Source organism: Crocodylus siamensis, chromosome 4 (assembly GCF_052110815.1).
Source record: "Crocodylus siamensis isolate JL-2025a chromosome 4, ASM5211081v1, whole genome shotgun sequence".
Lineage (NCBI taxonomy): Eukaryota > Metazoa > Chordata > Crocodylia > Crocodylidae > Crocodylus > Crocodylus siamensis.
Window position 1 is genome coordinate 34,291,964 of NC_143398.1, and position 72,089 is coordinate 34,364,052.

General features: G+C 43.7%; 2 pseudogenes; both read right to left on the minus strand.

Annotated features, from left to right (window-relative positions):
* Positions 1-8,992: 8,992 nt before the first annotated feature.
* On the minus strand, positions 8,993-9,889 carry LOC149865617 (uncharacterized; annotated as a pseudogene).
* A 224-nt stretch (positions 9,890-10,113) lies between these two features.
* On the minus strand, positions 10,114-15,827 carry LOC149865618 (uncharacterized; annotated as a pseudogene).
* Positions 15,828-72,089: the final 56,262 nt, after the last annotated feature.

Sequence of the window (72,089 nt, forward strand, 5' to 3'; positions counted from 1 at the left end):
TAATATCTAACCTAAACTTCCCTTGCTGCAACTTCAGACCATTGCTCCTTGTTCTGTCATCTGCCACCACTGAGAAGAGTCTATCTCCACCTTCTTTGGAACCCCCCTCCAGGTAGCTGGAAACTGCTATCAAATCCCCTCTCAGTCTTCCCTTCTGCAGATTAAATAAGTTCAGTTCCCTCAGGGTTTCCTCATAAATCACATACACCTAGCACTAATTTCTGTAGTGGGGGCCCAAAACTGAACACTGTACTCTACATGTGGCCTCACCAGTGCTGACTAGAGGGGAATAACCACTCCCCTTGACCTTCTGGCAACACTTGTACCAATACAGTGCAGTATGCCATTAGCCTTCTTGGCAACAAGACAGACTGCTGGGTGATATACAGCTTATTGTCCACTGTAATCCTCAGATCATTTTCTGAAATGCTACTGCCCAGCCAGAGTGCTCCTAGCCTGTACAGGTAAGTGGGATCATTCCATCCTAAGTGCAGGACTTTGTACTTGTCCTTGTTGAACCTCAGGAGATTCCTCTTGGCCCAATCCTCCAATTCATCTAGGTCCCTCTGAATCCTAGCTCGACCTCCCAGCAGATCTACTACTTCCCCCCAGCTCGGTGTCTTCTTCAAACTTGCTGAGGGTGCACTCTATGCCATCTTCTAGGTCGGTGATAAAAATAGTGACCAAACCAAGTCCCAGGACTGACCCCTGGGGCACTCCACTTGACACTGGATGCCAACTAGACATCAAGCCATTGATTACTGCCCTCTGAGCCCAATGTATGAGCCAGTTTTCTATCCACCTTACGGTCTAGTCCTCCAAACTGTATTTCCTCAGCTTGCAAAAATGTTGCGGGAGACCGTATCAAAAGCCTTGCTGATGTCAAGGTCTATTACATTCACTGCTTTCCCTGCATCCCCAGAGCCAGTCATCTCATCATAGAAGGCAATCAGGTTGTTCAGGCATGACTTTCCCTTGGTGAATCTATGCTGACTGCTCCTAATCACCTTCTTCTCCTCCAAGTGCTTAGAAATGGAGTCTTGAAGGACCTGGTTCATGATTTTCCAGGGAATGAGGGGAGGCTGACTGGTCTGTAGCTCCCTGGATCCTCCTTCTTCCCATTCTTAAAGATAAGCACTATACTTGCCCTTTTCCAGTCACCCAGGACCTCACCCTACCATCATGAGTTTTCAAAAGATAATGGCCAGCAGCTGTGCATTCACATCAGCCAACTCCCTCAGCACCCCCAGGTGCATCCCATCCAATCCACTGACTTGTATATGTCAAGCTTTTCTTAGTCCCTAACCTGTTCTTTCACCACTGTTGGCTGCTCACCTTCTCCCCAGCTGCTGCCAGGTGTACTAGTCTGGGAGCTGACCTTGCTGTGAAGACTGAGGTGAAACAGGCATTGAGCACTTCAGCCTGTTCTTCATCCTGTGTCACAAGGTTGTTTCCCCCATTCAGTAAGGGGCCCACACTTTCCATGATGCTTCTCTTGCTACCGACACACTTGTACAAACCTTTCTTGTTACCTTTTACATCCCTACAGTGAGATTAATAATATGTGCTTATTTCTTCTGCGTTACTTATTGGCTGAACCACCCTACTTTAAAATTCAGAAGGAAAACTAGAAATTAAAAGGTGGTGTGGGGAGGGTGGGGCAAAGAAGAGATGGTAGAGCTGAAACTCTGTCTTTACAGTCCATATGTTCTCTACTTGATTGGACATTTCCATTTGTGAACCTTTGTTCAGTACAGCCTAGATAAATAAAACTAGTCTGGAACTTAAAAGGACAAAAGTTTTAGGGAAGACCTTGTTTATTTCAAGCTTCTAAAGAAGTGACTATAGTTCAATTCAAGGCAATTTAGTTTTCCATAAAAATGTCTATTTTGAAGAGTACTAAATCTACTTTATGCACCTACATGACATGTGCACAGCTATATAACTGCAGTTTATCTTTATGCATGGTTTGTAGTTTGATTCTGTACATGTACTCACTGAGCATGTTCAACAGCATTGTATTCTGGCAGGACAGCTATGCAGTGACATATGCTCACTGAAGTACTTATGTAAGACCAAGTAAAATTCTAAAATTGTAGCCAGGCAAGAACTCATAACTGTTAAGGTTTGGAACCTCTTTTAGCTCAAGAGCCTAGAAATTAAGGCACCCATCAAGGGAATGGGGCAGTCCCTCTCTCTCAGCCTAAATAAGCCACTTGCCAGCATTGTGCTCTAATCAACAGGTCTTGGATTAGGCATTATCCAGGGCCTGCACCTGCTTTTTTCTTGAAGATGTACCCTGGGAAACCAAGCAAGGGAGATGTGGGGTCAGGAGGAGAAGCAATTCAATGGGTGTGTGGCACTGCAAATCGATGCTCCCCAGGATAGGAGATGATCCTGGGCTCTAACTAGCCCTTAATCATAATACAGCAGTATAGCAGGTTCAGGGATTTGTTTAGCCAAAACACATAGCCTTTCCAGTTTGCTTACTATCTTTTCCCAGTGCCTCTATTACCCTGAGGAAAATTCCAGGGGGGAATTAAATGAATTATTGGCAGGAGTCAATAGATACACCTCAGTCTGTAAGCCAAGCATTTATACCGCACAGGGCCTTCCCCAGACCCAAAGAGAGTCCCCAGGCATGGTTCTGCCACCACCTGCCCACTCTCTCCTTTGTTCAACTAGTCCCTCCAACCACAGAAAAGGCTCACTTGCAGTTTCTTTTCTCTACTCTGGGAGTGAGACATGACTGGCCTGATCCCCAGGCTCCTCCCTGAGCTGAGCTCCCAGCTCTCTCCCTCTCAACTCTCTCTTCTCAGTTTCAGCTTCCCAGCACCATCAATCTGAGTCTTCCAGCTCCCTCAATTATCTTTCCCTGATTGACTTCCCTGGGAGCCTTTAGCTTCCTAAGGGCCAGCTAATTATCCCCTGCAGCTGGACCAGTCTTCCTAGCAAACCTGCAATCAGTTGCTTACCAACTGGATCTGGGCTTCAGCTCCTGAAAGCATGCAGACTGCTACAAGACACTGAAGACAGGCAGCCTCTTACAGGCAGAAATTTCCCAAGTATTGTTTATCTGATTATTATTAAATACAAGGTGCACAGTGTCAGGAGACAGAGACATAGAGAATGAATTATGTCCAAACTATGGTCTCAGAGTTATAGCACCCTTTTGGGAAGGAGGGGATGCAGGTTCAAAAGTTTTCTGGGGGAAAGAGGTTTTTCTACTTTTTCACTTTGCTTCTAGCAAGTATGCACACAGGCATGCAGGACAAAATAAAATCTGAATCTGTATGTAAGTGCTAACAACTGCAGCTATGCAGCGTTAGTACTGCCATTTAGATGCATGAAGTGAATGGATTATTCTCCAAGTGAGAGAGATTCCCCTGTCTTTAACCCCCAAACAAGTACAATACTCAAATAATCAGTGTTGGGATTTCCAAAGCCAAATAATTCTTCAGGCAGTGCCTATCTGGAGTTTTAGCTAGGTTCTTCTTCATCAGAATTTGTCATCTCTGCTAGAATATGCAGAAGAACACATAAAAATACAATTATAGGCAAATTCTGAGATAAGACAAATGTAGGATGGAAAACTAATTAGCTATGTAGTTCATGTTCCTTCTAGAATAGGAATGATCCCTGAAGTACACTCTCTAACGTTTTGCCCAGTCCAGGTTTGGCCTATAAGCTAATAGAGATTCCAACACTTCATGATTGTATTCAACACTCTTATGCATCTCATTGTCAGTGCACTTTTCCTATTTAAAATTTGTAAATTTTCCTTTTATAGAGAAAAAGTAATTCCTGGTCTTATCTTGGTGCAGCTACTTCTTGCTACCTTACTCCAGCTACCCCAGTTACCTCTTGCTACCTCAGCATGTGGATGGGAGGATTGTTTGTCAGTATTTTGGTGTCCCTGGAGAAGGGATGTCAAACTTGCCCAGGCACTTCTTGCGGCCTGGGTCTGGACATAGACAAGGAAAGCAGCAGCAGTAGCTATAGAGGTTAACAAATCTGTTGCTTGTCCACTACATTGGCGATATAAGTCCCCAAGAGTGCTTGTACCCCCGATTTGGTGGCAGACTCTGCCACTCACCCCAACCTCAAATTCCTAACTCTCTATGAGCCCCATGGACAAGGCAACATGGCTCTGCAGGCCAGGCCTTAATTATGGCATCTTTGACCTAGAGTAAGATGCAGTTTCCATCAAATGGCAAAATTGTTTGGTTTGCTGATATAAAGCCTTGACCTTGGCCAACACAACGCAAACGGCAGTTATTACTTCTTCATCATCTTTACCTTCATTGTTTCCTTTATCTTCTTCATCATCTTTTTTTCTCCAACACAATAAAAAGCTCATTTAGGCTTCTTGTTTGCTCTGGGCCACTTCTTCTCTCTTCAGAATCTCAGACCTTTCCTCTTCTGACAGGAGGTAATTTGACAAAAACAACGTTCTGTTGTTGTGAACTTTCTAGAGTACTGTTACCCCTTTTTCTCTGCAATGTGCCAAGCTTCTATTTACTGATTGGCAAGAAGCAATGAATATGTCAAGTAGTGAGTTCTGACTTAGTGCAGCACTAAAGATAGGCATAGAGATTGATTCATTTAGAGGTAAAATGCTGATAGCAGTAAAATGTCCTTCTTGTACTCAGGATGGATTTTTGATATAGAATATTATAAGTGGGTTGCCTATAATTTGCAAATGAAGATGAAATTTAATAACAGAACTTTAGGATCTCTATTTTAGAAAGACAGCATCCAGAAGAAAAATAACTAATTGTGGAAAGTGTGATAGATAAGTAAAGACAGAGAGGAAAAAAGCCATAACATAATACCTAACTGACAGGGATCCAAAGAAGTCCAGATGGGATCTTCTCTGATAGCCAAGTTAGGTCCAGGTTCATTTAGGTTCTACATAATTGAAAGGGACATGTAATTGGGAAAGAAGGGAAATTATGAAATGACAGGTGGACTCTTGGGCTAATACTTTGGCATGATTTAAGTAGCAAGCTGTCTAAAATTTCTGCAATTATATGTTTTTTCTCTAAAGTTGGTTAACTAATTTTCATTTTCTACCTCAAACATTTGCATATTATATTAACCAATACCAGGGTTCACCTTACCAGTATCATCCATTACCATCTTTACCCTGGGAGGTAGAAACAATGTGAGTGCAGAATATAAAATGTATAGGATCAACCTTTATAACGGTCTCCCCATCTGATAATATAATCTTATTAAGGACATTTACCTAAATCCTAGTTTATGTCTCTTTCATAATTTTTAAACAAAGAAAAATGTTACAGTTAGTAAGTGAATGCAAGTCCACTGGCTTTCCAGGAACCTAAAAAAGGGTCATGAGGATTGTTCTGTAGTTTCTGTGCCAGTAAGACTATGAAGATAAACTAAACAACCAGATTTAGGCAGTGAACTGTTCCTTCTTTGTTTTTGCTTTCCTTAAAACAAATATTTAGGCACACATCTATAGAAGGATACCAAAGATCAAGTTGAAATAAAACTGCCAAATATGCGCTGGAAATAGAAAAATTAATAGTTTGCCATGGCCAGTTTCTGTACATGGTTATTCCTAATTTATTCTTACACAGGGGCTGCATCTATACGAGATGCTGATTGTGCAGTAGCTCATTACTATTGTGCAGTAGACTGCTAAACATGGGTGACTGGTGCCTTCTAAGTCTGGGGAGGAGGTGAAGTTGGGGGGTCCAGCACTTCTGCATGCAGCATGGCAGTGGCAGCACTTCCCTCGCTGATGTCCTGCCAACAGAACCAATTTCGAGGGGGGATACGAGTGCTCTCCGTCCCCCCCTGCCAGCCAGGGTGTTGTGTATAAACTTATAGAAACTTGCAGTAATGAGTTCATTGTGTAGACAGGGCCAGAAAAAGAGAAGCAAGTTGTGAAGGGAAGATATCCTGGTGTGCTGGGGCAAGAAAAACAGTATGGAAAGTGGCTCTTCTAATGGCCAGAGAAGACAGAAATTTTGGTGTATTTTCAGGACTATAAAAATGGAGCTAACTGTCCTGCAAAAACCAGCAGGACAAGGACCTGTTTAGAACATCATTAATTAATTTGTCATATTACATCTCAAAGTGCTATACAGAAGAGATCCGTGTCACTTTTACTGTTTAATACATCGTTGTTTGGGGAACAATGGGGAAAGTCAGGCATGGGAAAGTGAAGTGTAGCCAGTAGTAGAGCCAGGAATTGATCTCAAGCATCCTGGTGTGGTGCCTGTTTGGTACACCATTTACTGGGTCCTACTACCTGCCATAGTCAAGATGATGCCACACGTGATAATTCTCTCTGAAACTCAGTATTAAGGTTTTGATTTGATACTATAATTCAGAACAGAATTATTTACAAACCTATGTTTTTAAACATGTTTTTTCTTTCTCCTTGGAAAGCATTTTCTCACTGAGTCCTGTGTGTTCAATGTGTTCTACATTTAGTGAGTCTATGCTCTACCACAAGAGACTTCAGCTGTTATTACAGATAAACTATCACAAATTGTCAGTCTAGCGACCTGATAGTGTATTCAGTCACCTTTGAACTCAGTTTGTGTTTTGATTACACTGTATTGCTCTATCTTTTCTGAAATGTATTTAATTTGAAGGTTGTAGCACTAATTTGTATACTAAAATTAAAGTGCAAGAATTTTGACTGTAGCTAATTCATCTTTCTTTTAATTTAAGAGAAAACTAATAATTTGCATCCACTTGTGGTTATTTAATCAACCAGAGAATAGTTACTATCAACAATTATGATGATAGAATAACATCTCTCCCTATTATGAAAACCTGTTGTTATGTAATAAAAAAATAATTTGTAAAATTTAGATCAGATTGTCTGCTTGTCTGCCTGTTTGTAACTGCACTCCAAGCATAATTCAAGCTTACAGTGGATAATTACTTTAAACAGTAGCTTGAGAAAGAAAGGGAAGGAGAGGTAAGCAAGACACTGGCCCTGGGCACCGACCTGGTGGGAGGTGCAAAAGTAGTAGCTGCCACCACTGCCAGTCTAGTGCCACAGCCTCCACTCCTGGCCTGGCCACTGCTGGTGTCAAAAACTGCACAGCTATTCTTTTGACTTTAAGCATATTTCACTGGGTATAGAGAACAATTGGGATGGCAATTTATTTGAATGTGATATCTTACTAATTTTACTTGTAACATTAACAGTAAGTATTAAATCATGCAGGCTATGCTAGACTGAGCCCAGGAAAAAAACAACAAAGGAAAAGAAAAGAAAATGAACTTACTGGAAAACAAATGATATGATAAAAGGCAGAAAAAATGGAATACAGTAACTGCAATGAAACAAGACCTGTAAATACAACAAAATGGGGATGGAGACAAATACTGAAATAAGATGTAAATGCTGTACACTAGTGCTGGAAATACAAATCTGCACAAAAGGAATGGGGACATTTGAGGGCTGTGGCACTGGAAATGGTGATTGCTGAAATTTATAACTAAAGATAAAAGAATGAAACAGCAAAGGAACTGTTCTGAAGTCAGACCCTGTGACATTGAAATGTAAGGCATAATGCAATTGTTCCAAATGACTTGGCTGTAACTGAATAAAGTGCAGCATAATATGAGCTGTGGAACGCTTATGCTCATGACAGTTTGTTGTATACGTTTTTGCTGATCAAAAACTGATAGTCAGAGGTAATCTTTGCATGCCATCTGGTCATGAGAAGACAAATTTTAAATTAAAATATGATGTTTCTACTGTTCTAAATGAGAAAAATAATCACTCAAGGTTATATTAGGCAAGGGAATAGTTCCAGTTTTCAAGAAAAGAAACTTGCAAACATCTGCCAGGGTTGTTGAAACAGATGAACATGCTTGTTCAATCTGATTGTACAAGTATGACCTTTTAACAGAGAGGTTGTGAAGAAAGACTCAAATGAAATGCAGCTTTCCCCACAAAGTCCCCTCCTTCCTGATACTGCTTTTCAATTATACTGTCAAGATGTCTGATAAGGTGATGGTGTTAGTAGGGCATAGGGAATAGAAGACGGGATGATATTGGAAATAGAAGAAAGCAATGTTAGAAACCCATTAATATAAATAGAACTATTCATGTCTTAATGCCATGCACATAATTAACTTGTAAAGCGAGTGTATTCTCTGAGACTTTTAATAAAATTATCGTACATGCCAAGTGTGTACCAATGTTGCCATTATTTCTTGACCTCAGCAGACCTTCCACAAATTTTAGGCAGGCTATTATCATTAAAAGTTCCCTTTAAAATACTTTCTCTGAACAAACTAAAGCATAGCTTTTCAAAACAGCTGATAAATTACACCATATGTAGCCAGAAAAGGAGAAAGGGCCATATTAAAACAAAATGTAGGAAGCAAATATTGTCCTGTAGCCAATTGCACAATTCAGTTTAAATATAAGTTTATTGCAGATTGATTTTTCCTTCTTTTTCTAGCATGTTGGTTAGATGCTAGAGCAAGTACAGAAATAGTCTGGCTTTGTTTACAGTGACTGATTTGTTAGTCATTATTAGTTCTAGATTTAGCTAACTTCTTGTCTAGTTTATTCAATTTGCTTTTTAACTTCTAGTCAATTTGTTTTTAATTCAGCTTTGGTCTTGAGTCTTGGGTTTATTTCATTAAATATTGTGTCATTCTGAGTTTCTTACCAGATTGTTTCCACAAAGTCTGTTTAAAACTTCTGTAGAAAAACTAGGCTGCCCTTGTTTGGCTTTGGAACTTGCTGGGCATGATGTGTGAGGAGAGTCACTCTGAAAGAAAGACAGACAGAAAGAAGACGACTTTTTTTTACTTTTATATAGGGTTATTGAGGAGAAAAGGGGTAACAACCCAAGAAAGTAATACAATACTGTCCAGGTACAACACGCAGAGCCAACGGCTATGGCCTGCAAGCCCTGCCCTCAGTCTAAAAACAAAAATATCCAGTATATCTGCTGGCACCCGAGGAAGTGGGGGATCAGTATCACAGTGTGAGGACTAAATGGCCAACCTCGACACTGCAGAGCACCCTCTGAATTGCCCAATGTGCCTGGAAGGTGGGCACCATCTGCTGGAGGACCGTGTGCTCAAACTGCAGCGATAGGTGTGCCCACACCCACAACTAGAAGAGCCGCAGGTTATCATCTGAGCTGGCCCTGGCAAGCCAGTTCCTGTGACTCTTAAGGATGGCCATCTTAGCCTGGCCAAGTAAGAAGTTGGTCAGGCAGATGATATCCCCATTGGCTACCCGTTAGGGGAAGGAGAACAAGTAAGCTGCCTCCGAGAAGGCCAAATCTAGTGCCTCAAGCAAAGCACTGAAGGCATCAAACAGCTGCGACAACCAGGGGCATTGAAGGAAGGCATGGTTAAGGTCCTCCTCCACTCCCCTAGACAAAAGGGACAGGTTGCTGATGCAGCCAGGTCTGTGTGGTGGATGAGAGTGCTGGTGGCCAGTATCCCATGTAGCAACCACCACTGGAGGTTGCTGGTCTTTTTGGAGATGGGGGGCTCATAAAGTGTGTACCACATGGGGTGGGCTGGCGTGAGCACCAGTGCTGCTACATGCCTCTGCCACACCATGTCGAGCCAAATAGCAAGGATGCGGGTGTGATGGACCTAATTACCCGCAGATACAGGGCCTTCTGGGGGAGTGTGTCAAAGCGGATCCCAGTACCACTCCCTGGAGACATGGGGACAGCCAGTAGGGTGGCAGACCTACCATGTAGGTGGGTCTATCCATAACCAGGACAACAGGTAGTGGTGGAAAGGGCTCACCCAGGACATCCCCGGCAGGGAGGGCTCTCCATGCAGCTGCCATATCCTCTGGGATAATGGCCTGCACATTCCTTAGGAAGTGGGTAGCACAGCGGACTGAGTGCATGCCCAAGTGGGTGGCCAGAGCCTCAGCTGACAACCAGTCTGACTGGGTCATGTCGAAGAGGTGTCCAGACGGATGGTATGTGACTGGATGAGGGAGTCAACAAGGCTGTTAGAGGCTCATCTTGGCAAACTATGCTGCAGGACTGGGTTATGGACCAGGGGCTCCTCCAGTAACTGCAGAAACCACAGATGCCTGGCTTCAGGCAGGAGGCAGAAGGCAGCTCATCAGAACCGCATCGTGCTTTGATAGAAAGGCAGGAGGACACCCCAGTCCAGAAGGGTGAGGTCCAGAAGGAACAGCTCCTGGTTGAAACCAAGGGCCTACACCCGGTGCAAAAGCAAATTATAGTTTCATAGTAGAATCGGAAGGGACCTAAGCAGATCATCAAGTCTGAGCCCCTGCCATGGCAAGAAAGAGTACTGGGGTCAAACGACCCCAGCAAGCTGAGTGTCAAGCCTCATCATAAAGACCCCCAGGGTAGGAGCCAGCACCACTTCACTTGGAAGTTGGTTCCAGATCCTAGCCACCCTGATCGTGAAATAGCATCTCCTGATGTCTAATCTGAATTTATCCTCTGCCAGCCTGTGACTGTTATTTCTAGTCACTCCTGGCAGTGCTCGGGGAAACAGGGACTCCCCCAGTGCCTGCTGGTCCCCTCTGACTAGTTTGTAACAGGCCACTAGATACCCCCTCAGCCTTTCCTTATGGAGGATAAACAGGTTCAGGTCCCATAGCCTGTCCTCGTAGGGCCTGCTCTGCTGCCCCCTGATCATGTGAGTGGCCCTCCTCTGGACCCTCTCCATGTTGTCCACATCCCTCTTAAAGTATGGCACCTAGAACTGGATGCAGTACTCCAGCTGCGTCCTGACCAGTGCTGCATAGAGGGGGAGTATCACCTCCCTGGACCTGCTTGAGATGCATCTGTGGATGCATGACAAGGTGTGGTTTGCCGTCCTGGCTGCATCCCCACACTGCTGGCCCATGTTCATCTTGGAATCAATGATGACTCCAAAATCCTTTTCTGCCTCCGTAGTGACATGAAGCGAGTTCCACAACCTGTAGGTATGGTGCTGGTTCTTCCTCCCCAGGTGTATCACCTTGCACTTGTAAGTGTTGAATCCCATCCTATTCTCATCCGCCCACTCCTGTAACCTGTCCAGGTCCGATTGCAGCTTATTCCTCCCTTCTAGCATGCCCACATCCCCCCACATCTTGGTGTCATCAGCAAATCTGAACAGGGTGCTTTCTACCCCCTTGTCCAAGTCACTGATGAAGATGCTGAACAGTGCAGACCTGAGGACGAAGCCCTGCAGAACCCCACTGCCCACATCCCTCCAGGTCAAAAATGACCCATCCACTACCACTCCCTGGGTGTGGCCCTCCAGCCAGTTGGCGACCCATTTGACTGCGTAGGTGTTGACACCACAATTCCCCAGTTTCTTAATGAGAATGGGGTGAGAGACAGTGTCCAAGGCCTTCCTAAAGTCCAGAAAGACTACGTCCACTGCTATCTAAGGATTTTGTGACCTGGTCATAGAAGGCCACCAGGTTGGTCTGACAGGACCTGCCTCTAATGCACCCGTGTTGTTTGCCTGTAAGCATAATCTCCCCTGCTGGCCCCTCGTGGACATGTGCCAGAATAATTGTCTCAAAAAGCTAACCCAGGATCGAGATAAGAGTAACAGCCCCATAGTTCCCCGGGCCCTTCTTCCTCCCTTTTTTGAAGATGGGAACCACATTGGCCCTCTTCCAGTCTTCTGGCACCACACCAGAGCACCACAAGTGCTCGTAAAGCCATGCCAGGGGTCCCACAATGACCTCAGCTAATTCCCTCAGCACACTGGGGTGCAGTTCAGTCAGACCAGCTGATTTAAATACATCCAGTCCCTCCAGAAGTTCGCTGACTACATCCTCCCTGACTCTTGGCCTAGGTGCGCCTCCCCTGGTGTCTGAGAGGGGCCTGGTGGGGGGGGGGGGCTGATCTGGTCCCTGCTCAGGAAAATGGAGGGAAAGAAGTTGTTAAATCGGTCAGCTTTGTCGTCTGGTGTGACAACCAAATTTCTTGGCGTGTCTTGCAGGGGCCCCACGTTACCCGATACCTTCTTTTTGTCCCCTATGTATTTAAAAAAGGACTTCTTGTTGTCCTTGATCTGGGAAGCTAGTCCCAGTTCCACCTCTGCCTTGGCCTTCCTGACTGCCCCTCTGCAACCAGCAGACCTGGACAGATTAGACAAGTGGGCAGAAAACAACAGAATGCAGTTCAACAAGGAGAAATGCAAAGTGCTGCATCTAGGGAGGAAAAATGTCCAGCACACCTACAGCCTAGGAAATGACCTGCTGGGTGGCACGGAAGTGGAAAGGGATCTTGGAGTCCTAGTGGACTCCAAGATGAACATGAGTCGGCAGTGTGACGAAACCATCAGAAAAGCCAATGGCACTTTATCGTGCATCAGCAGATGCATGACAAATAGGTCCAAGGAGGTGATACTTCCCCTCTATCGGGCGCTGGTCAGACTGCAGCTGGAGTACTGCGTGCAATTCTGGGCGCCGCACTTCACGAAGGATTCGGATAATCTGGAGAGGGTCCAGAGAAGGGCCACTCGTATGGTTAAGGGCCTGCAGGCCAAGCCCTACGAGGAGAGACTAGAGAAACTGGACCTTTTCAGCCTCCGCAAGAGAAGGTTGAGAGGCGACCTGGTGGCTGCCTATAAGTTCATCAGGGGGGCACAGAAGGGAATTGGTGAGTATTTATTCGCCAAGGTCCCCCCGGGGGTTACAAGAAATAATGGCCACAAGCTAGAAGAGAGCAGATTTAGATTGGATATTAGGAGGAACTTCTTCACAGTTCGAGTGGCCAAGGTGTGGAACGGGCTCCCAAGGGAGGTGGTGCTCTCCCCTACCCTGGGGGTCTTCAAGCGAAGGCTAGATGTGTATCTAGCTGGGGTAATGTAGGCCCAGCACTCTTTCCTGCTTGTGCAGGGCGTCGGACTTGATGATCTATTGAGGTCCCTTCCGACCCTAACATCTATGAATCTATGAATCTATGAATCCCAGAGCAACCGCAGTATAGTCCTCCCTGGTGATGGCCCCTCCCTTCCATTGGGTGTACACTTCCCTTTTAGCCAGAAGTCATTCTCGGATGCTTCGGGTGAGCCATGGGGGCTTTGCGCACTCCTGATCCCTTTGATCCGTGTTGGGATTACCTCCCTTTGGGCTTGGAGGATCATTTCCTTAAGAAGCAACCACTCTTCTTGGACACCTGGCTCCCCTCCGCCTCTGGGACCTCAGTGTTTCCCCGACTATTCTCCTCAGCTCACTGAAGTCCGCCCTCCTGAAATCTAGCACTGATGCCTTGCTGCAGGCCTTTGCCACCTTGTGCTGCATGGTGAATTCCAGCAGGCGATGATCGCTGTCACCCAGGTGGTTGAGCACCCACAGCCCCTCAACAGGTCATCTCCCATGGCCAGCATCAGGTCCAACAAGGCGTCTCCTGGGTTAGATAGAGGTCCTGCTTTTGGGCTAGGAATCTACGTGAGTGGTCAGAACTGACTGACTGCTCTTCCCAGCAGAAGTCTGGAAAGTTCAGGTCACCCATGATGACCATATCCTTTGACCTAACTACCTCCATCAGCTGACTTAAGAATTCCTGGTCTAGCTCTTCCCCTTGGTTGGGTGGTCTGTAGTAGACCCCCACCATTAAGTCTCTTTCCCCTTGACTGCCTTGTATTCTAACCCAGAGCACTTCAGAGTGCCCCTATTTTGACTCTGTGCTACCTGATAAGAATGTGTATTCCTCCTTAATGTAGAGCATCACGCCCTCACCTTTCCTCCCTGTCCTGTCCCTCCTATACAGCCTATAGCCCTTGATATTCACCACCCAGTCATGCGTTGGGTCCCACCACATTTCAGTGAGCCCCACTATGTCTGGGCTGGTGTCCGCTAGCAGGAGGGTAAGTTTCTCCTGCTTGTTTCCCATACTACGATTTCATAGATTTCATAGATTTCATAGACATTAGGGCTGGAAGGGACCTCGGGAGATCATCGAGTCCAGCCCCCTGCCCAAAGGGCAGGAAGTCAGCTGGGGTCATAGGATCCCAGCAAGATAAGCATCCAATTTACTCTTCAAGGTGTTCAATGTAGTTGCTTGAACCACCTCTGCTGGCAGACTGTTCCAGACCTTGGGGGCTCGGACAGTAAAGAAATTCTTCCTTATGTCCAGCCTGAAACGGTCTTGCAGGAGTTTGTGACCGTTCGACCTCGTCATCCCTTGGGGCACTCTGGTGAACAGACGTTCCCCCAGATCCTGGTGGTCACCCCTGATAAACTTATAGGTGGCCATCAGATCACCCCTAAGCCTGCGCTTTTCCAGGCTAAAGAGCCCCATGGCTCTCAGCCTGTCATCGTAAGATCTGTTTTCCTGACCTCTGATCATGCGTGTGGCTCTCCTCTGGATTCTCTCAAGCTTCTCCACATCCTTTTTGAATTGTGGAGCCCAAAACTGGATGCAGTACTCCAGCTGCGGCCTCACCAAGGCCGAGTAGAAGGGGAGAATGACGTCCTGGGATTTGCTCGAGAAGCATCTATGGATGCACGCCAGCATTTTGGTCGCTTTACTAGCCGCAGCATCGCTTTGCAGGCTCATGTTCATCTTGTGGTCAATGATGACCCCCAAGTCTTTTTCTTCTGTAGTGCTAACCAATGAGCATTTGTGTAGAGGCATTTGAGGCCTCCTGTGGATGTGTGCACTGACCCCCTAATCACAGCATTGCCCTGGCCCCTGTTGCTTACCTGTGTGTATGTTCCTCTTGTCGGTCTAGGCTGGGCTGTACTTGTGAGTGCTGCTTGGTTTAGCAGTCCAAGGCTTCCTCCACCCTTGTCTTCCCCTTCCCCCGATGAGCCTAGTTTAAAGCCCGCCAGAGGAGATCCACCAACCTAGAAGAGAACACACGCTTACCTTTTGGGGAAAGGTGGAGCCCATTGCACCTGAGCATGTCTCTTGTTCTGATGTGCAGGTCGTTGTCAAGGAAGCCAAAGCCCGCCTCAAGACACCATTCCCAAAGCTGCCAGTTGGTCTCTGTGATGCATGTCTCATGCCGTCTACCACGTCCACTCACTGGTAGAACAGAAGAGAATACCACCTGTGCACCTATCTTTTTCAGCACACCCCGCAGAGCATGGTAGTCCACTATCAGGTGATCAGGGCTTCTCCTGGCCACATCATTAGTACCCACATGGATTAGGACCAGGGGGTAGTAATCGGTGGGCTGGATCATGGCCTTGATCATCACCTTCATGTCCTGAATCTTTGCTCTGGGTAGGCAGTAGACCTCACGTGTTGAGGGGTCCTGGTTACAGATGGGGCCCTCTGTACCTCTCAGGATGGAGTTGCCTATGATGATCACACGATGCTTTTTTCACTGGGACTACTTAGCTCCTTCAGCCTGCTTGGATCGTGGAGAGTATGGAGTTGCCTCCTCTCTGGTTGCCTCCTCTCCCTCCTTCTCCTCCAGTGTTGCCAGAGCCTCATACCTGTTCTCCAGCCAGACTGGAGGAACTGGTACTGCTGTGTTACTAGCAGCCCTGGTTCTGGACCTAACCGTCTGCCACTCTACAGTGGAGGGCATTTTCTGAGGTACTTCTTCCTTGGGTGCGTGGCCCTGCCAATAGCCAATTTCTTCCTCCACCTCTCTGATTCCCCTCAGCCTGCTAACCTTCTCCTGGAGCTCCCTCACCTGTGCCTCCAGAGCCCTAAGGTGGGCACCTCCAGGACAGGTGTGGGGGTCCCCAATCCCTGCCCCCCCGGGCCTTGCTGGGCAATCCCCGCAGGCCAGGGGGTGGGGGATGCCAGCTCCCCCATGGGCTTTGTCTGGGTGGAGGCCTCAGACAAGCCCCAGGTAGGCTGCTCCCCCTGGGCAGAGGCCCTGGTAGCCCTCTGCATCTAACCATCATAGGAGTTGCTGCTTGCTTTAAGCTTACTGCAGTGCCTTCACCTGCCCTAGTAGGAGTCTCCCTCCTGGCCCTTCCTGCCCGCCCGCTGGCACGAACGTTGACACAAATGCCAGTGCACTCTGTTTGCGCAGCTCAGGAGTGAAGCTCCCTACCAGTTCAGCTAAGAGGGATCCGGGGGTCTTTCCCTCCAGATCTGGCTCAGCTGCATCCAGTCCCTCTGCCCACTTACCTTAGGGGGATCAGCTGCTGCTGCCCCCACTGCTGGCTCTGCTGCTGCTGTGTTTGCCTCCAACTTGGGTCTGGTAAGCTGGATCACACGTGTAGGACACACATGTGCCTGGATCCCTCCTCTCTCTGTTGGTTGTGGCTCCCACCAAGGGATGAGGTCTTCAGAGTAGAGGAGCCTTTGGAGGGTGTGTAGGCAAAAGGCTGTCACCCTGCCCACCAGGTCACCCAAGCCCTGGTCCCCTTTGGCCACTGGCAAATAAAGAACAGCTCAGGGAAGCCAGTGATGCTCGTCCCACAAGAAACCCACAAGCAGTCACTGGAGCTTCTCAAGCAGGTCTGGCGGGGGATCCAACACAATGCAACAGTGCTACAATGCTGCAGCTGCCAGGTTGTTGACAATAAGGACCTGCCACAGTAGGAGAGGCTGGGCAGACGTCAGCACAATTGCTGGAGGTGCACCTCCATCTCAGCACCAAGGTCGTCCTAGTTCCATGCTGAGAAGACCAAAGGCCCAAGGAACCCCCCCAATGCCTTGAGGTCCTCCTGATGCCAGGTAAGACTCTCGGGCAAACTGAGGGGGAGGGGGCTGACCCACGGACCAAGAAAAAGAGTGTTGCTATTGATCCAGTTTACACGAGCTGAAGAGGCGTGCTCATAGGCTTCTTGACAGGTGACCAAGGACTGGACATTACCCTGGGTAATGATGAGGACAGTCACACCATCTGCATATGCTGTGAGCCTGACCAGCAGGCAGCCTATTGAGGTGGAGGCAGATGAAAGAGTCAGTCTGGCCAGGCACTACTACAGTACATGCAGTAGGGGCTTGATAGACAAGGCATACAACATTCTGACAGAAGGCAGCCCTGGTGGATGCCCCTGCCAGCTGGGAATGCGATGCAGAACATGCCATTCACCTTCAGGATGTTCAAAATGTCCCAATATTGGACCTGGAGGGTAGAGGTGAAGATGGGCTTGAAGCCAAAGGCCTCAAGCATCTGAAACAGGTAGTCATGGATGATCTGATCGAAAGCTTTCTCTTGATCTGATGTTGAGGTCAAAGAAGTCTGTAGCTGTCAGCAGGTCGCAAAGGAGGAACAGATTGTCCTGGATGGTCCTGCCTGTCACACAGCTCTCCTCAGGGCTGATGATGGAAGTCATAATGGTGCACAGCCAGTTATCCAAAGCCTTGGCCAGGATCTTCTAATTGGCGTACAAGAGGGACACTGGTCACCAGTTCTGGATGCAGCCCAGGTCTCCTTTCTTAGGCAGCAGGGTGAGGACTGCTTGGTGACAACTGTTTAGCATTGTCAGGTCCATGAAACTCTCATGAAAAACACGTGGGAGCAGGGGCTGAGGAGAGGCCAGAAGGTCTTATAAAACTCGGCAGGCATTGATGCCAGGGGCTTTGCCCAAGGTGAGGTCCCTGATGGCAACTGTGAGTTTCTCCAAAGACAGTTCTCACTCAAGATGGTCAGCCTCTGATGAGCAAAGCCTAGGGAGGCCATCATGTAAGCACTTAGCAGACTCTAGGTAAATCAGTTCAGCGAGAAACAGTTCCTAGTAGAAGGCGGTGGTGTGACATTGGATCTCAACAGGATCTGTGAGCATTTGGCCATCTGGGGTCTTAAGATGGCCAATGACCTTCCATGCGGTTCATTGTTTCTCAAGGCTGAAGAAGAAATGAGTCAGGGCATCGGTCTCTGCCAGCAATTGGCAGTGGGCATGGGACCTTGCACCCCAGGCTGCACTTTGCCAGCTCCCGCAGATGCTCCTTGCAGAGCTTAAGACTCTCAAGCAGCCCCGCATCACCGCCATCATCACACAGGGCCACCTCAAGCTGAACCACTTCCTCCTCCAACTCCTGAACATGGCAGCAAAGCTCACCTGCTGCCAACTGTGTGTACTGCTGACAAAAAACTCTAATCTGCACCTTTCCCACATCCCACCACTGCATCCAGGAGGAGAAGGTGGCTCTTATGGCTTCCCATGTCTGCCAGAAGTGAGCAAAGCAGTCACAGAAGTGAGCAACCTGCAAGACAGTAGTGTTGAGGCACCAGTAGGGCACCCAGGAATGTATCCTGCCAGAAAGGCTCAGCACACAGAAAACCAGGCTATGCTCTGACAGTCCTGTTGGGGTAATGTGGCTGCTTCACAGGAGTGGTAGGTGGCGCCTGGTGACATACAGGTGGTCAAGGCATGCCATAGAGAGCCCACTGATGGTTGCCTTCAGCCAGGTATACTGACTTGGATCGACATGGAGATGCTGCCAGACATCAACAAGGTCCATTGCCTCTAAAGCGGTCCACAGCTTCCGAGCCAAAGAAGGCACTTTGTTCGTGTCCAGCAGTGAGCACATAGATGTTAATAAGGAGGAGGAGATGTTGTGCAAACTGGAAGCAAATGGTGAGCAGGCGGCCAGGGATGACCTCTTGGGCTACCTCTGAGTCAGGCATCAGCTGTGGTGACAGAAGGATCATGATCCTGGAGCTGAGGGAGGTGCCATGACTAAAGAAACCGTGGCCCTTCCAGGCGGCATGCCAGTCAGCTTGATTGGCTGCATCAGTGTGTGTTTCCTGAAGAAAGGTGATGTCCAGCCTTTTCTGGCACAGGAAACTAAGGAGTGCCATCTGCTTCACAGGGTCTCTGCAGCTGTTGACATTAAGAGAGCCAAAGGTTGTGGCAGCCATGTGTGAAGGCACAGAAGCGGGGACAGGCAAGGCCAAAACAACAGAGGATGAGACAACAGAATGGAGCAAACATGCAGGACAGGGAAAGACTGGGCCTACAACTCCCCAGCTGGTGCTTCTTGTAACAAGCACCAAATATCACCCACAAGCTTGCTAAGGTGAAAGCTATAATGCTGCATCCCTGGCTTGGAGTGCAGTGCCACCACTGCAGCCTTAGCAGACACCACAAATGTCTCAGGGTCTGGGAATCATTTGTGTATGTATTGTACAAACCTCCAGCGGTGCTTGGTTTGATTTGGGAACTTTATGAGGTGTTCAACAGAGTAGCCAGCACAGGGAGGTTCCTCAGAAGCAGGAACAGATTCCACCTCCGGGGTGGGGATGCTCCCTACTGAGGGGGGCACCTTAGCTGACTCTGGGGGTGCTACTCCCTGAGGGAAGATTTCTGTCGACTCATCCTCAAAGTCCAACTCCAAGGAGGAGGAGCTGTGTATGTCAGGAACTAAGAGCCACTGAGTCCCAGAAAGAGCACTTGTCCCCTCACCAGGATTCTCAGCAGCAGGCCCTATGGGAGCAGCTTCACCTGTGGGGTCCTGGGGGGTGACATTTGTCCCTGATCTCTTGGGTGAGGTGCTCTCCTGGGCTGGGCACTCTTGTTCCTGGAGCTACCTGCAGTTGTCAGAGGGTCCAACCTCCATATCAGTCTCATCAGGATCAAGGATCTGAGAGATATAGAATCATATAATCATAGAATCAATGAGTCGGAAGGGAGCTAAACAGATCATCTAGTCCGACCCCCTGTCATGGGCAGGAAGGAGCACTGGGGGTGGGAGGGGTCATAAGACCCCTCCAGCTCCCCTGGCCACTGCAGGGTCTGGGGGGGGGTGATGCTGAGGAGACAGGCAGAGAGTGGGGGCCCCTGCTCAATAACTTCACCTTCCTTGAAGGCTTTTTTAGAAGACCCCTTTTTTCCTGGGACTTGCCCTTCCCAGCAGGAGGGGCTAAAGCCTCCCCTGAGGTGGAAGGGAAAGGTGGGGGGCAGGTCCACCAGCACGGAGCCAGCTGACTCTGATGAAAAGGGGAGGTCTGGGAGGAAGGCCCTTCCCCACCACCCAATGGAGCTGCTGCACCAGAGGTCGATAAGCCACCTTTGGGCACAGCCATAGAAGGCTCTGCTGTGGCCAGATTTTTCTTTGGACACTGGGTAACCAGGTGGGACCTGCTACCAGAACAAAGCCATAAGCTGTTCCCAGTGGTGAGGTAGGCCTTGTACCAATGCTTGTCAATCATGAAGGACATGGAGTGAGGCAAACCCCAACCCTCCCTGTTAAGCAGCATGAACAGCTGCCTTTTAAAGGACAGGACATGCCAGAGCTCAGGGACCTTGCTGCCAAGCAGCAGTCTATGGACTGGCCCTGTAACCATGCCATAAGGGTGTAGGTGATTAGTGAGGTCCTTGTCCGAGAGCAATGGAGACACGTTCAAGGTTACCACATGAATGGCCAGTGTGTCTAGAGGCGTTGCGAAGCAAAAAACACCCCTGACAGATACCCCTGTTACCTCATTCACTAAAGCAAGGGAGCTGAGGAAGATGATGGGGACTGAACTCACCTGGGCAGCATAGAGGATATGCTTGCAGCCTATGAGCACCCCCACAGCAGCAGCACACTCCTTCACTCCAAAGGATGGAGGGGCATGAAGCCGGAGACCAAAGCTTTGGTCCAGAGGGCCTGAAACCCCAGCAGTTCACTGCTGGGAGCTGCCTCCAGGCATTCCAGTGAAAAAAAGGGTTAACCCTGCAAAGAACCAGAGGGGTGGGGGATGGGCAGCACTCTGGGGACAGGGAACAAAATTACTGGAAACAAACAAACCATGCCCTAGGGGAGAGAGAGGGTAAGCACTGTGGCAGGGAGAGGAGAGGAGGGGAGACAAAAAATAAAACAAAAAAACCTGAGGAAGGGGGAGAGGGTGACTGCAGGAAAAAAGTCAGGGAAAAGTAATGAAAAGTGGGGACTACAGTGGGAAAGAGGTCAGACTGTCTAGGGAGGGAAAACAAAACAAGAGGAGAGAAGCTTACAAAACAGGAAGCAGCTCTCAGAGCTCTGAGCTCACACGCCTGTTGGCAGCCATCTTGAAAGAAAGAGAGAAAGAATATTACAAAATCAGTGTTTTCTTTCAGCATTTTTCAGGTTCCAAATTAAATGTTTTCAGTTTCCTATTTCAGAATGCTTTGTTTTCAAATAGAAGGATATTTAGTTATTTTAAAGTCTTTAAAAAACACAAAAACAACACAGATTTTGTATTGTAGTTCCAACTCCCTCCTACCACAAGAAAAAAAAATCAGTTATTCACATTAGTCTCATGCTAAGTGTATGAGTGAGTGCCCATAGTACAGTGTAGCTGAAAAATATTTTTATACATTGATAAAAAAGACTAGCAGTTTGGGGATATATTGTGATTTGGAAGTCTGTTTTCACCAATGTTCAAAACAGATGACCTGGATCAAGTTCAAAGAAGGTTCACTAAGATAGTTAAGGGAATGATTATCTTCTCTTAGGAAAAAAAAGATTAAAGGAGCTTGTCTTGTTCAGGTTAGCGAAATGAAGACTGAAAAGGATTATGATTATTCTTGACAAGTACATAGATGGGTTTAATACTAGGTAAGGTAAAGAGCTTCTCAGGCTGAAAAACAACAACACAAGGTAAAAAAGGATACAAACTGGCTATGGATACTTTAGATCGGAAATCAGAAGATCTCTGGCCATCAAAAGAGTGGAGTCTTTGAATGATCTTACAAACAAGATGGAAGACTGAATGAAATAAACTAACTGAAAGGATAGTATGAGCCAGGGAATTCTGGTATACTCATCAAACTGTGTGATACAGAATCACGGATTGAAGTTCCCCATGGTGGGATATAAAAGTAACATGTAAGATTTTGACAGTCACAGTTTTTGGACTTTTGCTGGTTGTACAGTGGTGCTAGGTAGTAAGATTTTCCTCTTATGAATGCTACTGGCTTCTGGGGGTTAGTGTATTTGCAGTTTGCTTGTTTTTATGGGGATGTGCTCCTGCTCCTGCCAGCAGTGCCATAGAAATGAAGTTTGGTGCCTGGGGCAAGCCTGCAGTGGCAGCTTACCCCCTCTCTGCACACAGATCTGGGGGGGTACATGGCTCCCACCATGCTTTCCCAGGAGTGCACACAGTGGCAGGAACTGCTACCCTGTCCCTGTCCCTGTCCCTGTGCTCCCCACCCCCCAAACAAGCCATTTGTAGCTCCATCCCATGCTCCGCCCCGGCTGGGCAGCACCTGTTGACACCCTTTTGCTTTGGCACCCCCCCACTTCTCTTGCTATGGGACTGCCGGGCAAGTGCTAGGAAACAGATTCTCAGCTCAGGGTCTTTCCTGCTTAGGGTTGCACCCATTGTCAACAGTACAGAAATAGGGGCCAGAAATACTTAGGTATGTGGTTAGAAAACTGGTATTTAGGGCCACAAAGGAAAGTAGGGGTACTTGTACACATTATCAGGTTTCTCTAGCTAAAGATATTTTCTAGGATTATTTCACTCTCACAATGTACCATGACAGTTAATATTACTATTTTGCACGTAATGTGTTTAGGACTCACAATTGGTTAATATGCTAGTAAAAGATGCTAGGGGACACCTCATAACAATTTTACCCTCTTGACCTCCTAGTACTAAATTATAGCAGGGAGCAGTTTAGGAATGTATTTTGTGATTGGTTTATTTTTTTCAGGTGGCTTTTGCTTACAGTCCTCCAACCATGCCATTGTGTTCTAACTTGTTTAGCAGATTATACATTTTGGGAAATATTTCAGTTTAGTCTGGCTGCAGCTTTTGCAGCACAGATAGTACTGAGCTGGAAGAGCAATACAAGCTGAATTAGGAAGGAGGATTTGGACATAACTGTGGCGTAATTTTTGCTGCTTGTGCATAATTTTTTTTCTTCTACTGGCCTCCCCAGATGAGATATAGGTTAGATTTCTGCTTTGCTTTGCTTTGATTTCTGCAAGCACACAGAGAGTCAATCGGATGAGTGTACATTGAGTGCTTAGGATGAAAATAATAAAGAGTTGCACCATAGACTTGTTTCCTGTTTCTAGTACCACTGACTTAATAGTGGTTAGACATAACTGGAAACAGGTAACCCTTGATGTAGCTGGAGTTTTAAGTGGTTTTTTTTGCAGGAGCAAAGCATTTTCCTGTACTCAGGTTAGATAGCAACATTTAAGTGGCAATGGCCAGTTGATCATTGGGCATTAAAGAGAAGTCTGGAATTCTTCACTAGACAATTCCATTGTTGTATAACTCAGCCTCTTTCAAAACAAGTCTTCTGTTTGCTCATTTTTAGAACTGCATTGCAGTCCTGCATATGCCCAAAAGTCCATTAGCAAAATGTAATAAAAGATTTTGTTACTTAGATTTTTATCTTTTCTCCAGACCAAGGAATGTGTCTACATTTCCTGGTTGTGACAATGAAAGTCAGATAGAACATGAGCAAAAAGTAAACTCATTTTAAGGGGTGTAAACGTAATTGCTTTTTGTTTGTATAAAATGAAAGTGAAAAGGACTAAGCTTCTTTGGTTGCAGTTCAGTGGAATAGATCTTATGAATTTTGATTGTATTTTTTAAAGAATCTGGGTTAATTTCCTAGACTGGCTCACAGTCACATGCTTGGACAAGATAGCATTTCTGTCCCTTAAGCTCTGTATTAATCATTTTAAAAGCATCTAGGAGAAGGTGTTCTTTCTTTGCCTGATATTTTTCTTTAATCTATCACACTATTACTGCAAGCAGATCTAGTTATTGTAATGCTCCCTAGGCAGCTCTTCTGTTGCTGCTTTCTTGCCTTCTCAATGGGTTCAGGAAATGACAGCTAGTGAGAAACATTTTCAAAACACCACCACTGGAAATATTTTGGGGAAAGGGAGCACTACAGGTATTCAGCCTGCAACTGCCCCCATTGCCCTACTTCTTGCGTCTTTCCAAAACCAAGTGATTGATTCCCTAGGGAGACTGGGGCAGTGAAGCAAAGTCTCACACCTACTCCTTAGACCAGAGCCCCATTCCCAGTCTTTCTCCACCACTCAACTCTGGGGACTACAGTCTGAGGAGTGGGTAGGGACCAAGAAACAGCTTCTCCTCTGTTTGGATCCCAGTCTATAGAGGAGGATCCCAGTCTGTGCAAGAGCAAGGTCCCCCCACACCTTCTCTAGATGGGTAAGACCTCAGTCTTGGGAAGGCATGGGGAACATTTCACCCCAACTCTTCCAAATCCCCAGGAGGAAGTGTGCAAGTGTTCAGTTTCCTGGAACAAACTTTCTTGGGATCTCTACTGCTGGGTTGGAGATGTTTTTTTTTCCCTCCCAGAATTGCTATTTTTGTTCTGAGAGAAACTGTGTGAACAGCTGTACTCCCATAGTTTCCATCAGGAGAGTACAATGCTCCTGGTAGAGATGTAACGCCTGTATGTGGTCAGAGTCAGGCCCACGTACATTCCTATTCAACACCGTCCAAAACTTAAGAGGATGAGGAGTTCCAGGACTTCTCCATGTCTTCAGGCTGGTGCACAAGGGATAGTACAATGCTAGTGTGTAGTATTACTATCTATAGTATGATGCTGCTGATTTCAAGTGTATGTAAACATAAATGGCTTGGTGCTGGCTATGACATTTGGTCAAGGTGATCACATGGCAGCAGAGAGCAAAATTTGGTTGGTCTTGGCATTGTATAAAGCAGCATGGGATGGCAGCAAGAAAACTGGTCGACCTCATAATAGTCATATGCTCAGAGAAACATTAGTTTATATTAACTGCTTGTGCAAAAACCATAAAACTCTGTCAGAAAGGAGTGTAGAAGAATTCATATCTCACCAGTAAATATATTCTAGCAGTTTTCATGTATGCAAGTTACATCAAAGACCATAAATAAACTATACTGTCTCATATTGACAAGTTTTTGGGCCCTAGTAACTATATCACTTTTGCAAATTAGTTTTAGGTTTCTAAATTCACTTAGGCACTTTTGAAAATTTAACCGGTGTGTTCCTATAGACTGACTCTGATTATATCATCCATTTTGCCTGTTGCATTATACATCAACGTTAATTTTCAAATTGTTTTACATATTTGGCATAGACATAAGCTAGAACTTTCTTATTCATTTTCCTTCCTAATATTTTTATTTCAATTATAAGGGATCAAAGGCCCTTTTCATGCAAAAATATCCAACTGATGAAACATACTCTAGGAGGCTGAGAAATCTCATAATTGTGACTAACACCTGCTCAGCTATGCAGTTGGTAGACTACTGAATCTATACAAGAAGCTGACTGCACGGTAGTCGAAAACTACTGCATAGTAGCACATCATGGCACAGGCAGTGCTAATATGATAATGTGCAGTATTATTAGGCTACTGCGCAGTAGTGTGACTTAAAAGATGGTGGTATTGTACAGTAACTCTGGTTACCGAGTATTTATTTAGTACTTGCTAACAGGGGTCCTAAATAAATGTGTAGTAATGACTGTGCAGTAGTGTCTTGTGCAGACACGCCTAGTTAAACCTACACACTCCTGTAGTGATACAAATGCAACAAAACCACTGGAACGTTAAAGCTGTTATGTTGAGGGTTTAATTTAAAGCAATTTAACTCATATCACCATAGACCACAAAAATATAACAATTACAGCCTAACAGCTTATGCAAACTCCTGAAGGATGACTTCTACTTCCTTTTTGAAACTGTTAAATTAGTTCTAACTGTAACCAGAGATTGCATTTTAAAGTCTTTTGTTAACACACAAAAGAATTTAGAAATGTCAAAAACAGCAGGAGATTTGCTGATGAAAAAGGAGCAAGAAGTCTATCAAATTTTAAGAAAAGGAAAGAAACTACATTGCAGAAGCAATGTGCCTGCTAGGACATGCAACTGACTGGATTGTGGTTGTTCAGCATTCTAATGTATGTGCTTACAGTCACTATATTTATACATGTAATTTGTACATTTTAGATGTCTATATTTTGTTTCAAATTTGGTTTCATAGCCAGTTGTCTTTTGGGTCCCTTGTTTAGACCTACAATGGGATCTAAAATCCTGGAGTTTAAAATTAAGTTTTTCCATTAACTGCAGTAAACAATGAATTTAACCCCAAGGCCAGATAAAAACATTACATATGCAATGGTCTAAGTGATGGAAAACCGATCTACACTCATAACTGAACAGAAGTTTTGTGCATATAGACTGGTTTCAAAATGGCAGAACCTGGTCTAAGATAAACCTCGATCAATATGGTATCAGACTTAATCAGTTTAGGTTAGGCCAGTACTTTGAACTTATGTACCAGATCCCTTATTGATTCAGGTTAGGACACTGTCCGCTGGCATCCCAGGTGCCTTTGCAGCCCCCTGCTATCCCTCCCTTAAAGGCAGACTTGCAACCACTGACAGTCCAAGCCAGCAGAGACTCTGGTCAGCTGCAGGTGGGCAGGGGGAAGGGTCTGTGTCCCTCAAAGAGCCCTGGCACCAGTGGTAGCTGGCAGCAGGATGTGCTGGGCAGCCCAGAAGGCTTGCACTGGGAGGCAGGGGCAGGGGGGCTCTGCCAAGGGAAGGATCAGGTCCTTTGGACCTCCAGCAAAGGTGGCCAAGCAGCACATTTTACTCCACTGCCTGGTGCGAACCTCCCAGGCTATCCAGTGCATCCTGATGCAGCTGCCATTGGTGTTGGGGCTCATGCAGGGAACAGACCCCTCTTCCCTCTCCCCCCCACCCCATTTCCCTGGCTGGCTGTGACTGATAGCTGGCTGGAGGTAGGGCTAGGGAGACAGTGTGTGCTGGCTCAGCCCTGTGACAGCCCATTGATAGGAGCTTCTGGGAGGCATGCAGGAGAGCATCCAACCTGTTGGTCTCAGCCAGTGCAGGCAGCCTGTACACTACCCTCCCTACCAAAGGGTGAACATGCAGTCTATTCACTCCTGATCTGAACTATGCTGCTTATAGAAACCTGTGTAGATTTTTTCATTCCAACTCAAGATTTTTGAACGTCTGTACCTAGCCTAAGTTTTTTTGCATTGTGTTCTCTCCTCTTCAGAGAATCTCTTCCCCTCTATGTACCATATTCTGGCTCTCTTGTTTATGTTGAGTATTATTCTTTGGTTATTCCAATTGAAATTGATGGCATTGTTCATAAAGTAAAGAGCTATTCAGGATGAAAAAAATTATTAGAAGTAGGCTTTGTATAACTTAATGTTGTATTCTTAATTTAATGCAAGGCATTAATGTGATGATATACGTTATAATTTCATTTTAATCCTCTTCATGGTGATTGTTCTACAAATATTTTTGCATTATATTTTATAAAACAGGACACTGAATTTACGTGAAATTGGGGACTTAATTATACCCAGAAACATACAGTACTGTGGAACTAACAGAAAACATGAAAGATGTTAAAGAAACAGAATTATAGGGATGAAAGAACACTGGATACTACATCATGCTCTTCCTTTTGAGATGCTGTTGTGTGGCAATTATGAAAACTACACTTCTTATTGTCAAATGCATGTTATATTCCTTCATAGTTTTGTGCCTTTACAACAAATATCACTGTGAGAAGCATTAATGAAGAGGAACTGCATGCTGGTGATTTCACAAGGAATTATGGCCCAGATCCTATTCTTCCAATGTCATGTTAAAGTGACACTTATGCAGTTTGTGGTATCCAAGTCACAGAACAGCATTCTACTTTGCCCTATATAATGGCCTGCATGGTGCTTAGACATCTACATTTCTTAAATGTCTGCCTAGTTGACTAAATGTGTTCTATATAACACAATTGGAAGGAATTCAGTAAAGCTATGTATCTATCCAACTCCATTTATATTCTGGTGGAGTCAATTTTGCCATGGTGATATAAAATAGTGCACAACCCTGCCTTTGCTCCTGCCCCTCATATGCAGTCTACTAAAAATCATGACTGGTAATTCAGGAAAGGTCCCAATAGCTTTGTGGTTAAAGCCACCTACTCAGGAGACAGCAAACATAAGTTTTAAGCCTACCTCTTTCTTAAGGAATATCATCCTAGTCTCTCATAGCACAAGGCAATGTACTCACTCCACCGACAGACCATGCAGGACTGATATCATGTCCCTGTTAAAGTATTCCACTGGGCAGCCAAGAGGGAAAAAAAAATTATAAGACCAGAGAGAAAGCAATAGATAGCCTGACTCTTGCCTACAAGTGGACATTGGGCTGGCAGGAAGCTCTTTCTGTCTGTCAAATGCTTTTTGTGTACTTGACACTATACAGAAAAAGGAAAGATTGTAAAAGCAGCACTGGAAGCAGAGATCACGATTCTCCACATGGCGTGATCCACCAGCTTGAAACTCCCTTCCAGTGGGTTTGAATATATACCCATGCTGTACTATCTGGAAAACCTTACAGTAGTTGATGCAGGACAAGGCCTCTTGGACAACATTGGCAGGAAGACAAAAAACAGGAGTATATTGGACAGGACAGCCTTTGGGGAAAAACAGTAGACTTTTGGGAAAGAAACAAAAGGTTAGTGGATTGGGAGTAGCAAATCTCAAGCTCTCTGATTTTTCTTTCAGAAAAAGAGGGTTGACACATGTTCAGTTTTCAACATTTTCCTGGAAAGCCTCAGTGAGGAGGTTGATACAGCAGTAGCATTGGCACCTGTCTCGCCTCTCCTACAGCAGCCGGGTCTTGGTAATCACCACTCTGGAAGTTGCTACTCTGTGGTACAGGTGTGAAATCCTGGACTCTCCAGTGACCCTGCTTGAAGACTTCAGACTTCTTATGGACTACTTCTGGAATGGGGATCACTGGCTCCAACGGGATATCCTCTACCTGCCTACCAAACAGTAGGGACAGAGCTTGATTGACCTGGTGAGCAGGGTAGCTGCCTTCTGCCTTCACTGCTTGCTCTTTGCTGTTGAGCACCTTACCCTTGGGATGACTTGTCTTCACTGTCCTGCATCAGGTGGGATTTCAACTTTGACCTGGAACTGATTGTCTTAGATGGGACACACTCGCATCCTTCTACCTCAGCTTTGCCTGGAATTGATGGGTGTGGCAGGGCACTGTTTGTGCCTGCCACTTTAAGGGCCTGGAGCTGGCAGCTGCCAGGTGCCTGATGAGGGGAGCCAATTTGAACTTAGGTCTTCCCATATAAACAGGGAAGTTCTGCTGCTGGAGGCCAGGCAACAACATTGCTTGGCTGGAGGGCTGTTGGTATCATCTGGAGGTTAGGGAGAAGCTGTAGGGGATGGTAAGGAGGCTCCTAGTCCTGGATGCAACCTAAAACTGCACCCTGCCGGGCATGGGAGCCCCCAGGAAATGCCACACCAGTTACCACCCTGGTGAAAGGTGGGTTGGGGAGCCTTAACCCCTAGCCCTCACAACTGGGTGGGTTACCCCTTGTCTGAAGGGCCTGGAGGGTGGCCCCCAGAGAGAGAGAGAGAAGGCCATTGACTCAAGTCTGTCTGAAATTTCCTTGACTGGTCAAGGCTGGGGCCAGGACGGGAAGGGTCAAAGGAACGCCCATGTGCGCACCTGGGGTTCCAACTGGCCTGGAGGTGGGCCAGAGCTAGTGAGCCAAAGGTGCTGGGGGAACCACACCTGAAGGGGAAGCAGTTCAGGGAGCTTTACTGCCTAGTGTGAAGGCAGATGAGACTGCCTGAGGAGAGAAATCCAGGTGGGGTTCAATTAGGAGGATTCTGGGGCCCAGTGTGGGGGCCAGTGATGATGATAACATCTAAATGCCATTCAGCGAAGCTTGGGCTGTGGTGTAGGGGAGGAATGGAGCTGCAAGTAGTACCCCCTGGCATTGGGGCAGGAAATGGGAAGCCTCCTGCTTAATTAAATCACTTAACTAATTAACAACAAGGTGTGGCAGGTGAGAAGGCAGGCGGTTAGCCCAGAAACAGGTGGGTGGGCCACAGTTAAATCGGTCCCGAGAAGGTCCCCTGTTACAATGGGCCTTCTTCTGACTGAGACTCCAGGCCAAGTGCTTGCAATTTCCTGAGCTTCTGCAGCAGCCCAAGGTCCATGACCTAGCCTTGCCGCAATGAGCACCGAACCAGGAGGGCCAAGGCAGAGTTGGAGATAGGACTAGCTTCCCGGATTAAGGACAATAAGAAGTCCTTCTTCAAATACATAGGGGGTAAAAAGAGGGTCCCGGGTAATGTGGGGCCCCTGCAGGACACGATGGGCAACTTAGTCATCACGCCAGATGACAAAGCTAACATATTTAACGATTTCTTTGCCTCTGTCTTCCTAAGTAGGGACCAGTTCAGCCACCTCCCTGCTGGGCCCCCCTCGGGCCCCGAGAGAGACACGCCTGGGCCAAGGGTTAGCGAGGAGTTAGTTAGGGTACTTCTGGAGAAGCTGGATGTGTTCAAGTCCGCTGGTCCGGACGATCTTCACCCTAGGGTTCTACAGGAACTGGCTGAGGTCATTGCGGGACCCCTGGCACGGCTCTATGAGCACTCGTGGTGCTCTGGCGAGGTGCCGGAGGACTGGAAGAGGGCCAATGTGGTCCCTATCTTCAAAAAGGGAAAAAAAGAGGACCCGGGAAATTACAGGCCAGTTAGTCTGACCTCAATCCCGGGTAAGCTCTTTGAAAAAATTATCCTGGCACACATCCAGGAGGGCCTTGCGGGGGAATGCATGCTCAGGGGCAACCAACATGGGTTTATCAGTGGCAGGTCTTGTCAGACCAACCTGGTGGCCTTTTACGATCAGGTCACCAAATCATTAGACGCAGGGGTTGCTGTGGATGTAGTCTTTTTGGACTTCCGGAAGGCTTTCGACACTGTCTCTCACCCTGTCCTCATCAAAAAGCTGGGAGACTGTGGTGTCGATGCCCACACGGTCAAATGGGTCGCCAACTGGTTGGAGGGCCGCACCCAGAGGGTGGTAGTGGATGGGTTCTTCTCGACCTGGAAGGACGTGGGCAGTGGGGTTCCACAGGGCTCGGTCCTCGGGCCCGCACTGTTCAACATCTTCATCAGTGACTTGGATTACGGGGTAGAAAGCACCCTGTTCAAGTTTGCTGATGACACTAAGATGTGGGGGGATGTGGGTGCACTAGAAGGGTGCAATAGGCTACAAGCTGACCTTGACAGGTTGCAACGGTGGGCGGATGAGAATAGGATGGGGTTTAACACTGATAAGTGCAAGGTGTTGCACATGGGGAGGAAGAACCGGCACCACACTTACAGGTTGGGGAACTCTCCTCTTGCCAGCACGGAGACAGAAAAGGATCTTGGAGTCGTCATTGACTCCATGATGAACATGGGCCGGCAGTGTGGGGAGGCAGTCAAGAAGGCCAATCGTACCCTATCATGCATCCACAGATGCATCTCGAGCAGGTCCAGGGAGGTGATCCTCCCCCTCTATGCGGCACTGGTCAGGCCGCAGCTGGAGTACTGCGTCCAGTTCTGGGCGCCACACTTCAAGAGGGACGTGGACAATATGGAAAGAGTTCAGAGGAGGGCCACTCGTATGATCAGGGGTCAGCAGGGCAGGCCTTATGAGGATAGGCTACGGGACCTGAACCTGTTTAGCCTCCACAAGAGAAGGCTAAGGGGGGACCTTGTGGCCTGCTACAAACTGGTCAGGGGGGATCAGCAGGTATTGGGGGAGTCCCTGTTCCCCCGTGCGCTGCCAGGAGTGACCAGGAATAACGGTCACAAACTGGCGGAGGGTAAGTTTAGATTAGATATTAGGAGGCGCTACTTCACAGTCAGGGTGGCTAGGGCCTGGAACCAGCTTCCAGGGGAAGTGGTGCAGGCTCCTAGCCTGGGGATTTTTAAAAGGAAGTTAGATGAGCACCTTGCCGGGGTCATCTGACCCCGGTGCTCTTTCCTGCTAAGGCAGGGGGTCGGACTAGATGATCTACCTAGGTCCCTTCCGACTCTAGCTACTATGAAACTATGAAACTATGAAACCTTCCCTCCAGAAGCCTCATCACTTCCCTGGTTCAGTCACACACCATGAAACTGATCCAGCCCAGCTCTTTGACTCAGCCCAGTCTGCTTGGCTCTTAGCAAAACCACTGGCTGACTGGCACAACCTGTACCCTGTCCACTTTGCTTCACTGAAGTAAATGCTGCTGTCCTGATGGAAGCACTTGGTGCCTTGGAGGATCAGCTCTGAGCCTTCTCTCATTACATCTTGCTAAACAGACCACCCCATTGCTGCCTATTTATCTAGCTGTTGACAGCACTGAATGGAAGGCCTGGTACCCTAAGGTCCCTCCCTGTACTGAACAAGAACAGCGCTAGGATTTGATTTGCAAGATCCTGTCAAAGTACCTGTGTACTTGCCACCTTACCTAACACAACTTGGAGGTGGCACCAGTGGCTGAAACACCAGAGCAAGCCCAAATAACTTGGCCCACCCTATACAAGCTGCTGATTGCCAAGAGAACTGGGAACTACAGTTGTGGCTGTTGCATGGGGCCCTGACCATGGGTCCCTTCATCTACCACTTAGACCTGGAAACATCAGCAGCCTGTCATTTCTGTGAGGAGGAGGTGGAGGAGACTCTTCCATTCCTTCCTGGACTACCTTTAGTTGTGGTTCTTTGGTGCTACCCCCAGTGTCTTCTTTGGCATGCTGGACTTGGACTTTTCTAAGACTGTGTGCACCTTCTCTATCTCATTCTGAGCAGGGTATATGATCTGCCAGTTTCCTGCTAAATGAGGCCAAGATGACAACTTTGAAGTCACAGAAACTGATTTGCAGAAGTTGGCTTTGACAATGCCCTCCAACTCTTCTACTTCTTGGTTTGAGGCATGTGTCACATTTGAAGATGGACACTTTACCTTGCAACAAAATATTGCAAATGACAATTCGTGTCATTCTAGGCCAGTGAAAGGGAGTTCTACAAGGTAGAACTGGTACCATATGCTCCTAAGTAGTCTTAATGCAGGAGGGGGAGTTTGAGTCTCATGATGTCGTGTTTTCATTGCTGAAAAATGTCATGCTCAGCCCCTAGAGGGCTACGCATATTTGAACTTTACCTTTGTTTTTATTTTCTTTATAATGGTGTCTGTTTGTCTTTCTTTCTCCTTTTCTATCTTGGTCCCCCGTACTTGGTATAATTATTCGAATGCAGTACCCATATGGATCTATCCCCCTCCATTATAATTCAGTTACTCTTTGTAAAGCATTTTTGTATTATTTCCAAGTAAATTCTATAAATAGTTTAAGGGATGTAGGTTGTAGTCATGTTGATCTAAGGACATTGGCAGATAAGGTTCTTTGTGTGAATCTGTTATCTTTTATTAGACCAACTTAAATAGTTGGGAGAATTTTTCATAGCAAGCTTTCAGGTTTAAAAACCCTTTGTGTCAGGCTGAGGAAGCATCTGCAGCTGGTGTGTGCTCTTCCTGGATGGGATGAATAGTAAAGAAGCCAGAGGCTGGTATGCATACAGGAAAGGCAGTCAGTGAAGATGTAAATTGGGGAATCAGTGAGTGAGAGACCAGTTTGGGAGGGAAGGGAGGAAGGAGAAGGGGGATGAATGTAGCCCGTAAATAGTGGAGAGGTACCTGGGGACTCAGATGTTAGGTAGGTTATAATGTGTCATAAATCCAATGTCTATATTTACTCCATGACTTTTTGTATCCAGGAGGTTGAAGTGAAGTTCATAGGCTCATCTGTGAAAAGTATTTTGTAAATTCCGTTTGAAGATTAGAACTGAGACATTGGGGAGAGAGTGATGTTCTTGTGAGAAATGATTCATCCTGGTGCACAGTTGTTGTTTGGTCTCTCCTACATATTTTACATCAGGGCATTTGGTTCATTGGATGAGATATATTACATTTCTGGAGGTGGAGTTCTGATGGCTCTGTTGTGGGGTGTAGTAATTGTGGGGGTGATGGAGATGTGTTGGCAGGTTTGCATTTCTTGTCAAGGCACGGTCTCGATCCATTTAGTGTGTTCTGGGCCGTAGGAAGTTTGCTACTGGTGTGATCAGGTTAGCAAGGTTCATTGCTTGTTTGAAGGCTAGGATGGGTGGTTCTGGGAAGATGTCTTTAAGAACAGGATCTCCTATGGCTTCTCTTGTATGGATTTAGAGTGGGTTGAACCTTGCAAAATGTGAACTTTGTCAGCTTTTAATAGACCTCAGTGGGAACCAAACATGCTCAGCACTTCCTAGAATAGGCCAGAATAATTATGATTATTCAGTGGTACTCCAGGAATTTCCACCATCCTCCTGATCCCATGTATTCTAGTGATATTCATATTACCTGAAAGCTTAGCCCACAAAAAATCATTCACCCTTCCAAATTCAAACAATGATGCTAAAAGGATCTGAAATTTTCTAAACAAATTTATTCCATTATCACTTTAGTGTCCTGTCAGCCCAATCTAGCAAGCTGCCAAAAAGCAAAATGAATGTATCTACTGGAAATGCCAACATATGATTCAATTCGTTCTATGCCAACTTTTTTAATTGTATACAATCCCAGCAATAATATATGTAGCATCTTCAGCATAAGAGTCCCAACTAATATGCAAACTGAACATGACCTTACTAGACCTGTGGGATAGAGGCACTTTCTGTAGATTGCAAGCGTGACTATGAAATGCACATATGGCAAATTCCTTTCAAGTTGTAGTAAGAGACTATAGAATGTCAGCTTGTGCTATTTCAAAAAATTACCTTGATACTTCCTTCTTCTGAAATTTTTCTCTTCTTTTTAACTGTATTGTTACTGTGGAAGCAACGTTTTCCTACTTAAGGCCTTGTTATATGTTTGTTTTAGGGAGCTCCTGGAGTTCTTATCCCCCAAACTCTTCTCTCTAGGCTACAGATTAGTATAAACACCCCACATGCCTCCCCCCCAACTAGCCTGGATTGGGTCCACTTCCCCCACTTCCCCGCCCCACCCCACTTACTGGTGGCTTCTTATGCCACCTGTCCAGGGGAGCAAGGAGGAAAGAGTTAACCTGCCTGCCCAGCCACCACCATTGCTGCTGCTCCCTGAGCCAAGCTCAGCCCAGAGAATGGCAGCCCTTCAACTATGGTGACAGGTGTCAGACAGGCTGGTTAACCCTTCCCTGCCTGCTCCCTTGCAAGCAGCCACAAGTAAATAGGGGAGCCTAGTGGGACAGGAATTGAGGAACCCCAAGGGGCATGAGGGGAGCCCTGAGCACAGGGATCAGTGGGCAAGTCTAGAATGGGAGAGCAGTTCTTACTTTTCAGTTCTCCAAGCCCCTGCTAGCCTGAACGTGCAACTTCTCCAGACTTGAACTAGCACTAACACAGCTCAACATCAGCAGAGTTCATATTGTCATGTGTCACAAGGCCCTTAGAATATCAGTATTTTACCTTGATTTATAATATGTAGCTGTTGTCTTCTCAGAGATAACTTGATTCATGTCTAGTCAATAGGTATAAGTACTTGGACCAGTCTTTTCATATCTAACCTGCTAGTGCCTACCAGAAAACCATAATTCTCTCAGACCACTACTTCAATACAATCAGAATGTAAAAATGAACGGTGTTTTAAGAAGCCATTTCTTTCACTGTCATCAAGCCAGGGGACCAAACACACTTTAAAGCTCACTACCAATGACCACAGAGAGATTGACTGAAGCTTTAATTAGTACTGTTTTGCAAAGGAACATTGCTATTGTTCAATGCAGTTTTACAAAATTAGGTGCACCTCTATGCAGCTGAAATGACTGAATATTCCCCCTTTTTTTAATGGAAATGAAGTGAGTTAATTCCCAGCAGAAAATGACAGGCACAAAGCCTCAGCTGGCTGTTATGATTATTTACAAGGCACTCATCTTATAACGTGTTTTCCCTTAGGGATCAGGCACACTGCTTCCTGTGAGCAGGTTTGTTTCCCCAAGCTTCAGAACTGTCATACAAGAAATAGTCATTATTGGCAGAGATCAGTTAGCCTCAATCCCAGTGCTTCCAGGATTTGTGACTGTTGTTTATTTGCAGCTGAATCTTGTTCAGGATTTATTAACAACAGAAATAACAAGTAAAGTTTGCTGTCATTTTGGTATCAGAAATAATAGGAGTTCCTATGTAAATCTCCCTTAACTATACTATACTATATTTACTATACTTATATATTATATATATTAACTATACTTAATTTATTTAACAAACGTGATACACATAATATATTTACTATCACTGTCTTGAGATGCAAAGTAAAAGAAACCATTCTCACAGAAAAAATGGACAACCATATGCTGACATCTGTGATAAAATCTGCAGGAGTTTTATAAAAGAATAAAACTCTGCCATATGATACTGAATTTCCTGAAGCACATGAAGCAACCTGCAAAGTATTATCTTATTATAGTTGTAAATCCTATTGTAATCAGTAGGGAAGAAGGAAAAGAAGGTGACTGTGGCATACTTCTGAACATAGCTTTAAAGAGGAGAATTAAATTGTATTTTGTTAACTAATGATGAACAATCTGATACATAAATTAGCATTAAATACTAGTTAAACTGCTATAATTGTTTATTAATTGGAACCTGCTAATAAGTATCATAACTTTAAAAAAATAGGAGTTGAATTGGGAGTGACATGCCAGCGCTCACTAGATATTTGAATCCAGCACTACAAATAATTACCTGCTTTCATCAAGTGTGCTTGTTAGTGATGTTTGAATTATGTACTACCTAATAATTAATGTCTTTCTTTTATTGAACAGCATCAATCCAAATTAAAAATACCTGTCATTAGGTGACTGTATTCAGGTTTAGTCCCTTTGTAAAGATTTACCTGCAAACATTTCCAGCGGCTATTTAAAGTAACATTAACCACTAGAAAATGCCTCATCTCCTCTTAGAATCCTTTCAGAATTGTACTCACATTTTTTTTTTCAATCCTGGAGGCAGGGCTTGCCACTAAAATGAATGAGTGTCGATCTGACACATAACCCACAAAACCTATCAACGCCTTGGAGCCTGTAGGTCAACAGGGACATCCATGCAGTGTGTCCTTTCAATAAGCCATTATTCCCTAATATCTTGCTGCAACTACCCACTCCCTATTAGTGAAAGTAATGGAGAAATACTGCCAAGGCATCTGGGGGCCTTCAAGGTTTACCTTAAAGTAGAGATCCTCCACTGAAGAAGGCATTTTGTCATAATGACACTAACATCCTAGACTCTAATGCCTGGTATTCTATCATTTCCGAGGGGACTGTCAAGGTCTAGACCTCATGAAAATTCCCCGCAGTGGCCCTTCCTCACACAAAGCGTGGTTCTCTGTGTGCAAATCACTGAACCAATAGGCCTTCTTTAGGAGAGCTGTTCAAAGCAAACTGAACTCTGCACTGAAGAACAGTATTATGGAACATTTGCCAGTAGCTGTGATGATGCTTTTCCTTCAAACATAATTACTCAGCCATAATGATCATATTGATAAATATGTTAACAAACAAGCCTGTATCAGAAAAAGAAAGTATATCACACTTTGTCAAAATGAGTCCAGTTAATAATAGACATCATGTGGCTCGTTCACACTGAAAAAGCAGCTCAGTCAATATCAGAACTATTTACTGTATTTGCTGATACCTCTAGTTAGCCACTAATCATTTATTACCATAATTTTTGTTAAGCTTTCCACTACATTTATCCCCCACTGTCTAGTAAAGAGTGTACATACCCATGTGTATAGATACCTTAAAAAGTCTGAAAGTATGAGACGCTTCCCCAACCTAACACTTCATATACAATTATCTTTTTACAGCCACTTTAACTTTCTTCCTTGGTCTGCATATTATATAACCTATAAGTTTAATGTTTTTTGCGTAAAGGTCTATTATTCTGTATTGTATATAAAAAGACAGACCAAGAGTGCTATTGAAATGTTGATCGCTAATAATAATCAGATATCCACACAAATAAGGCCCAATGCACTTTTAATCTTAATTGTTATTGTGCAGATGAAAAATCTCAGGGGAGGCTCTGTCAGGTAAACCTTTGTGTTTATTTATTTTACAGGATTTGCCATGTAGCAATTACAGTAGGGCTAGTTAACAGGGGGTTGAATTCTGCACCGGATTACCCTCTTTCTGCCTTATGGTGCATTTTCTGCAGGTATTTGTTACAAAAAGAAAATAGTTGTAATTAATTTTGTCATATGGACACTGTTTCAGGAGCACAGCATATAATACAGTATAACCTCATAAATTTGGATGCCAAAATCTGGAATTATCAAAAATCCGGCACTTCCTCCCGCTGCTCCAGGACTGGCTGCCGCTCCCCCATACCCTCCTGGACATGGAGGGGAAAGCATGCACATGGCGGTTGCTGCCACCATTCACCTGTGCCACTGGGTTCACATGTGGCCGCTGCTCTGGGACCCACCACTATCTCCACCCCCGCCCCCTGCTCCATGACTGGCCACCACGCTGGTATCAAAGATCCGTCATTTTCAAATATCCAGCAAGTACTCAGTCCCAAGCATGCCATATTTATGAGGTTGTATAAACTGTTTATAATAGTTTGGCTGGCTGATGAAATGACTGTGGCAGTTACTAAGCAACAAAATATATTAATTAGACAGAGTTCTGCTATATAGCCTATAAATTCAGATGTTAATGCTATTACTTTATTTCAATGCCAAGTTCACTTTACTCTTTGATCAGGGAGGCCATTGCACAAACCACAAGGAAACCAAGATTTCAAGTATATGCCCTGCAGCAATGAACTGAGTCCCTGTGGTTATTAGAAACTCTTTAGGTAGATGTAAAACAAAAGTGTAAACTCATCAGTTAAGATTAGCTTGTTTTTGTTAACTAATGGCTTTTATGTACTGCACTTTGAGATTCATTCTCCATGAATTGCATTGCTGTACATAAAATAAAAGCAACTGACTGAAAGATTGATGGATTAACTAAAGTATGGTAAGCTTTTCTCTGGAGAATCTTGTAAGAGTATAATGCTTCAAAACCTCTAAAATGCTAAAGTTGAAAGAAAATGTGGATGGAGAAAGGAAAATGAAATAAAAATTTAAATTCACAAAATATCATAATCTTTGATAGAAAATGTTAAAATTTATTGAGGGGGTTAATAAAATCAGTTTAGTTCATAAGTAATGAAATGTTTCAGTGAGGAAAAGCTTGATTCAACTCAAACGTAGAAACCTTTACCAGGCTTCATGGAAAAAAGCCAAAATAAAAAAGTGCAATGGTTTTGATATGGCTTTCTTGCTATTCCTTGTCCTTTTCATACTTAATTCTGTCAGTGGTGAGCTCTGATACTAAGTCCATTAAAAAACCATGGCAAATTATCTGTTGACTTCAGTGAGCTTTGGATCAGGTCCATACAGCATGTTTCTTACATGATGAATTATTAATAATGACTCTGAAATAATAAAATGTTTCTAATCAAAAAGAGAGTTAATTTAAGGTCCTTTTCTTCAGAGGGGTTTTGTTCCTCCTGCATTATTGCTGCATGCGTTTCCATTAACATATGAGAAATTACTTCACGCAGGCATACATGATGTTATTGTAGGTCTTTGAAAGATTAAGACATGATTTTTTTTATTTATAATTGTTGTTAACTGCACAATGCCTTAAGCCACGTTACACATTCAGAAAACACTTCTCTGTAAGAAATAATATGGTTATCATCATTGTGATATCTGAGGCCCATGTGAACTGATTTTATCTTTCCAAATTGTGATATAGGATAGTATCCACATACTATAGACATGGAATGGAGGCACTGATTAGTTGAGAAACCTACCTACAGTAAAAGTCTATCTGAGGTAAAAATTGAAGCATGGTTTTGAGTACTACCTACTGGATCCAACCTTTATCATAATTTCAGAAGAATGGTGTTGCCTTGAGTCCATGGCACATAGTACCAGCTACCTCATCCCTGTCTAAAACCCCCCCTATAAATTAGCAAGAAAGTGAACATATAGCCATGAAATAATAGTAAGAAAAAATGTGTAAAAACAGTAATAAAAAGTAGGAAAGCTTTTTGTTGAAAATGATTCATGTCTCCTTAATCTCAGCATTTTCTCCTTAAACTACAAAGCACAAAATCTTACAGCTTACTGAAAAATGTCAGTAATGGCATGATGAAAAGAAAAGAAAATATGTATATTTGTAGGACTGTCAGTTAATAACAGTAAATTTATGTGATTAAAGCAAAAACAATGCATTAATTTTTTTATTCGTGCACATCATTTTGACCAGCTGGGTCCAATGAGCAAAATCCTGACCCTGGCCCACCCCACACCTGCTCCAGACTCACTTGCCCATGCTGAGCAGTGGCAGTGGCCGGGTGGAAGCTGTTAATTGGCATGGGGGAAAAGTGAGCCCTCTCCCTCACTAATGCTGAGCCCTTCTTGCTGCAGTGCCCAGAGCCTGCACCCAGCTGCACCAGCAGCTCCTCTCTGCTGCCATCACTGCCACCTCCGGGCTGCCCGCAGGGGCAGCGGTGGCAGTGCCAAGGAGATGCAGGGCAGTTCTGTGAGTGGGCTCTGGGCAGCTGCAGCAAGGAGGGCCAAGTAGCGGTGAGGGGGAGGGGCCACTTTTCCTCTACACTGAGCAACAACTTCTGCTTGGCTGCTGCCACTGCTTAGCATGGGAAGGCGAGTCTGGAGCAGGCACAGGGTGGGCCAGGGTTGGGGCTGTTCACATGGTTCCAGCTGGTCCAGTCTGGCTGGGTGAGTCTGGAGTGGATGCACGGCAGGCCGGGATCAGGACTGGGACTGTGTGCTGTTTGTGGTGGCAGGGTGCATAGGCTCTGGGCTGTTGGGTATAGAGCGGTACTGACTATTGTTTAACTGTGGGATTAAAATTGTGATTCATTGTGACTATCTTTTTAAATCTCACAATTAATTGTGATTAATTTCTTTTAAATTGTTGCTCAGCCCTAATTTTTTTAAGCCCTAAACTTGTGAATGTTTTGAATATTTTACACTTAGATTCAAACTGAATTAACTGACCTGTTCATTTTCTTTCTGGAAAAATAATAAAACTGAAACTTGCACAAAATGGAATTAGACTGTCAGAAAAGTGCCTGTTATGAGTCTCAAGTCTCTGAAGTATTAGAACAGATGAAGCACCTCATATAAATGAGATGGAATGAAAAATATCAACAAGCATTGAAAAGTTTAGGGTTCATGGGAGGTGCAGAGAAAGAAACTAAGGTCAAGATTCCATCATGAAATAAAAAGTCAAGTAAAAACAGATTCATCCTCAGAACTTGAAACTTGAAAAATCTACTGAAGATAGAGCCAGCTACCCAGTGTATTTCATAGCTTGTGGCTCAAGAGGACAAATACATATATTTGTTATTCAGAAGCATGATTATAGTTACAAAAAACATCATCCATTATTAAGCATTGTTTTAGGCCCACTATGCTTTTGTCTAGGAAAAATTATTGTGGCCAGATAGATTCTCTAATAATTCACTACAGAGTGTTTAGAGAAAAGGTAAACAATACATTAGTTTCCTAAGGGATCTGATTGAACTGTTCAGTAGGAATAATTTATTTTACAAAGGTACTTCTTCCTTTTTCTTCCTGTTTTTCAAGTGTTCACAACAGGGGTCAATGGTTACAAATTAGTTCATTATTTGAAATTGTTCACCAAACAGTTTATATGAAGAATTAAATGCATTTTAGGCCCTTTCTTTGAATATTGACTCTCCATACTTTGTCATTTTTGGTGGTCATCAGACAGTGGTGCTTTCTCCCTGACAAAAGAGTTCTCAAAACCCCAAGTAACTTTCAGTATGATTTCATGAACACTTTCTTTTCAAAGATAGATTCACATAAGCTTTCACAACACTTCCCTTTGCCATGAGAAGTCTTGCAAATAAAATGGTAGGAGTTATCTTGAAGGATGGAGCAATCTGTAAGTACAAAGATGAGAGATGAGTTTGAGCTACCCAGGGCGCATCCACACATGTAGGCACGTGCTCTTGCAGCAGCTCAAATAAGAGCAGAACAAATTTGTGCCAGGGATTTTTGGCTCAGCACATGTACCTGAACATATACTTTGGTGTGGGTAAGTTCTGCCACTATGGGCAAATTGACCTTGTCCAGCTCCTTCTGGATCTGCAGCCAGGGGAAGCTGGAGGTTTAGGTCAGCATCTGTGCTGGCCCCAGCAGTATAAAACACTGCCGTACTAAGCAGCTCAGGGCTACCTCCTTTCAGGAGTTTCTGGAGCCCAGCCAGTTGATATCTAGGGACACTCGGCCTCCATGCCAGCTGGAGTACTGCAGCACCCCTGACCTAAAGTGGACCCTGCACCCAATACTCACTGCAGCAGTCTGGCAGCAGGGGCTGCTACCTGGCTGTTACCTGTCACCAGCTGCAACAGCTTCTGCCCTCTTGGACCTGCAACCCTTATCTGCATGCCTGACAGACCTGGACAGGGACTACCCAGCCACCTGGGCTGTGGCATAGGAAATGCAGCAGAGCCTCCTGCACCTCTGGGCAAGCTGCCATTGGACCATGGCTACACAGTTGGCCTTCATGTGACACTGCTGCCATGTGTACCCCCTCCCGGCCATCTGGGAAGCTGTTGTCTGCAAGATGTGCTCAGTGTGGTGGCCTGCTTTGAACTGTCAAAGCATGTCTTTCTGGCCCCAAATGGCCACTTCATGTGCCATCTAGCTGGGTCCCTAGTGCCAGCCCTGGGCAGGCTCCTCTGTCTGTGTCCTGCCACTTGCCTCACTAGCAGGAATCCTGGTGTTCCCTGTTTAAAAATTGCAAATTCTCTGATAAAAATTCCCAAATTCACTCTTTAAAATACCAAAAAATCCATGTTCTTCCATGATTAAAATTAAATGCCACTACATATATGAAGATCAATGGATCAGCTGGGCAATTTTTTATTGATATATTTATAATTTTTAAAGCAATTTGGAATCCTATGAGTGCCACGATCAATCTCATAATTTTTTTAAATATCTATAAACTTTGACATTTGCTTTTGGTTTTTTTTAACAGAAAAATAGAGCTGCCTCTGTCCCCTTCATTCACCAGGTTGTAGTGCACTGAGCAGCACTGATGTGCTGGTGCCCTGCACCTGTTCTTGCCCTTCACTCTCAACCTATTGCCCCCTCCTTTCCTGTCAGTCCTGACCTGCAACTCCTGCCTGCCCCCACTAGCTCCATCCTGGCATCAGCTCTGTCCTAGCACCAGGACATGGGTCCAGCTGCAGCTGTCCCACCCACTGCTTTGCGGCTCTGAGCAGGTGGTGCTGGGTGCCAGGTGGCTGGGGCCGTGCCGTGGCATGGGGTGGGCTCTGTGAGCAATGGCTCTGAGTGCCGAATGGCTGCTGCTGTTGCAGGGGATCCATACCCCCTGAGCAGCTCCCCCCACACAACCCTCTCACACCCATAGTGCCCCCTCCCCACATGCACCCACAGCTCCTCCACCCCCATGTCCCTACTTACCAGGGCCGATGGCTGCGTCCAGGTCATGCCACAGCCTTGCTGCACTGCTGCTCACCCCGCACACTGAGGAACTGTGTTAGGGCAGCAAAAGCACCATAGAGATGTTCTGGAGCATCTCTCTGGAGGACCTTGCCTCCAGTTGCCTCAGGGCATATTTCTGGACCATGCCTTGCCCCACTTTTTTTCCACAGGTTTTTTTTTATATACTTGCATTTCCATGTATCAAATTTAGAGTGTGCTAATATGCAGTGCGGGAAATGTTTTTCCATTCCCAGAGTGCCTCTTGCAACATCTCAAACTGCTTTGAGATGTCACAATAGACACATGCACACTCATCTGGACGCACTCCAAGTGCCCATTAGTGTCCTCCACTTGTGCCTTTGAGTTAGCAGAAAACTTCAAACCACCATATAACAATTTACAAATTATTATAATGACTGGAAGTAAATCTATAGGCTCTCACTTTAGGATTTCAGATGAATGATTGAGGTTAAAATCAAAAGACATTTAAAAAAATATATATAAATAAGGACCTACCTAAGTGGGGTGCTGAGCCATTTTCCTGGGCATTTTATGGCAGTCCTGTCGCTTGTCCCTTACTGGCCAAGAGGCCCTGTGGGCCCTGCTTTCACCACTGAATGGCAGACAGTGTTGCACTTTGTGCAGACCCCACCTCATTACTGATTGATAAGACGGCCCCAGCAGCGGAGAAGGGAGGAGGGGGTGGCCACCAGCTGACCTACTCCCCTTCATGCTGCTTTGCCAGTGAGTGCTTTCCCCTCCAGTGGGCTGTGAGGCCAGGCAGCAGCAGCTGTGAGGGGCGCAGGTCCCCAGTGGGGAGCTAGCATTTTATTTTTAGTAAGTTTTTATTTTGGGGGGAGGTGATTCTTCAGGAAATTGTGGCAAATACCATTTTTCAGGCAATCAAGGAAACTGCCATTTTTTGTGGTTTCCACAGAAATCTCAGAAGTGGTATTTAAGTGAGTCCCTAGATATATAAATAAAGATTATTTGGAGATAACATATCAGTTACTGTTTTTCAAAATATTTTCTCAACTTCTAGCACCAAAGATTTAATATACTGTTCAAGTATGTATTGTTTAGAAAAGTTCCATATGATTTAGGCTTTCAGATTATGCTTTGGGCTTTCAGATTATCCTATTACACACTAGATGCCATCAGATTTCATTTAGAACAACTCCTCATGTTTAAAATGCATGTTATTGGATGTTCTCATAATCCCTCAATGGAATTTCAGCCCTAATATTCAAATATTCATGATTTAAATTGTGGCTGGGAGTGCCAGTCATCTGCTTGGTGGTCCCCACCTAGGAAGCACACTGCAGTGAAGGTGGTTAGGACAAAGGACCAGTCAACTGGCACTCTCAGCCATGGGAACACACTGAAGCAAAGGGGTCCAATGCACTTTTAAGGCTGGGGACACTATTCAGCTGATCAGTGCTGGCCACACATTCAGTTTAAGATGTGATGAGACCCAGCCACATAGTTATTACACATTTTATGTAATAATGCTGTATCTTATTCTCTGTTTTATTGCACTATTAATTGCATGAAGTGTGGCCAGAATACTACTTGAAAAATAATTAACTGGTGACTATTTAATTCATGATTAATTTACTCATCTTCTAATCGAGTAAATATGGTATAACTAATTACTGGAAGATACAATGGCTTAGTGACTGGCATTCTGGGATCTGTATTTACAAAGTACAGAAGCCTAAGGCTTTATTAGGAAGCCATAGTCCTTGTCATCAAATGTCTTGCTGCTGTTTAGTATGGCATGGAAAATAATTTGGGCTATGTTGCTTGCTTGTTTATTTCCACTTCTTTTCCTTAAGGTGGAGATGATAAGTAACAACTTTTTTTTGTTGTCATCTGACTGGAACACTTGGAGCTTTTTGGTTTTGTTTTACAGACTGACCAATCCACTCAATCTCTTTGCTACATCTGCGAGGCTTTGCTGTAGTATGCTCAGAAAAGTACCCAGTCCAATTTATGGCACTAATGGAGTCAGCTAGTGTTCTGTCTTTGATCTTTATAGAATATATTAAATATGAAAGAGCTATATGGGCATGGTGAAGCTCAAAATATATTTATTTAACATCTTTACGATAGAAGCTCTGGCAGGGCTCTGGTGGCTTCTGAAAAAATAAGGGCCATTAGATGACTCATAAATTATGTAATGCTATATTATCTACTGAGAATATAGGGTTTTTCACAGAAAAATTGCAGCTTTTTCTTAAAATTAGAAACTGCAAATACATTTGTCTGAAAATTGCAACTCAGAAATTCTGTAATGGTCCTCCACATGAATCGGAGTTCAGGTGCCTCTTCCCATTCTCTTTCAGGGACCAAACTCTCTAATTTATTTGACAAAAATCACTATAGTTTCCCCTTTTCATATTAGTCCAGGGCATCATGGACCCCTTGGCCATAATTCATAATGACAGATGGTTGGAAGATAAAATCAATGACATTCAAAAGAAAAAAATAAGATGCATTTTAACAATGAGGGCAATTGTCTACTGGAACAAATTCTACTAGATTCTCTCATTAAGTTTTCAAATCAAGACTAGATGCCTTTCAGGAAGATATGCTTTAATCAAACACCAGGCCTATTATTCAGTAGGTCATGCAACAAACAGATCTAGTGCTCCCTTCTAGCATTAGTCTTTACATTAATAATATTCCTATAGCTCTGTAGGCATACTCACACTACAAAATTAAAAACCTAGCATAAAGTTTAAATTTATGTTAACAAAGATCTTCCAAAGGTGAGGCCAAAACAAACTACTCTCAACTCACACCATCACATACAAGGAAGTCCCCATGACTGCATATGCCTAAAAAAAATCAACAAAACCAGATTGTCAGAGGAAACAGCAACACAGATTTAAGGCCCCTGGCACATGTTACACATAAGTTGTGAATAACCAGTTAATCATGTTTTAAGTTATAATTTGGCAACATGTTAAAGCAATTAATACTGTCATAAAACAAGGACTAAGCCAGAAAGCCACAAAAATTTACACACACACACACACACACACACACACACACACACATGCAATAACTGGCTGCCTATCACATCATTAACTAAACATGTGGTCAAGAGCACCACCGTGGCTGGGAGCCCTGCCAACTGAGGGGGCTCCCAGCTGCAGGAGCTTACTACTTGCTGGGGCAGTGAGGACACTTCTCCATGTACTCTTGGGGGGGTGGGGGTGGACAGTGCTTTAATTAGAGTGGCTCCGAGAGTCGCTCTAATTAAAGCACCATAGTGTCTGCTGTATTAGCATCCCTGTGCTTCAAAATGGTGGTGGGGTGCTTAAACTAAAGCTCATTCAATGAGCTTTAGATAAAGTACCTCCATTGCCATTTTTAAGCATGGGGACACTGATACAGAAAACACAGGAGGCTGCCGGAGCCCAGTAATCTCATGCGCCTCCAGCCTCAGTTAATCAAGTCTGTTCTAACATGCTGTAATTACAGCACATTGGAGTAGCCTCCACACTCATGTACAGGCACCCAAAGAGCCTGGGATTGTGACCCTGGGCTTCCTATGCACCTTCAATGTGTGATGGGATCTGACTTGTGATCCCACAATCATGCCTTCTGCCAAGCACACATGGCATTGCAGAAAGTGCAGTTGTATGGACTGTGCACCAGATCCCATTGTGCCTTTACCTGCATGTCTGCTAGGAGTCAGTGGACTTCCTCCTTCCTCAAGATATTTAAACCTGTTATATCAGAAGCTTGCACCATGCAGGCAACTGAGGAAGAGAAGGACTTCAGTGTATCATTTTATCACAGAAAAATTATGAGCTGCCGATATGATCCGTCTGGAAAGTGGCAAATGAGATCTTAGAATCTACTAAGTTGGGAAGTAGTAATAAGGAAGTACTAGTGCCATTAAGCTTGTACTGGTATGCTTTGGTGAAACTTCATCTGAAGTACCGAGTATCTTTCTGGTCACCCATCATCAAAAAAGATTTAGTCAAACTGAAAAGGGATTACAGAAGGTCTACTAGGATAATCAAGGGAATGAAGAACCTAAAACACGAGGGAAGGTTAGGAAAGATAAAAGATAAAAACTGCTTAAATATGATTGGAGGTAAACATCAGGGACAGAGAAAAGCTATTTAAACTTAAGGATAATAATGGCAGTGGAATGAATCGGTATAAACTGTCTGTTTTTATGGGTATACATTTAGGTGGAAAATTAGAAGAAATTTCCTAGCAGACTATTGAATATCTAGATACCCTTCTACTTAAAGTAGTAGGACCAGAAAACCAACTGCTTTTAAGAGAGACCTTGATAAGTTTATGAAAAGGATTATATGATACGGTGCCTGCAATAGCAGAGAATTGTACTAGATGAACTAAGAGATCATTTTCAGCCCGGCATTCTTATAGGATGATGACAAAGATAAATAATATTTTTAATCAAATCTTAGTGCTTGCAGTCATGTTTAGATTGATTCATTTCCAGGTCAATGGGGAACTTAAGGGTTGTTTCCTGAATTCCCAGCACTGCCACTGGCTTTTGATGTGTCTTTACTCAAATCACATAGACACAGTTCTGAAAAAGAAGCATTTTGGTAGTTTAAATAGGACTTAGATTGAATTTAGACACCTGAACTCAAGGCAGAGAGTCATAGAATACCTTCCAAATCCTGTGAGGCATCTGGGACTCACTACAACACTTTTTTTTTTTTCCTAGAAAACTTACTTGGGTAACTAAAATTCAACTAGTGTGCATACCTAGAAGTGCTGCCATTATGACTGAGACAAATGTTTTAGCCCCAGGCTCATGTCTTGGGTCATCTGGGATTCACAAGTTAAGTTTTGCTGTGCCTAGGTCCCTAGGGGGAACTGATCCAGTAGGAGTGCGCAGAGCATGACTAGAACTGACTTGAGGTACAGACTTCAGCAGCCACAGCTACTGCAGTGGCCGGCATATCTGTGACAGGGAAGCATGGTGGAAGGGAGTCTAGGGAGAGCATTGCTCATGTGGTGGTGGTAGGAGGGGGAGAGATCGACACTGCTCAAGGTATGGGGAAGTTGTCCAGGGGAAACCCCGCAGGTTGGAGATCCCACAGTATACAGCATACAGGCTAGAGACTCACATGGCATGTGGCCCTAGTTAATCAGAAGTGGACTGGTCTGTTTCAGAGCATAGTGGTTAAAGCTCCTGAATTCAATACTCCCCTGAGACTGTTGAAATCCATGTCTCTTACCTCCTAGGAGAGTGTCTTAATTACCAGGCTAGGCTAAGGTGTGTGTGCATATGTTTGTGTGCGGAGCACTGCCACATCTCCTAGTGAAGCAGAGCTACCATATATCTCAAGCTACAAGACGCCTTAGGAAAGAAGGAGAGCAAGCAAGTGGTGGTATTCTGTTCGGTATCCCAGTGATGATGATAGGGGAGTCCTAGGTTGTCATCACTCCTTCCACTCCTGTTTATGCCATTCATCTAATGACTCTTTATATTAAAGAATGCATTCTGAACACAAGCCAGGTCTCCCCACTCTCAGAATAATGCCTCGGCCATAGTGTCATGCCCTCTTTTCATTTTTCTCCTTCTGGCCCTATGAATCTTGAACAGAACTTGTTAAAGCTATGTGCCACTGTGCGGAAAAGCAAGGTTTTTTTGGGGGGGTGATAGCTTGTCTTCGATTAACTGCATGGTTGGGATTTAGTTAGACATGCAGCATTACTTGAATTTGAAAGTTTGTCTAACTTAATATCAATCGTGCTGTTTGTCCAATAAAAAGATATAACCTAAAGAAATTCCTGCCTCTCACATAGTTCCTCAACTATCACAGCCACATTATCATCCTAACACTACCATTATGCAGAAAACAATACAAAATTCATGGGGCCACAAGAAGAACAAGTGTGATTATGATTCTCTAGGAGCCTTCCATATACTGAGCCTATATTGCACTCTATGTTATGGCAACTAGAAATAAGAATTTTGTGATTGTGACTCCTAAATCCTTTGTTTAGATGAATATCTTAACCTCTGTGGGTCTCATTCACTTTTCCCCCCACCCGACCCCACCCCCACCCCCTGCTCTGTAAGGACAGTAATCCTTTCCCTACCTTACCTTTCTTGTGTATTTGGAATGTAACCTCTTCAGAGAAAGGTCTACCTCCTACTATAGGTCTGAGCAACAACTAGCAGGCTAGTGATTCCTATAATGATTCTTAAAAAGTCTCTAGTAAAACTGTCAGGGAAAGAAAATTCTACACTAATAAATCTCTTCACCTTTTTGACCCTGCCACCCTAATTCAGCAAGAGAAAATACAGGTCTTCATCAACTATAGTGTTTCTTGTCTTTATTAACCATGTTATGGTAAAATATATTAAGCAGCAGTGATATATTTTACCAATTTGTTGTTATTTTTAACAAGAAGAAATTATGGCTTTTCCACTGGAGCATAAAGGGTTTTGCCTTAAAACTAACTGATATATTAAAAATAATTAAGCAATAATATTTAAAGCTCATTATGTAATTTTAAATTCTTTTCCCTTTTTTTTAGTTTTGATTTCTCATGAGACACTGCCTAATTCTAGAGTAATAGCTTCTAGCATTAATGAACTCAATTCTACTACCAAAGAAGATGACTGTTAGAAAGATACCAGTAAGTTCCTAATTTCCAAATTAGCTGTGGATCACTCAGTGCATTTAAACACACAGAATATAATTATGTCTGTTAATAAGTAAAGATATTTGTGATCATACCAATATCTGTTAACTAAATATATGGATCAGAGTGTGCTTATTCATGCTTCATTTCAAACTGTTCGGTTCCATTAAGACAATAAATTTAAGGGGAGAGAGGGGATTATCTTCTCCACAATTTAAATTATGTTATGTCTGAAAATATTAATACTCTTTGAACATCAGTAAAGAACACATTTCTCCTTTGCTTACATCTGTTAACTATAAATTTTTCCTATTATTTTAACCCTGTTTAATTTGATTAATATATTTGAGGATACACACTTGTATTATGCAAAGGGATACAATTCAGCTCTGCTTAGAGATCCTCTGAGATGATCCTTGCCTGCCATACATTTCCTGGACCATCATGGCTACAACAGCACCCCAGCCTAGCCCTTCCATTGACTTCATTGGCTGTTAAATCAGACTTTATGGGTGAGACCCTCAAAGGAATTTAAACAACTAAGTCATGACTGAAAAAGACATCGAAATACCTTTGCCAATATGGTCCTAAATTACTATCCATTTCATCCACAATAAATGAAGATCTGCAGGGAAACAGTGACCTGGACTGATCAGCTCAAGAGACATTTTATAATTAAAATTGTGTACAATGGACAAACATGGAGTTATAAAGTCATGAGAGACAGAAACCTAGAAAAATCAGATTTTTTCCTTGAAACTGTTGATCCTGCGTTTGGGTTTTTTTGCTTCCTGTTTCATAGGTAAACCTCTCTCTCTTTCTCTCACAAACACTTTAAAAATAATTCTTGAGACAGATGCTCATAATATTTCCTAGCTTCCACTTTTTCATTTAACTAAACAAATATAAAAATATATTCCTCTGGCCATACCTTAATAGTAGGTGTGTGTGTGTGTGTGTGTGTGTGTGTGTGTGTGTGTGTGTGTGTGTATAAAATAGCCAATTACTAACCAAGAAAAGTATAATTTAAATTTTCCCTTTTCCTAACAACCACTACCAACATGCTGTCTAAAGAAGTCCCTGGCATCCTGCATGGCAGGCAGTAAAATCGTTTTCATGTGTGGACCACGCATTTTTTAAACTATACAATTTAAATGGATAAATTATATGGTGCATAGCTCATGGGCTAGGGACAGAATGTATGTGTAAACTGGTATAAGTGATTGGAAATTAGTCTAAACTTGTAACAGAACAGAATTTAATGCACATAGAAGAGCTTCAAAATGGCCAAACCTAGTTTAAGATAGACTTGGATGGATATAGCATCAGACTTTACTGATTTAGGTTAAACTGGTCTATCAAACTTCTGTCCCAGATCTCATAGCAAATCACTTTAGTTGCTTGTCTTCTGGCATCCCAAGCTGCCTTGTGGCCCCCTGCTAACCCACCTCTTGCAGAGCAGCAGTTTAAGCCTCTGTTCCCCTCACCTGATACTGGCTGGCCTGGCCCTCAGGCTTTCACAGAACTGAGGTAGTAAAGCCTCTGCTCCCAGCCTGCATTTGTCAGCTGAGCTGTGGGGGCCCTTGCCCCTACCCCACCCTCTGCACCGAGCCAGAGCCACGGGGGGCAGGGAGGGAGGAGATGGACATTTTGGAGGGCTTTCTCCCTTCCCCTGCTAACTGACTCAACTGGAGCTGCATTTCCCAGTTGGAGGGGATGGGATAAAGCCCCTTGTGGTGCACCCTCCCCCAGCAATTGTGGCTGGGTTGGCAGATGCCAAGGTGGGGTGGGGCATCTGATTTCCCCTCAAGCTTTAATCCATTTCGCCTCGGGCTTTTAAATTCTCTGTACTTACCCATGGTGTTCAGTGTATCCTGAATGCAGAAAATCTCTGCCTTAAGCAAACCATGTTTTTAATATGTTCATTGCTGACATGTATTCAGTTTGTATCAAATAAGGCAGTTTAAATGTGCTCTGATGATAATTGCTCTTCTCTTGGTTTTATAAGGCATGTGCAGTTGGGTAGAGGCATAACTAAGAAGTTTTGATCATTGACAGCAGCCATTCTTGTATGCCCTCTGAGATGGTGCTCAGAACTAGTACTCTACTTACTCACCTATAGTTTCTCTACTGAGGTTAGGAGTTCTGGGGGATTCTTTTAAAGAAAACACTAGGACATTTAATTGAAAACTTAAGTTTAAAAAATACTAAGGTTTCATGGTTAAAATTTAGAGAATGCCAAAGTTAAGCATGCATATGTGAACTTATTTTTATCCCTTGGTTAATTAGTATCACAATACAATATTTTACTCTGAGTTTACATGCTCTAGCTCAGATAACATATCACCATAAAAACTGTGTTTACTAATGAGTGAGGTTGCATCAGAGACTTCAAATTTGCCCAAGTGCTTGAGAGCATGAAAATAGCAAGGTAATGAAAAGGTGGGTGCATCTACACAAGACGTTCATTGTGGAGCAGACTAGTTAGCTCCACCGCAAATGTCTTGGCATCTACACATTCCCTATTAGGCTGCAGGAATCTAATAAACTCTGCAGCAGGCTAGTACGTGTAAGTTCAAGTACTTGCCTGCTGCAGAGTTTTGTACTCTGCAACCCTGCACATGTAGATGCTGATGCAGTTGGCTGGGGCATGAAGATGCTTCAGTGCGGGTGCTGCCTGCTGGCTAGCCCTACACTGAAGTACCTTTGTGCTCCAGCCAGCTCCTCCACAGCACACTGAGCCCAGTCAGAGCAGCCCTGGGCTGGATGGCTGACTCCAGGTCCCTTGCCCTCCAGGGCTGCTCCTACCCAGCTCAACATGCCGTGGTCCTGAGTGCACATTCAAACAGTGGGCCTGGAAGCAATAAACGCAGACACAATAAGCACTGGAGTATGTGCTTCACATTAATTGCACATGTACCGGAACTCATTATCTACCGTTCCATCACCAGCACTATTGTTGATAATAAGAGAGGATTAAGCAAGGAGATCTAACCGAGGAGAAGGTGTAAAAATGTTTATAGCCATCAAAAAGTTTGCATGGTACTCTTAACATCTTTATTTTGCTTCAATATCATAATGCAGTTTAGTTATGTTAAGGAACACTAAGGTGTTATTCCATGTACCAGAATAAGATATTATTTCAAGTTTATATTTATTTTAAATTGTATTTAGTTATTTAAATGCACTACCATGCATAATATACCCAGTAGTCTTTTAGACATTTTCAAATAAGAAACATATTCATTATACTTTTATAGAATAAACCACCTATTTATATATTACCATATTACTTTCCACGTTTTTAAATTGTTAGTTGTTTGGGGGGAGGGAGGGAGCAGTGTTCTTCATGTCTATATGCAAAAAAATTATTCCTGGCACCAGAAAATGATGCCATCTGTTCTTTTTCATCGGGGCACAGTGCAAGCATTTTGATTTAGCTCTACCAGTGGACTCAGATTCAAAGAACAGAATATTCTCTTGATGCATGCAGTCATTTCTTGTAAACATATTTTTAAGTTGTCCAATTATTACTGTCTGCTTTTCCTCTGTGGGGTATCCCAGGCACCAAAGTATATGCTTCACTTTCTCCCATATGAATTCTGAAATCAACCTTGGCATATGCTAAGGGGTCCCAGTCTCCTAGAGGAGGAAAATCAGGGTTCATTTGAGGAATATTGTATTGATCCCCCAAGCCCTAAGGTACTTCCTTCCCTACCCTTCTTTTCCCTAAAATGGGGAGGTGTTATTTACCACTTCACAGTTGTTTACTGGAAATAATTTTCTCAGTACAGTAAATAATTGGAATTTCAGCTAGAAACAGTATATTGATTCATAATACAAGCAGACCATGTCATTGTCAGGCAATAAATATATGCTATAAAACCTAAATGAGAGTAATAGCACCATACATTATCAAGATACATGTTATAGATGTAGAGTAGCCTTTGAAGAAAGAGTTTTTATTGTTCATATACACAGTACTCACCAAAATCAAAGTCTGTTGATAATAGTGTCATAAAGTATCAGTGTATGTGAAGTCCATCTCAAAGCAAACTTTCCGGTAATAAATATGTCATGCTGACAGGTTACTGGTTTGTTTGTTTGGTTTTTTTACTATATTTAACATTATCCCTGGGAAGAAGAAAAACACCGCTTTCTTCTCAACATTTCATAATTCAGAATAATTTGCTCCAACAATCTCACTGCATCCTACCTGGAAATATATTACATGCATTATTGCATGAGGGACAGGGAGAACTCTTGCGTTGTCAGGATGGTAATTTAACTGGTCCTATTAGGCGTTTCTCATTTCCATTCCTGCCATTAGTTACAATTACCAGCATGGACTCCTGGAAGGAAACCAGTTCTAGTAAATGAGATTATTTGCATGAGTTAGGCGGGGAGAATTAGTGAATGAATTTTTCTTTTTTTCTCTTTTTCTTATGACATTAAAAAAAACCCCTCTGATGTTGGATCTCAGTACATAATATAAATCACTTTTGGGCTATACACTCTATGATATTGTTGAAAAGCTCTTGCTAATTGATAAGCTGTTGTTACATGGTAGCTTTCCTCATTAATTTAAATGATCTGTCATTTACTTCCAATATAAAAATTAGAGAAGAACATGAACATATTTGGAAATAAACACTGATGAGTAATATTGTCAACACACTAAAATGCTGAATACAAACTTGAGGAACAGAGAAGATAACCAACAAAGAAAAGGTGAAAGTGATCTTAAATTATGCTGATTATGAAGCAGAGAACTGGATACAGATACAGACACAGATATGAAAATAAAGAACTAGAAAAAAAAGATGTGTAGCGTGAAAGGCTACAATTTATATTGGACAGTTGAGTATGCAAAGAGAATGATTTAGAGTGTGTAATCTTGCCCACTGGAACTGGAATGTAGCTACTGCTTCAGTTTTCCTTATCTATTTTTCTGAGTACTTTAGCTTCATATCATATCAAATTGCTTTTAGGTATAAATGAAGGTTTAATACAAATGAACAAAAATAAATGCAAGACCTATTGCTAATTTAACCTCTTTACCCTTCTAGGAAAGAACCCCTACCTCCTTGTTTTACTTGTGGGTCCAAATTCTACATCCATTTCTTGCTCTGCTATTTCAAACGTCTCTGAAGTCTTTTTTCACCCTTAAATCAGTGAAGAAGAGAGATCCTCCTTACTTCTATAAATTCTACTGGGGACAATGCTAAGCTTGAAGATCCATCTGTCTTTCAGCCCCTTCTTCCTTATGTTGCCTAGAATCAATTCCTCATCTTATTGTGTTATGTCCAGACCACAAGCAAGAATGGGTGAAGAAACCATTTCCTCCAGCCTCAGACAAAGTCTTCAAATCTTTGCCACTTCAAGAGAAATTTCCCTCTACCAGCCTTCTTCGTGGTCTCATTCATAGGTTCTCTTTGCCTTAGTTAAATCACTCACTACAGGCATTGTTCTAATATGGTCTCAACTAACTTACAAACAAAAAAGATTTTTAAACAGATACCCTTCGATAACAGAGCTAAAGCTTTTATAGGTGAATTCTATTTCACTTTATATGTTTAGATTACAAATTATTAGCTGTATAAATGTCCCAAAATGCCACTTCTATGGAGGTAGTAATTTTATTATCTCTGCAGTGTGGATGCATAAGTGTGTATATATAGCTAGAACATGCACTGAAGGCTATGTATGTGCACGCATTCAAACTATGAGAAATGTACACAGCCATGAATAGACAGTGTATTAAATGCCTGAAGAGGAGGTCCTCCTATATGTATACATATTAGCTGATTGGTTATAGAATCATAGAATCACAGGATTATAGAAAATTAGGGTTGGAAGGGATCTCAGCAGGTTATCCAGTCAAACCCCCTGCTCAAAGCAGGAACATCCCCAACTAGATCATTCCAGCCAGGACTTTGTCTAGCTCAGCCTTAAAAACCTCCAAGGATGGAGATTGCACCACCTCTCTCGGTAACCTGTTTCAGTGTTTCACCACCCTCCTAGTGAGAAAATTTTGCCTAATATACAACTTAAAACTCCCTTGCTGCAACTTGAGACCATTGCTCCTTGTTCTGTCATCTGCCACCGCTGAGAACAGTCTAGCTCCATCCTCTTTGGAACTGCCCTTCAGTAATTGAGGACTGTTATTAAATCCCCTCTCAGTCTTCTCTTCTCTAGACTAAGTAAACCCAGTACCCTCAGCCTCTCCTCAGAAGTCATGTGTCCCAGCACCTGAACCATTTTCATTGCCCTCCGCTGGACTCTCTTCAACTTGTCCACATCCTTTCTATAGTGGAGGGTGCCCAAAACTGGACACAATACTCCAGATGTGGCCTTACCAGTGGAAAATACAGCAAAATAATTACTTCCCTTAATCTGCTGGCAGCACTTCAACAAATGCAGTTCAGTATGCCATTAGCCTTTTTGGTAACAAGGACTGGCTCATATCCATCTTATTGCCCACTGTAACCCCCAGGTCCTTTTCTGCCTAGCCCATCAATCCACAGGCTGTAGTGGTGCATGGAATTGTTTGGTCCTTAGTGCAGGATTTTACACTTGTTCTGATTGAACCTCATGAGATTTCTTTTGGCCCAGTCCTCCAATTTGTTTAGGTCACTGAATCCTACCCTTACCCTTCAGTGTATCTACTATATGCCAGGGCTTAGTGTCATCTGTGAACTTACTGAGTTCATAAATGATTTGAGCTTTAGTCTGACAGCAGCTTTATATTGTATGGGAGATACAGGCTGGCTAGCTAATTTTATTTGTGTTAAGTATGTCTTTATCAGACTGTCAGATAAAGACAGTCAACTCAATGTAAACTATTTGCAGTATAATCTCAATTTTGTCAAACTTTACTAGCATAGTAGAACTACCACAGGCAGTGTTTTTTGATGTTCAAGCATTTTAATTTGGATAAAACATGAAACTTTACAGCCAGTGTGGTTATCTGTACTTGGTTTATTATTAAGTGAAGAATGTAACAGATGCTGTTATTCTTGAAAAACAGTCACAGTCACTTGACCAGAGTCACTTGAAGAGGGACACACAGAATCCTTGAGTCTCTCAGCCTTCTAGGATAGTGTAATAGTTTGCCAAATGATGTTGCCAATATTTTTTATGTGATAGAGCTTGGCTGTAAAAACTGGCAAAGCCAGGACTTTAAATCAGTGCCAGTGTCTCTGCAGATAAGTGTTCTATTCTTTGCTTAACACCAGAATGATTTTCCTGCACATGACAAACACAATGACTTGCTTCCCCAGTAAGCAGCAGTGTCATGTTTTCCCAAGATGACAATTTTATTTGAAAGAAAAAACACTTTGGAAATTGGTATCAGTGCTCTGACTCCTAATGTTTATTTACAGATCCCATGGCATTCTTTTGTGAGAGGAGCGGTGTTAACCCCCAACAGGTTGGCCAAATTCCAGTCTAAGTAACTAGATGCTGTTTGCATGAAGCACCCAAGCCATCCTGCTGGACAAGTTATTCCTCACCGCCCCTACTAAAGCCTATTTTTCCTAGTTATACCAATAAAGGGGAACTTCTGTGTTATATACCTCATATGCCTTTAGACATGGCTGCATTTAAGTGATGAGTTATCTCTTCTGTCAACAAGAATGTAAAAAATAATGTAAATCAGGTGGACAACCTATCTCTGATGGCCAGATCCATCGTACCAAGCAATTCAATTCATCCTGTGGAGCTTGGATGTCAACAGCAATTCTGTGGTAGGATAAAATGGTAGAGGAGGCAACAGTCATGTTACAGGCAGTGACCCACCTTCAGAACAAGGTAGACTTATTTGACCCTCCTCCATTGTTTGATTTTTGTTTGGAAATTGAAGAAATAAAGTGATTTATTCAAGGTAGCAAAAAAATCCCCAAGCATGCACCTATATATCCATTATTCATACAGACAAAAATGTGGATTCACTAATACAGGGGTTGCATACCCCTGGGGGTAATTGGACTGGTCCTAGGGTATACATGTGGGCAGGCAGGAACAAAGTGCTGCCACCTCCCAGGAGCAGGGCCAGGGTGGGGCGAGGGCAGTGGCACCCCTCTGCAGGGTGGAGAAGCTGGTTATGGTGGCTCCCACTGCCACATACCTGTTGAGCTCGTTGAGCTTTCCTGCTCTGCAGAGGGGCACCGTTGCTCTCACCAAACCCAATGAGCTTCCCTTCCCTTCCCTTCCTCTTCACGGCCCTTCTCCTGGGAGGCAGTAGCACTCCGTCTCTGCCCACCCATGCACTGTTTCTGCCTCCCCGCTCAGCATCCGGCCTCATACTATTCCCTTCTCTCCTTCTCCCCCATTCAGTGTCCAGCCACTGGGGGGTACTTAGGCTAAAAAAGGTTGAAAACCCCTGAACTCATGCCCCCAAGGTCTGGAACAGAGCCCCCAAGGTCTGGAACAGTCTGCCAGCGGAGGTGGTTCAAGCACCTACATTGAACACCTTCAAGAGTAAATTGGATGCTTATCTTGCTGGGATCCTATGACCCCAGCTGACTTCCTGCCCTTTGGGCAGGGGGCTGGACTCGATGATCTCCCGAGGTCCCTTCCAGCCCTAATGTCTATGAAATCTATGAAAAAATGGAGTTCTTTTTTGGGGGAGTAAATCTGATCCCAAATGCATACATGTGTAGATGCCTGCACAGGGTGGGTTTACTTTGGAGTAAATTACTCCAGAGTAAATCCATACAGCAGCATTTGCATATCTAAATGCACCCAGTGCTTAGAAGTGTGAATTTTTTGCTAGCTATACACACCCATATGCTATAATTCAATTTTCTTAGTTTTCCAGGCTTTGGCTTGAGCCAGCCCATTAGTAAGAACTCCTAGAAATTGAGCTTGATCTTTGCTACTGCCAAACAGTGTCCGGTCAAAGGATTACACATGTATTTGTATGTCCAAATATACAGCTAAGCATACAAATCATAGAACTATGCATATGAAGTAGGAGGTAGAGGCATACTTAATAATAATAGCCTGTAATTTTCTGTTTACTCAGGCACATGAAAGCTTTGTGTTTGTAAATTGATATATTTACAAGATTTGTGAATACAGAAAGATTCTAAAAAGTAAACTTCAATAGAAACAAGTGTGCTATATTCATTTTGTACTAATTAACATTTACAATGTTGAGCTGTTTTAAAAATCCTTATATTAATCTACAACATTAAATTATATGTCATTATTTTTCTGTTTGTTTTTGGTCATTTTTTGGAATTGGTTTAATATCAGTCAATGATTTGTTATATATAGGTATGTGTTTATATTCCCTGAAAAAAAATAGTGCTTCTTGTATCTGATTCCGCTAATGTAATAAACTCTTAATGTAGGTATAGTCCAGCAGCATTGCTAAACAATTAGCTAAGAACCAATCTAGCATACCCATTCATACCTAAAAATGAATCCATAGTTCTGACTAGGACCCACGTGTATTGCTATACAGGGTAGACTCCAAACTGGGTTAATTTGATGTGACTCCAGTGATTTAAATGTTACTACACCGACTGACACTATGAATTCTATAAATGTTGCATTTGTACCTGATACAGCCTCAGAAGAACAACAACAATATATGTTGCAGTTCAGAAGGATATCCAGTCCAGAAGTGATAAGTTATCTTTAAAAAATCTCAAGGTTTTTCATTTTGTTTTCTTCTGGGGTTTTCTTTTTCTTGTCTTGTTTGTTTGTTTTTTGAGGGGGGGTGGGGAGTCCATCTTTTCCATCTTCATAATTGCCTATACAGATCTTATTGCATTTTTTCAACACATTTAATACTCCCTATTGTCTCTCATATTTAACATGGGGAGAGTTTCCAAGTTTCCATTAGCTCTCTATGGGGGAGTTAATTTATTTCATGATCATGGGCTATCTGAAGTACTTGCTGCAGCAGCTGTGGAGGTAGAGACAGCTTCTCTTGTTACCACAGAGGAAGATTTCCCCATGCTTCAACTCCCTTTCACTTTGTCTTTTTGTTCTCTCTGGGCATGTCTACATGAGATACTTACTGTGAGGTAGCCTAATAACAATGCACAGTCAAAAACTGCAGATAACCTACTGCTCAGTATTATTAGGCTACTGCACCATAAGTGTCACAAAAAACCATGCACTGGTGCCACTGTGCAGTAAATGTAGTTACTGCACATTCAGTTAGTACTTCATTAAGGAAGTACTAAACTAAATGTGCAGTAACTATGACACATTAATGAACATGTAGACATGCCCACTGGGTCCAATAAGACAGTGGTGCAGAGGTCTAGGCTATATTCCACTCTTCGATCTGGTGGATGTGTTTCTTGGGGAGAGGACAACAGCTTAAACACATATTACAGAAAGGGACCATCTTATTCAGAAAGCAGAATGTCAAAACCAGATAGAGGGATACACATGGAACTTGGGAGGGTATGTTCCTCCACCCTTCCTCAATTTGCTTTTCTTCTTTGGAACAATTCATGGATACAAAATGAAAGAACATATTTAAACATCAAGTTCCAAGTAATAATTTTCAACTGACAGTTTTTATAATTAAGCTGGCAAGTCCAGGCTTACTAAAGCAAAGAAAAGGCTGATGGTTGGAGAGACAAGATGGTGGGAGAACCAATCTGCCCCTCCTTCAATGTATCTGCCTCTTTTTAGTTAAGCTTTGTGGATGCCTACATAGCCCATGTTCCATGAATAGGAGAGCCATCATGAAGTAGTCCTACCTGCTCACTTTGTGCTCATTAAATCCTGGAAATGAAGCAATGTATTTTTCCGAGTGAAGCTCTGAATATGCTCCAAATCCCAGGTCTTAGGGTCTCTTTCTAAGACATGCTGACTGGAACAAGCTCATTACCATTGTACCATGACTATATTACCTTGTTTCTGCACTCTTGCATACAGGCAGCAGAAGTGAGTATGCACACTATGATTTGAACAGTGATTCTGGACATGACACAGAAGCAGTGTAGCCGCGGCCTTTGTTCCTTATGCTGGCAGTGTTCTACCACACTTCAACAGTTTAACTGAGAGTACCATTCACCATGTGATTAATGCCCTCTCCATTCCAAGAGACAACTTTAATGCCTTGTGGACTGTTATTAGTTGGGTGGCTCATGTCTTAAACCTTTTATAGTACAGCTGTCAAATTTAAATGTACCATACTTGCACTTCTACTTTTTTGTGAGTCTATTCAAAAGGTAATATTTGCTGATTCCATACACTGCAGTATTTTTATTTATTACTGCCTGCTTAAAACTTTAATGAAGTCCATGCTTTTCATTTCTGGAGATGTGTGTTTGCCTGAAAATATTTAGGTCATCATTAATATTACTGAATGTGTTTACTTTTCCTGACTTTCTTGTTTAGCTAACTGCCTTTTCTTGTTTAGCTACTTAGATTAGTCCTCTTACTTCAAAAAGCAAAATATCTCTGCTTTAAACATTTTAGTATGAATAAGGCAAAGACATAATATTTGGTCTTTGGCTTTGTTAAAGAGTGTCATGTTAGATTAAAAGCAAGTACCAGAAAATGAATGCTGAAATCTCCCTGCTACCATTGAGCCAGTGCCCAGTGTCAATCATTATCAGAACAACCTGTGGGTCTTAGACACATCTTTCCTCATCATGGAACTACTTGATCAGAAGTCTTATGAGAACAGGTCTCTTTTTCATTCCAACTACAATACCAAATCCATAGATACTTTCTGTACCAGAGATGGATGATGGATTAATTCCCTGGCAGTTGAAATCATCTTATGAAAGGCTCCCCAGGTTCACATTGAACTTTCTAGCTGGCCTATTTGCTTTTTAGGGATTCAAGAGAAAAACTTCATCACTGTACCATTGTGATAAGATACAGTATGCTGAGAGGAAGTCTAATTAGATTTGACATTTTAATTGGAGAATGATAAATGTCCTTCACTAGACTTTCTAGAACCTGTTCACAGGTGATTGCTTACATAATAGCATTAATCCTCACAGCCCCTAGGTAAGTGCTGAGATTGTTAGCCACAACTTAAAGGAACTATATTTCTTACCTTATCTCACTTATTATGAAAAGCACATATCCTGCTACATTATTTCAATTATTGAACAGGCTACTGTTCTAAAATTAAAAACCATTAATTAATCATGCTTATAAAGGTCCATACACAGTTAACTTTGCAAATAAATTCAAGTTTATTTGATAGGAAAAATGTAGAGGAGAAGAAAGTAAAGAACTGCTTGTCTTCATGAAGGTCAATGTTTGTTGCTTGTTCTTGGGCAATAATTGACTTTGTACGTACCATCATGGCATATTAAGACATATCTGTTCTTCAAATAACTTAGCAGGAAACTTATTTTCCATAACCAGAAGGCCTTAAACCATTAAGACAGCTCTTCTGCAGAGCATTAAATCATATCCTGTGCCCTTCATTGTGACTGTGAATCAAAAAAGAAATGTAATAACATTGAAAGATAGGGCTTAATCCCAACTCTTTTATGACACTTTATACTACATTGGTTGTGAAAACATTTCTATAAACCATTAGCTTGAATCCTTATATTGCTTTGCCATATTCCTCTTGCAGCAAAGTGGCAATGTCCAAGGGAAACGCTGTTATCCTGTTCTGGCTCCTAGCTGGTGTAATGCTGGTGTAATGCAAGTGAAACACAGAGCTACTCCAAGGCCATTCTGAGTCATGCTTAAGACTGAGCTGGCCCCAGAATCAAGGAATATATACAGCCATTACACTTACATGGACTTAACTAGAGTTAGTACATTTAAATCCCCATCTGTGAAGGCATTCAGAGGGGTTAAATCAGGAAAAAAAATGGCTACCCTGATCTAATTCAGTTAACCTGAGGGTGAATTGGGTTGGGAAATGGTTAATTTAGCCCATTGAATGCCTGTGCACATTTGGAGCACAGACCTGAGTCTGAAAAAGCCCAGCTGCTTTCTGTAATCCCTAGGCCTGTGCTATTGCTATACCCCACCACCACCATCACAATCTGACTCTGACCAGGCAAATTTTAGCCTCTGGATTCTCCTTTCCCTGGATGGGCAACCCTGGCCTAGGACCCAGAAACTCCCTCCACAGACCCACCAGCCTTTTCTGATCCCACCAACCTCCCTCCCCTCCCCCTGTGGACCTGTTAGCCCTCAAATCCCACCATCATCTCCTCTGACCTCGTCTAACTTACACCAGGTTCCCCATACATATCCCAGCAAACAGCTGTACATGCTACTCCCAGTCTACATTCACACAGCTTAAAGTAAGCCACATGGATGTAGACTAAGTGATGCAAATTGTTGTACTCACCTAAGGAGCCACAGGTGTCTTAATCTCTCCTTTCTCCTTCACATTTAATGAGTATTTTTGCTACCACTGCACTGACATATGCAGATATGTAAACTACTCCAAAATAAGTTAACTTGAATACTGGTAGCTTCATGCCACCATGGTTAGGCTGCTTCTGGTATCTAAGACAGCTCTAAATGAGACCTCGTTTACCTATCTCTGAACTGTGCCCTTTAGATATACCCTTGGTTATTCTGAACAGAACTCAGCTGTAGCTCAGGATATAATCTCAAATTGGTAAAAAATTGAATAATTTATTATCTTATATCACATTGCAAGGAATAATTGTAGTTTATGATCCAGAGCAGCTTGCTTTGGTAGCTTTTTAGACTACAACCTCCCTTTATGAAATCCATTGTGATAGAAATAAATGGAGTGCATTTGTTAAACATTAGAAACACAATTGCATTGTCAGAAAATCTGTATGCAGTGAAACCTTTTTTCAATTCTGTTAAATGGTTAAATGGTACTTTAACTGACCAAAAGAAATTCATTTTATTGAGACTGACAATGGCAATTATCCTGTTTATCAGTGAAGTGAAGTGAAGTATGAGACATGCACATATTCTGAGGATAAGGAAGGCTTTTGTATAAGCTACAGTGTGCATACCAATGACTATCTGAAATACAGGATACTAGGGAACAGCTCAAATTGTCAGATAAACTGTTGTAACTCTTTTCTCAAAAATGGGACACCTATTAAATTATATCTAGATTATGACATTCGTAAAACCAGATGACAAAACAAAACAGAAACTCATCAAGGAAAATTATCCTTAAGAATCAAAGTATGATTTACAAAATGTGTCAAAGCATCTTTTATCCATCACACTGTCATATTTCTCCTCTTCTCCCACTCTAAAAACAGCAATAGGTTCAATGGATCCACCTACTAGTAGCAAAAAAACAAAGAAGTAACTCTGAGAGGGTGAATAAGCACTTTGCCCTGAGGCAAAAGTCAGTGGAACTTAGGTCCTTTATCTTAGATCCAAAAAAGGACCCAACATGGAACCTAGGCAGGAGTTTGATATCTTATTACAATAGTCAGTCCTCAAAATTACCACTTAACTCCATAAGCTGCTCATGTCTATGGGCTTCCTCTGAGCAACACTTTTCATCTGTTCCATTTTGATCCTGGCCCCACATACCTTTCCCTTGTGGATGCCTAATGAGCCAATTTCAAAAGATGGGCTGCAATGTTCTAGACATTGTCTGTTCCACAGTCTGGTGGCCTGAATACTTTGTTATGAACTAAAAGAAACAGGTTCAAAGCCCTCTTTGTAACAGGGGCTAGAATTTGGGTCTCCTGCTCTCTGGAGCCATGCTGTTCTTGACTTGCTACTCACAAACAGGGAAGAATTGATGGGGAATACAGTAGTGCAGGGGTTTTTAACCTTTTAAAGGAGTGTACCCCTTCTGGTGGTGGTGGCTGGACATAGAGCAAGGGGCAGAGGGTGGAAGTGGCCAGACATGGAGCAGGGGGTAGCAGCCGGACACGGAGTGTGGGGGAAGGTAAGAGCAGCTGGATACAGAGTTGCAGGGGAGCTATAGTGGCTGCAGTGTGGAGTGATAGATAGATGGTGGTGGCTGCCATGTGTGAGCTCCCTGCCAACACCCGCCTGGCCAGGTGGTACTTTTGAGGCCCACAGAGGGGAGCCACTGTCCTTGACCCCTGCCCCCTGCCCCCTGGCCCTGCTCCTGGGAGGCAGTGGCATGGGGTGGTGGTTGGTGGTGCTCTGTCTCCACACACCTGTGTGTACCCCCTTCCAAGTACCCCCAGAGGTATGCATACCCCTGGTTGACAACCCCTGTAATAGTGGATGGCAACTTGGGCAGCAGTGACCATGAGATGATTGAATTCAGGATCCTGAGGAAAGGAAGGAGAGATCAGCAGTATAAGGACCCTGGATTTCAGACAAGCAGACTTTGACTCATTAAGGAACTCAAGGGCAGGATCCCCTGGGAAGTCAGACTGAGGGGGAAAAGAGTCTAGGAAAGCTGGCTTTACTTCAAAGAAGTTTTACTGAGAGTGCAGGAACAAACCATCCCGATATACAGGAAGACTAGCAAGTATGGCAGAAGACCAGCTTGGCTTAGCAGGGAACTCTTCAGTAAATTAAATCGCAACAAGGATGCTTATAAGAAGTGGAAACCAAATAACTAGGGAAGAATACAAGAGCATTGCTTGGGAATGCAGGGATAAAGTCCGGAAGGCAAAAGCGCAATTGGAGTTGCAGCTAGCAAGTCATGTAAAGGGTAACAAGGACAGTTTCTACAAGTATGTTGGTAGCAAGAGGAGGATCAGGGAAAGTGTGGGTCTCCTACTGAATGCGGGAGGACATTTTGTGACACAGGATGCAGAAAAGGATGAAGTGCTCAATGCCTTTTTTGACTCAGTATTCACAGGCAAAGTCAGCTCCCAGACTACTGCACTGGGCAGCACAGTTTGGAGAGGTGAGCAGCCTTCAGCACTGAAAGAACAGGTTAGGGACTACTTTGAAAAACTGGGCATGTACAAGTTCATGGATCTGAATGGGATGCCCCAAGGGTGCTGAGGGAGTTGGCTGATGTGATTGCAGCACCATTTGGCCATCATCTTCAAAAACTCATGATCAGAAGAGGTCTTGGATGATTGGAAAAGGGCAAACATAGTTCCTAGAAGAATCCAGGGAACTACAGACCAGTCAGCTTCACCTCAGTACCTAGAACTATTATGGAAGAGGTTCTTAAGGAATCCATTTGTAAGCACTTGCAGGAGGAAATGGTGATTAGGAACAGGCAGCATGGATTCACGAGGGGCAAGTCAGGCCTGATCAACCCAACTGCCTTCTATGATGAGTTGACTGGCTCTGTGGATGTGGGGAGACTGATTTTAGCAAGGCTTTTGATATGACCTCCCACAGCATTCTTGCAGGCATCCTAGTCTGGATGAATGGACTGTAAGGTGGATAGAAAACTGTCTGGAGCACTGGGCTCAAAGAGTACAAATCAATGGCTCAATGTTTAATTGCCAGCCGGTATCAAGTGGAATGCCCCAGCGAACGGTCCTGGGGCTGGTTTTATTAGACCCCAACCTCATGTGGCACCCAATGACTAGGGAGTTGATGATCTAACAGCTCATGAATCCTGTTACTCATTAGCCAAAGCAAACAGGGAGCAAACACCAGCGCACATTGCTCGTAACAGCTTTATTCAAATAGAGACAGCTTTGGACAAAGGTCCCAAAAAACGAACAAACCGGGGATCTACCCTGAACAATAGTTCTTTCCATAGTTATACACCTTGGTTCATGCTCATTAACATTCACTCCACCCTTGTTCCTCATTTGGTTCCATCCATATTTCCTCCCCTTTCAAGCTCTGCCTCTGTTTACTGTTTACTTTATTAGCATGGTATTGCCTATGCATTTCATTCATTTACATGTCTCTCTGCTAAGAGAACATGTCTAAGACTTTGATCCTGTTTTCTCCTGGTCAGTTGTAGTTTCTTGCTGGTTCTTTCTAATCGTTTGCTAATTTCAGCACCATCTCCAAGGCTGTACTTCTGCTTTATCCCCTAACAATAGCCGCTGGTCTGCATACTGTTCTTACACAATAAACCGTGCATCCTGCACACTATCCCATTGTTAGGAAAGTGCTTACTTAAGCATTTGCAAAGTTATTTTGAATTTATCAGCCTGCCTTGTGACCAGCAGCTTTTGCTGAGACACATATAAAAGCCTTTATTCAGCTGCACATCCAGTGCTCCCCAAAATCCAGGTTTTGTTCCATTTCTTCATCAACTACCTGGAAGATGGCATAAAGTGCACCCTCAACAAGTTTGCAGATGAAACCAAGCTGGAGGGAGAAATAGATACGCTGAAAGGCAGGGCTAAGATTCAAAGTAACTTAAACAAATCGGAAGATTGGGCCAAAAGAAATCTCATGAGGTTCAACAAGAACAAGTGAAAAGGCCTGGACTTAGGACAGAACAATCCCATGCACCATTACAGGCTGGGGGATGACTGGGCAGAAGCTCTGCAGAAAAGGACCTGCAGGGTTACACTGGACAATCAACAATATGAGCCAGCAGCATGCCCTTGTCACCAAGAAGGCTAATGGCATACTGGGCTGCACTGGTAGGTGTGTTGCCAGTAGGTCAAGGGAAGTGATTATTCCCCTCTATTCAGCACTAGTTAGGCCACATCTGGAGTACTGTGTTCAGTTTCGGGCCCCCAACTTCAGAAAGGATGTGGAAAAATTGAAGAGAGTCCAGCGGATGACAACTATAGTAGCCAGGTAGCTGGGGCGCATAACTTATGAGGAAAGACTGAGGAAATACCTGCACTTATTTACCATATTGTTCTATAACATGAGATAAAGTGTCACCAGCTCACAAGGCCAAAGAGTGGGAGGATGGAGTTTTCTGGTTTGGGGGAAACAGATCAAATTATAAGGACACTGATAAAGCCCCAAATTAGGAGGTAGGCATGTGATAGTTTTATGAAAATGGGATTTTGGCTGGCAGCACAAGATGCGGGCATTGTGCCAAACACAGAGAGACCAATCAGCGATAGCCGTGGATGAAAAGTCATCAGGAGAGAAGGAGAATACAAAAGAATGACTGTGAAGCAGCAAAGGGTCCCTGCCCCTATCCTCATCATCCTCTCCACCTGGGTCCTCCTCCTTCCTGAAAGGGTCCCTGGGAGGGGTTCCCACCCCATCCTTGTCTCCTGGGAGGGGTCTTCAAGACCACCATGGACAGAGGGCACATCATAAGCCCATCTCATTCACCCCACTGGGGGTGGTGGCCTTAGCATCCCAGCTCCAGGCTGTTGACATGCTGACATATGACATCTGAGAGAGAGCCTCAGAGTGAAGACTGCATCCTAGCCAGATGTTTCTTGACCTTGATGAGAGCCCTAGTATTGGTAGCTATAGAATTGCATGATTGTTTGTATTGTTCTTTTCTGTTTTAATTCTGTATCGTATCAGTAAAGTTGCCTATTATTGAATGGAAAGGTCATGGTTGGTCTGATGTGGGTCAAACTCCCAATAACAAGGCATCTGGGTCCTAAATCCAGAGCCATCCACAGGGGCTTCTTTAATTAGAGTAGCTCTTAGAGCTACTCTAATTGAAATGCCCCCAGAGTCACGTGTATCAGCGTCCCTGCACTGAAAAATGGCAGCGGATGCACCTTAACTAAAGCTCATTGAGCTAGCTTTAGTTAAAGGGTCCCTGGTGTCATTTTTCAGCATGGGAACACTGATAGACATGATGCTGGAGTCTGCTAGAGCACAGTAATTACCACATTCCAGCAGATTGAAATAAGTCTGCTCCAACGTGCTGTCAGCATGTCAGAGCAGCCTCATTGCATATGTATAGACACTAAGGCTGTGCAAAATTTCATTGGCTGTTTCATTTTGATGCTGTTTCAACTTATTTCAAGCTTAAAACAGTGAAATTGAAATGAAACAAAGGGCTTCAAAACAGCCTCAAAATGAAACCAGGGCAGCTGAACGTTTCAAAATTTTCAAAACGTTTCAAGTTTTGAAGCTGAAGCTGCAGCTGCAGAAAAACTGAAAGTAAGGAGGGCGAAGAAGAGGGGGGAAAGACACAGTGAGGACATTTCTTAACACACACTGGAGAAGAAGCTCCTGCAGGAGAGGTGAGAAAGGCTCTGTCACACTTTGGCTGCCTGAGATGCTGCTGATGCTACTGTGCTGCTGCTCACTAAGTTATTATTTTACCTGTTGGTATTTAAAGTGTTGGACCAGCCTGAGGCTTTAGGGGAGAAGAAGGCAGGCACTACAGTGTGCCAGTGAGGACACATCTTAACACACACACCGTGTCACACATGTCACAAGTTTTGCTTATCAGCAGTCTGAGGTGTAGTTTCCAAGAAACCCCTGCATCTATCTCTTTGAAAGCTGGCAGGCTTCATGGCCTCGGCAAGGGCTACCATGCCTGGTGTTTTCACCCCCCTAGGCCTTCACACTTACAGGTGACATGAGTTTCGTTTTCAAGAACTTGAGGTAGAGTTTCCCAGAAACCTCTGCACCTATCCCCTTGAAACTTGTCAGGCTTCATGCTCTCAGGAGGAGCTACCATCCCTGCTGTTTTTATCTAAATATGCCATAAAACGACAAAGTTATAGGTAGTTTTATGCTTCATCCTTATGGCCTATGGGCAAAAAGTTGAAACAGCATTGAAACAACAAACCAGTTTTGACGAAACAAAACAGAACAGTGCTTTTGAAATGAAACATAACTTGAAATGAAACATTGTTCTGCTGAAATGGTGAAATGGAAGTTGAAAGGAAATGGTGCTGTTCCACACAGCCCTAAAGACACACCCATTTAGTCTAGAGAAAAGAAGACCGAGGGGGATTTCATAGCAGCCTTCAACTAGCTGAAATGGGGTTCGAAAGAAGATGGAGCTCGATTGTTCTCAGTGGTGGCAGACACCAGAACAAGGAGCAACAGTCAAGTTTCAGCAAGAGAAGTTTAAGTTAGATATGAGGAAGAATTTTCTCACTAGGAGGGCAGTAAAACACTGAAACAGGTTACCCAGAAAAGTGGTAGAAGCTCTATCCTGGAGGTTTTCAAAACCTGCCTAGACAAAGTTTTGGTTGGGATGATCTAGTTGGGAATGGTCCTATTTTGAGCAGTGGGTTGGACTACCTGACCTCCTGAGGAACCTTCCAACCCTAACTTTCTATGATTCTGTGTGTTCTAGCCACTAAGTTGTTGGGTTAAAAGTGAAAGGGGTCTTCCATTTCCATTCTACCTTTGGCATTTACCTGAGACCACCTATTCTGACACAGAGGTAAATTGAATCCATGTAAGTGCCATCTAGGCATGTAAAAGTGAAAGGATTTAGTCCTTCAAGTGCTGCTGCTGCATGAGCCCCGAAGTGCCACATTCTTAGCAGGGTTGACCAGCTTAGTAGCGACCTTATGACTAAGTCATATAAAGATCTGTAAGCCACGTCTGTTTCAACCTAACTTCACACATTGGCCTGACCTGGTGGGGCTGCTCAAAGTGGATGCATCTACACATGCCATTAAAGGGACATGATAAACTCTGGCACAGTTTCTGCTGGAGTCAGCTACTCCTGGGCACAGTATTTATATGTGCATCTGGGACCACAGCAGTTTGAGTTGGGGAAATACAGACCTAGGATGGCAGGGGACTTGTGGGGGTTCAGCCCTGCGGTATGGATGGCAGCATCAGACGGTGGAAGGGCTGGCTGGGACATGAGGGTGCTAAAGTGCAGGGCTAAGTGACAAGTTGCCTCTGCACTTTAATACCCTCATGCCCCAGCAAGCCCCTGTCATCATTTACATGTTTTTCAGCAGAGTTAAGTACTCTGCCATAAGATAGTACTGTCCCAGATAGCACTATCTTACAGCAGAGTCAATTAACTTACTACCTAAAACCAGCATTCGTGTAAATGTTTTTGCTTTACTGTACAGCTAATTAGACAACTCCACCGTAAAATGCACATGTAAACGCATCCAGTATATGTCATACATACCTATAGGCTTGAGCTTTACACAGTACAGTGGCCATGGCAATTTTAATACAAAATCTTGGCTGGAGATGATATGCCTACTTCTGTCTGATATCTAAGTGACTAGTGGGTTCATCCAGAATGTGGGATGAAGCTCTGCTCTCCATGAGTGGATTAAGCTCACCTCTCTCACCTAAGAGAGATGTCACCAATCTATGGGCTGGAAGAGGATGAGAGAACACTTTCAGCTTTTCTTATTAAACTTGTGCAGAAAATAATGATTGATTGATTGAGCCATGAAAAAGGATCAAAGGGAGTGCAATGCCCTAGCTTAATGAACAGTATGCACACCTTGGAAAAAGTAAGGCCTGAATTGTCTGCTGTTGAAAAGCAGAACTTTCTTAAATTGCTAAATTATTTAAATACTAGTAACTTTGAAAATCTTATTCTCACATAGATTATCTATCCCTTCATGGGGAATAAATTTACCCTCATCTATGAATAAATACTATTTAGATATTATGCTGATGGATAATATTGCTAGATATGTTGCACATCTATATTAATAAAAGTGTGTGTGTATGTGAGAGAGAGAGAGAGAGAGCACCATAACTCCAAGACCGTGGTATCTAGAGACCTGAAACTTTGCATGCATACTAAGGAGACCATGGGAGCATGCACCTGGGTGCTATTTTTTGATTTGGTTGAAAAAATTGCCAATTTTTGATCTGTACTGCATAACCCCCTGTGACAGGTCAGCCCCAGGAAGCAGAATAAATTTGCACGTGCAAATCATTCTTTAGCAAAGCTCCTGGCCAAGGTCAACTAGTACAGCTGGAGAAGGCTCTGCATTTAGGAGTATCCTTCTAATGGATGTGGCTGGGACTGGTTAACAGGACCTGGGAGCACCTGCAAGTGGAGTGAGGGCTTAAGGAAGGTCCAGAGAGAAAACCGTACTGGGCCTTCTCAGGGATTGATTAGAGCGTTGTGAGAGTCATTCCCTGTAAGGCAATCTACAAGAAGAAAACTTGCCAAAAATCAGCTTGCAAAATCTGCAGCCAGAGCAGCTGAGACTCCAGAGCAGCAGCTTGCAAGATGAGAAACAAACAGAGTAACAATGGCTGCATCCAGAGCAACTGAAACTCCAGCACAGCAAGTTGCAAATGGATCAGCAATGGCTGTAGCCAGGAACCAGCCCTAGAGGGAAAAATAAAACTCTGCATTCTTCTACAATCCAGCCTTGGATTATGGTTCTGATCCATTAGTTGCAATTGGCTTAATGGCAACTTCTTGCACCCACTGCCTTGCAATAAAATGGAAAAGAGAAGCTCCAGAGATATGCCGCAATGGTG